Source organism: Macaca nemestrina, chromosome 11 (genome assembly GCF_043159975.1).
Source record: "Macaca nemestrina isolate mMacNem1 chromosome 11, mMacNem.hap1, whole genome shotgun sequence".
Lineage (NCBI taxonomy): Eukaryota > Metazoa > Chordata > Mammalia > Primates > Cercopithecidae > Macaca > Macaca nemestrina.
Window position 1 is genome coordinate 108,378,753 of NC_092135.1, and position 72,089 is coordinate 108,450,841.

The 72,089-nt window shown below is 38.7% G+C and overlaps 1 protein-coding gene across 6 annotated transcripts; it reads right to left on the bottom strand.

Annotated features, from left to right (window-relative positions):
* Positions 1–14,125: 14,125 nt before the first annotated feature.
* On the bottom strand, positions 14,126–59,331 carry LOC105481137 (LanC like glutathione S-transferase 1). Of its 6 annotated transcripts, none has more exons than XM_011740474.3 (10): positions 59,198–59,331; positions 56,383–56,479; positions 51,765–51,882; positions 35,236–35,443; positions 21,645–21,780; positions 20,959–21,105; positions 18,072–18,254; positions 16,547–16,723; positions 15,718–15,790; positions 14,126–14,587 (listed from the first exon to the last, which is right to left on the bottom strand). In XM_011740474.3, exons 2-10 carry the CDS (start codon positions 56,461–56,463, stop codon positions 14,511–14,513), a joined length of 1,200 nt encoding a protein of 399 aa, XP_011738776.1. In that variant the 5' UTR covers positions 56,464–56,479; positions 59,198–59,331; the 3' UTR covers positions 14,126–14,510. The 6 variants fall into 6 exon arrangements, with proteins under 6 accessions (XP_011738776.1, XP_011738772.1, XP_011738773.1 ...); XM_011740470.3 differs by lacking the exon at positions 59,198–59,331 and adding an exon at positions 57,778–57,799; XM_011740471.2 differs by lacking the exon at positions 59,198–59,331 and adding an exon at positions 57,529–57,665.
* Positions 59,332–72,089: the final 12,758 nt, after the last annotated feature.

Below are 72,089 nucleotides of genomic sequence, written 5' to 3' on the forward strand. Positions count from 1 at the left end.
CATATTGTCAGTGGGTGTTTAATTCTCCCACTAGTATTGAAAAGTCTGCTGTTATTCTGATGGGGTAACTTTTACAGGTGATCTGCCCCTTCTCTATAGCTTTCTTTAATATCTTTTTCTTTCACATTGATTTTGGAGAATTTGATGACTATGTGTCTTCGGGATGGTCACCTTGTTTAGTATGTCACAGATGTTCTCTGAATTTCCTGAATTTGAATGTTGACCTTTCTAGCAAGGTTGGGGAAAGTTTTGTGGACAATATGCTTAAATGTTTTCCAAGCTGCTTGCTCTCACTCCTTCTCTTTCAGGGATACCAATGAGTTGTACATTTGGTCTCTTCACATAATCCCATATTTCTTAGACATTCTATTTATTCTTTTTCTTTCTTTTTGTCTGATTTAATTTGAAGAACCAGACTTCTAGCTCTGAGATTATTCCCTCAGCTTCTGTTTCATTCTTCTGTTAATACTTCTGCTTGTATTATGAAAATCTTATAGTGGGGTTTTCAGCTCTATCAGCTTAGTTGGGTTCGTTCTTAAAATGGCTATTTCTTCTTTCAGCTCCTGTATTGCTTCATTTAATTCCTTTGATTCCATGGATTGGGTTTCAACTTTCTCTTGAATTTTAAAGATCTTTATTGCCATCCAGATTCTAAAGTCTATGTCTCACATTTCAGCCATTTTGATCTGGTTAAGAACCATTCCTGGAGAGCTAGTGCAGTCATTTGGAGGTATGAAGACACTGGCTTTTTGAGCTGCTGGAGTTTTTGCACTGGTTCTTTCTCATCTTTGTGGGCTGATGTCCCTTTAATGTTTAAAGGTGCTGTCAGATATTATACAATGAGATATCATCTCACCCCAGTTAAAATAACGTTTATTCAAAAGACTGGCAATAACAAATGCTGGTAGGGATGTAGACAACATTATTTTAACTGAGGTGAAATGATATTTCATTTGGATGGGGCTTTTTGCTTTTATGCTCTTTGAAGCCCTTGAGCATTTGATTATGGTATAAGTTGGACTCAGCTGACTGGCTTCATTTCTGGACAATTTCAGGGGGCCAAAGTTCAGCTCATTACTCCCAGGTTGCATGCTCTACCCCTTGGGGCTTGAACCAGGCCCATGTCTTTGTTCTCTGGCCCCTTGAGAGTAAGTACCTACAGCACTGAAAGGATCAAGGTACTCCCTGTCCATTGGTAACAACACTCTAATGTGGAGTGCTGGCAAAAGTGCTTCACTGGGGCAGTGACAGCAGGGTACATGCTTGTGTACATGAACCAGTGGCAACAGAGTGGCAGTGCAGTGAGGTTCTTGGGCGCATGTCCCAGCAGCAACAGACAGTGACAAGGTAGTTGGGTTTCCACATGCATGTGCACCAGTAAATCAGTGAGGAAGGCTGCAAGTGAGTGCAAGCCGGCAAAATGGTGGGGTGAGGCTGTGGGCAGATGCTTGCAGGCGGGGACCCTTCTGCAGAGGCTCTCTGATGACTAGGTGGAGTCAGCTTGCAAAGGATCTGTGGCAATGGCTGCTGAGATACACATAAATTGGACATCTGAGGCTGTGCTGCAAGCTCAAATAGGGGTTGTAGAGTCTTCTGCAGCTAGGATTCTAGAGGCCCAGGTTGAGAGTGGGCCACTCCACACCTATTTAACTAATCTCTTCTCCAGGAGCTACTCAGTGCCCAGAATGAGTCCTGGTGCTTGGTAACCCAGTGTGGGGTTCCTAACTTCCTCTTCCTTCAGCCTAGCATCTGTGTCCTCCCTCTATCTACTCTCAATGGCTTCCTTCTGAAAATCTGCTCAGTGTGTGCCTGTCTTCCTGATGGTCTGGTCTGTTAGTAGAAACAGCTCTTCCTGGCTGTGACTAGTTGGCAACTTTGGATCTTCCCACATTTTCTTTATTCATTCATCTGTTGATGACCACTTAGGTTGCTTCCATATCTTGTCTATTGTGAATAGTGCTGCAACAAATATTGGAGTGCAGATATTTGATATACTGGTTTCTATGTTTTGGTAATATACACCTAGCAGAGGGATTGCTGGATCATATGAAAATTCTATTTTTAAGTTTTTGAGGAACCCCTAAACTGTTCTCCATAGTGAATGTTCTAATTTACATTGCAATCAACAAGTGTACAAGCATTCCCTTTTTTCTACATCCTTACCAGCATTTCTTATTGCCTGTCTTTTGAATAAAAGTTATTTTAACTGGGTTGAGATGATATGTGATTGTATTTGCATTTCTCTAATGATCAGTGATGTTGAGCATCTTTTCATGTATCTTTGCCATGCGTATATCTTCTTCTTTTGAGAAATGTCTTTTCAGATGTTTTGACCATTTTTAATCAGATTAGATTTTTTTCTTATAAAGTTGTTTAAACTTCTTACAAATTCTGTTTATTAATCCTTTGTCAGATGGATAGTTTGCAAATATTTTTTCCCATTCTGTGAGGTATCTCTTCACTTTGTGGACTGTTTCCTTTGCTCTGCAAAAGTAGCTTTCTTTTTTTAAAATTAATTCAGTCAAAGTTTTGCCAATTTTGTTGATCTTTACAAAATCAATTCAATTTTGAGTTTTACTATTGTTTTTCTTTCTCCATTTTATTTCTGCTCTAATCTCTTTTTCTATCAACTTAAGACTTATTCTTAATTTGTGGTTTTTTGAAGTTAGGTTGTTTGATATCTTTCTTCTTTTTTAATGCAGATGTTTATCACTATAAAATTTCCTGGGTACCACTTTTGTTGCATCCCATAATTTTTGTTATGTTACATTTTCACTTAATTTGTCTCAAGATATTTTCTACTTTTCCTCCTGATTTCTTCAACTCATTAATTGTTCAAGAGTGTGTTGTTTAATTTCCATGTATTTGTGAATTTTTGCTTTTCTTCTACTATTAATTGCTAGTTTCATTCCATTTTGGCTCAAAATATAGTTGATACAACTTCAAGCTTCTTAAATTTGTTAGCACTTGTTTTGTTACATAATATGTGACCTAGTTTGGAGAATGTTCCATGTGCACTCAAGAAGAATGTATATTCTGATGATGTTTTGTGAAATGTCTTGTGTATGTTTGTTAGGTCAATTTGGTCTATAGTGTCGTTAAGTTCTCTGTTTCATTACTGATGGTAATTGCTGTCTGGATGGTCTAGCCACTATTGAAAATGGGGTATTAAAATCTCCTGCTATTATTGTTACTATTTCTCCCTTTAGTTCTGCTGATGTTTGCTTCATATATTTGGGTGCTCTGATGTTTGAGGTATATATATATATATTTTTTTTTCATACACACACAAAATTGTTATATATTCCTGCTGAATTGACCCTTTTATAATTATATTAGTCTTTTTTTTTTTTGTCTCTTTTGACAGCTTTTATGTAAAGTCTATTTTATCTAAGTTTGGCCAACCCTGCTCTCTTTTGGTTTTTGCTTTTAGTATCCTTTGCATAAAATATCTTCTCCTATTCTTTCACTTTATGTGTGTCCTTATATGGAAAATGAGTCTCTCATAGACAGCACATAGTTGATTCTTCTTTCTTCTATCGCTTCAGCCACCCTATTTTGATTATGCAGTTAATGTACATATAATTATTGGTAGGAAAAGAATTACTATTGCTATTTTGTTGTCTTCTGTCTTTGTTGTCCCTCTTTTTCTCTCTTGTGTTTCCATGATTTTTTGTGGTGACATACTTTGATTCCTTTCTCTTTTTGGTGTGTATCTTCTAGAGTTACTTTCTTTGTGCTTATCATGGGGCTTAAAGTATCTTATAGTTAAAATAACCTATTTTAAGCTGATAACAGCTTCATTTCAATCTCTTACCAACACTCAAGACTTTTATTTTTTACCTTGACACAGTTACTGTCACAAATTACATTTTATATTGTATATCAATTAATGTATTTTAATATTTATTGTATTCTTTTGTCTTTTAACTTCTTGTTTTACTCTGTTCTGGCTGCTATAATAGAATACCTGAAACTGGGTAATTGGGTAATTTAGAATAATTAGAAGTTTTTTTTGTTTTTTTGTTTGTTTGTTTGACTCACAGTTTTGAAGAATGGGAAGTCCAACATTGAAAGGTCAGCACTTGGCAAGGGCCTTGTTGTATGGTGGAAGGCAGAAAGGCAAGAGTGAGAAAAGGAGGGTCAAACTTACCATTTTATAATTGCACCAGTCCCACCTACGAGGGGCAACCAACATGGCCTAATCACCTCTTAAGTGTTCTACCTCTTAATACTGTTACAATGGCAATGAATTTTTTTTTTTTGTTTGTTTGTTTTTTGAGACAGAGTCTTGCTCTGTCGCCCGGGCAGGAGTGCAGTGGCCGGATCTCAGCTCACTGCAAGCTCCGCCTCCCAGGTTTACACCATTCTCCTGCCTCAGCCTCCCGAGTAGCTGGGACTACAGGCACCCACCACCTCGCCCGGCTAGTTTTTTTGTGTTTTTTTTTTTTTTTTGTATTTTTTTTAGTAGAGACGGGGTTTCACCGTGTTAGCCAGGATGGTCTCAATCTCCTGACCTCGTGATCCGCCCGTCTCCGCCTCCCAAAGTGCTTGGGATTACAGGCTTGAGCCACCGCGCCTGGCCGGCAATGAAATTTTAAGCAGTTTTGAAGGAGACAAACATTCATGTCAAGTCACTTCTATACCAGAATTAGAAGTGATTTATACATCACTGATACAGGATTACAGCATTCTGTATTTGTCTATATATTTACCTTTACCAGCAAGTTTTATACTTTTATATGCTTTCATATTGCTGTTTAGTGTCTTTTCCAAATTGAAGCATGTCTTTTAGGCTTTCTTGCAAGACAGGTCTAGTGATGAAATCCCTCAGCTTTTATCTATCTGGGAAAATCTTTATTTCTCTATTTTTAAAGCATAGTTTCATTGGATATAATATTGGTAGTTGGCAGTCTGGTTTTTCTTTCAGCACTTTGGTTATATCATCACTCTCTTCTGGCCTATAAGGTTTCTACTGAGAAATCTGCTGATAGTTTTATGAAGGCTCCCTTGCATATGACAAGCTACTTTTTTTTCCTGGCTATTTGCAAACTTCTTTGACTTCTGAAAATTTGATTACGATGGTTCCTGATTTAAGATGATTCAACTTGATATTTTTGACTTTATGATGGCACAAAAGTAATATACATTCAGCAAAAACTGTACTGAGTATACATAAAACCATTCTTTTTCACATTCAGTACAGCATTTAATAAATTACATGAAATATGCAACACTTTATTATAAAAGTCTTTGTTACATGATTTGGCCAAACTATAGGCTAACCATGTTCTAAGCATGTTTAAGATAGAGTAGCCCAAGCTATAATCTTCCATAGGTTAGGTGTATTAAATGCATTTTTGACTTACGGTATATTCAACTTATGATGGGTTTATTGGGATGTAATCCCATGGTAAGTTGAGGAGCATCTGCATAATGTGTCTCAATGTAGATTTCTTTGGGTTCATCCTAGTTGGAGCTTGTTGGTCTTCTTGAATCTGGATGTCTATTTTCTTCCCCAGATTTGGGAAATTTTCAACCATTATTTCTTTAAATAAGCCTTCTACACCATTTTCTCTCTTTTCTACTTATGAAACTCCCATAATTTGATTCACTTGATGATGTCTCATAATTTCCTTAGGCTTTCCTCACTCTTTTTGTTTCCCGGACTGTGTAACTTTAAGTGGCCTATATTTGAGTTCACCAATTCTTTCTTTTCTTTTTTTTTTTTTTCTTTTATTTTTTGAGACGGAGTCTCGTTCTGTCACCCAGGCTGGAGTGCAGTGGCACAATCTCAGCTCACTGCAACCCCCGCCTCCTGGGTGCAAGCAATTTTCCTGCCTCAGCCTCCTGAGTAGCTGGGATTACAGGCGCTCGCCACCATGCCCGGGTAATTTTTGTCTTTTTAGTAGAGACGGGGTTTCACCATGTTGGTCAGGCTGGTCTCAAACTCCTGACCTCATGATCCGCCTGTCTCAGCCTACCAAAGTGCTGGGATTACAGGCGTGAGCCACCACACCCGGTCTATTCTCATTTTTTCATGCATTGTTTTCTTGATGTTTTATCTCATCTTTACAACAATTATTTTGAATTATTTGCCAGGTAATTTGCATCACTTCATTCTATTAGATTTGTCTGGAGATTTATTTTGTTTCTTAGTTTGAACTGTATATCCCTTTTATTTTTATTTTATGTTTTGTATGTGACTCACAACTTTGTGATAGGATCCATGCATTTGAAGAGACAGCTACGTCTCCCTGTGTTTACACACTGGCTTCATACAAAGGAAGACCTTCACCAAGCTAGACATTCTGGGAACTTCCAAAACCTTTTTGCGAGAGATGCAACTTCTCTGGGTCTGTGCATGTAATTTCTCAATTAGAGAAGCTTGCCTTTTTTTTTTTTTTTTTTTTGAGCTTGTAATCTTTCTCTCTCCCTCTCTCTAGTCTCTATATGTAGGACTACACATTCTCTGGTCCTATAATAGCAATCTGCTCCACTCTCACTTGTTCTCAGTGGCCACCAGGAATCCAAAGTATGCTGTCTTCCTGTCAGCACCCTGCATCAGGAGAGGCAGATATCCCTCAGTCCTCTAGAATGTCCGACGCACAGTCCACTTCTTTCTCCCTCTTGAGAAAGACACCGTAAGTTGTGCAGCTCCTGATTGTGTTGAGTCATGCCAGCTGCAGCAAACTGACCCATGACTCTCCTTTGTTCTCAGAGACCCCCAGGTATACAAACTATGCTGGTTAAGTCAGTAGTCCGAGGAAAGGGAGAAACCATTCCCTTGGGGCAGCCCTCCAAAGAGTCAGAATATTGGATACATGCTTCACTATTTTCCCTCCCTCGCTAAAGAGAAGCCTCAACTTGCGTACCTTCTCTCCATCACACTAAGTCTTTCTGGCTGCAGCAAGCCTCCCTCCACTTGTTTTTGTTCTCAGTGATCCTACTCCTGTCCCACCCCAAGCATCCAAATGATACGTGGGGTAAGACAGAAATCAGTCGCCAGGTTAGTCTTCCAAAAACCCTGAATGCTGAACTCATGCATTCACCACTCTTTTTTCCCACCTTAGGGGAAGTCGCAAGCTGGGTTGTTCTCTCCTGGTTGGGCTGTTCTCTCCTGGTGCTGAGCTGTGCTGATGTGGGTAAAATGAAATTGCTTTTCTTACCTATCTCAGTGTGGATATTCTGGTTTTGTTCCTGCCAGGGTACTTCAACTTCTTACCTGGATTCTGGAATTCTCCTAAAGGTATTTCGGTTTGCATATTGTTATATCAGTGTTTCTGTGGAGAAACAAGGGCTGGAACTTCCTATTTTGCCATCTTGCTAATGTCACTTCCTAGCAACTCAATTTTTAACTGGGTAGGTAAGAACTTGTAAGAGATCAAATAAAACATGTTGGACATTCACTATTACAAGTGGTAGCAAATGCATCGATTATGTGAATCATCCAAACTTGGATCAATTCTAAAAATGAAACACCCAGGGAATATGCTTATGTGAACAGGAAGATAGGGTTATTAATAATGACACTCATTGTATCAGGCTTCAATTTAGGAGTTGAGGAATAATGGGTTTTTCCTATTTATAATTAAGTTTCCAAACTTCCTGGGTCAGCTTTTTCCTTAAGCAATGAAGTGTTCCTGGATAAGTGGCCTCTAAGGCACTATAGGCCCTCATCATTTTATGAAATTTTTATATATGAATAATGGTGAATGGCAGATGATGGCAAATAAAGAAAAATGACACCTCTAGTTACAACCACTACTCATAATATGCTAAGATTTTTTTTTTAAAGAATGTGATTGATCTACTTTTGTGTTTAATATCTTTAAAAAGTTGGTTGGCTAATCTTGACTCCTTATAAATTGTAAATGAGAAGCAGAGGGACCTAATTTTTCCCATATGAGCCTTGATGATTCTAGATGACTCAAATGAATTCTTTATTATAGATATCTTTCCTATCATTCTAATATTACCAGAAGCATGTGACTCTTTGGATTGAAAAATCATCCGATTCAAATTACAAACACATATTTATCCCAGTTAATTTTCTTTTACTTCCTGAAATCACCAGTACAGAATACTGGCCACCTCAAGACCACCCCCTTCGCCTTGACATTACAAGAATTTGTGTCATATCAGAAATCAGACCCCAATCATTCCAGCTCTTTCATGCTCCTGCTTCTACTGCATAGTCCTCTGATTTCACAAACATCAATTAATTTCTTCCAACTCATAAGCCAACTCCTGAGTTTACTTTTTTTCTATTTAGTTGAAATTTATGATGGATAATTTAATTCCATGGCACTCAAGGTAGGCTCTGGCCAGCATGGGCATTATCTGGTAATTTGTTAGAAATGCAGAATCTCACGCACTTCCTGACCTGCATTTTAGAAATTACTTAAAAAGATCCCCATGTAATTTGTATGCACATTGATGGTTGAGAAGTCCTGACGTCAAAATTTCTTCAACCAGTTTTATTAACCCACATATACTTTCTGGATCAGCTTTGTTCTTAAGCACTGAAGTATCCCTGGATAAATGACCTCTGAGGCACTATAGACCCCTCCCATCACTTTATGAAATTCTTCCATATGAATCATGGCGAATGCCAGATGATGGCAAATAAAAATGACATGTCTACTATATACATTTGCTACTCATAACACGGTAGTGCTGGTGTAGTTCCACAGCACATTGAAATTACTTGTTTATACTCATCATCACATCTAAACAGTCTTTTATGAGCAGATATCATATTATCTTTTTAATCTTAGCTAGATGCTGTTACTAGCATGTTCTAGCAACACAGTGTTGTTGAATTCAAGTTAATTTCTCTTTAGGTCATGAACCAATTAATTAGATGCTTATGACATAGCAGGATCAGTAACTATTCTAAAATATTTGCATCTTAATGGGGGATTCCTGAAGAAAAATGAATTTAGCCTAAATTATTAATAGTAATACTGTGAATTTTGAGAAGTTGGTCAACTGAATGAAAGTAATTTTGGGGGCAAAGGACTCTTTGTCTTCAAATTTCCCTCCACCTTGCCCATCATCAAGGTGGTCCAAATGAAAGAACTCTGAGTGCTTCTGGGCTGGCCGATTGGCTTTTAAATTGTCTTCTTCCTATTACAGTTCTAAACGCCAATATCTCCATAGATAGAAACTGCAGGCCATATGAGAGACCCAATATACATGAAGTTATGGAATAATGGGAAGAGTAGTTGGAGTGGTGATAGGATTATTATAATACATTTCCTTGCAATTGCTTATCCAGTCACCTGTCTTCACCAGACTGAGTTGCCAGAGTAGAGATGTCTACCTTAAGCAAACAGATCCCCTAGCCAGTACCTTGTACATAAAGATAGCATGTTTAATGAATTTTGGGGATAAATGATTTTAAGGCATTGGTCATGGTATGATTAACAAAATGGCATGTCTGCGTCATAAAAACTGAAAGTGCCAGCAGTTCAGATTGTATCAGCAGGAGGGGGCATGTTCATTTCTGAATGCTGAATCCTGAGAAAACAGTATCATCTTTCACAGTGAGCCACATCAGTATTTTCTGACTTATAAATGCCTTTCTTAACATCCCAGCTCCATCAAAGAGAAATTAGGCAATTGGGACACTATTTTATAAACTGACTTATAAAGTCTTGTGTTTCCCCACATGACGACTAAGTACCTCAGAAATGCTTTGTCTAACACTTACTTGTTGAGTATTAGAACATTAGTTGCAGATTTAATGTTACCATGTTGTAATTTTCATGTGGTTGAAAAGTTAACATAATGTAGAAATGTGAAATTAAACTGGTTGACTATGAGCAGCAGCTCTGCTAAGATCTATTTCTCAATCCTCATTATTTCATCTCTTGGCTTATTGTCTTTGCTGCCTTCTCCTAATACTCATAAAATTGCCAAGTAAGTCCCTGAGGATGCACTAGTATAGGGCTTCTGGAAAATAGTGTTTAGACAGTTTACATCATGGGACCAGTGAAGCCAATATATGTGCCATTGTTACAAAAAAGAAAAAAAAAAGCCTGAGTTCTCTTGTTCTGTTAATTGACCCACAGCTTTAGAAGGAAGAGGGCAAATTTGGATGAGAAACAATGAGAAAGCAAATTTTCAGGGGACTAACTTGTAGGTTTTCAGTTTAAATGATGCTTAATAGAATAGAGAAGATATGAGAATTTTAATAACAACTTTGAATCCACAGTGGGAACTATCTTGGAAAAAAAGAATGACATAAAAATTATTCTTTTCTATTCAGAGAGTGTGAAGAGGAGGAGAAAGGCTAAGATCTTTTCCAATGCAAAATTAGGAAAAAATATACTGTAGGTAAGTCACAAAAAAACAAATATCTTGAAGTTTTCTTTGTTCATGAGGTTACAACTGTGGTGCAACTTACTGTGCCTGTCATCATTTTCCTCCTAGTAGGAGAAGCCAGGGAGCAGTAAACTAGAGCTGGCCTTGCCAATGGAAACTAACCTCGTAGAGTTAGCAGGACCTTTCTAAGCATCATTTGGGAACCTCTGTGTGGCCTTTGCACGGTAGTGTCCTCCCCATGCCTCACTGCCTACATCCAGAGTCTTGATATTACCATACATACCTTTACTTCATTCAAATAAGAGAAATAAATGTAACTCTGCATTTATCCTCAGTATTATCATTCAATAAATAGACTTTGGGTATGAAGGACATTTTCATCATATGTACCAGCACACAAATTGTAATTTAGAGATGAAAACAAGTATTCTATAATTTGTCAAATCTCTGTTGTGCTAAGTCACACTAACTAGCTGTGTCATAAAAAGTAGTGGCACAAAGTCATCCCAAGTGACTCAGCAAAATTTTTCTAACCTCTGCATATATATTTTACGATTACGCCTCATTTAATCCCCCCTTTTCTATTCAAAGCAGAATTGGTCAGCAGGAAAATCAATTTCTAGAATTAGGCCTTTAGTTATTAACCCCACAGCAGATTCTTATATTATGAGATGGTTAATACACTGTTGTTCTTGAAGCCTTGTAGATTCCTCTTAATTCTATAATGATCAGATTTAAAAATATTTTCCACTTATAAATCTCTATTTTCAAACGGCAGAGAAAAATCTTGTTTTATCCAACAATGAGGAAAAAGGAACAAAGCCTAGGAAATGGATGTACAGAGAAAAAAACCTTCAGTTGCCATTGAGGGAAAATATTTCTCAAGTTTAAACCAAACCAAACAAACAGCACATGATGATATATAGTCCTAATAAAATTTTATTGAGAACCAGTAAGTCAAATCCTTTACAGAACATAAAAATACATACGATCCCAGCCTTTCCCATTAAATGACAATATAACATTTGGGCAGTTTCCCTGAATATCCCAAACAGTTTGCTTTATAATTAGAGAAACAGTTCATCTACAGCTCAACAGTACAGAAAACACAGGAATGAGGTGCTCTTATTTAGCGGAAGCAGAAATGAAATTGTAATTCAGTGTAAATAATAAAGGACTATAGATGAGTTCTAGTAGCCAAAGGAGTAGATGCGTAAATAGTCACTCTTTACATTTTCTATTTCTAAAGTAGCTAGTAAAAGGCAGGACCATCATAAGATCAGACAAAAATTAACCTGACGACATAGTAGCAGAGTATGTCTCTCAATTCAGTTATTTAGGAAATGTTAATAAAGAAAGTAACCCTAGATCCACTTTTACCTAAAACTCTACCTACCATGAAGGTTTTTGATATTCAAATAATTGGAACTGACATGAACGATAAAAAGAGAGCCACATGAATCAGGATTAAAGACTGACAACTCAGGCCACACTATAGTCCATAGTTATCTATGGAAATAGTCAGGATAGTAATAATAATAGTCCATGGCATCTATGGAAATAGCCAGGATAATGTTAACATTTTTTGCAAGATGAAAAGTTAACTATTTGCAATTTCTAAATTACTATAGAAACAGAAACATGTGACGGGATAAATGAACACTGCTTGGTTATTACCTAGTCCCTGTACAGAGATAAGAGATGGTATTGAGTTTTCTAGGAAGCAACTTCTGGGAAGGATTTTTACCAAGAAGAAAAATATCCAAGAGAAAAATATAACAGAACTAGAACTGAAACAATGATGCCACTACCTTTTAAAACTAAGAAGCCTAGTATAAAAGTTTTAGTTACTACCATGTTAGGGGATTGTCTCAGCGTTGTAGGCTTTGCCTGAGTTTAAAATCCCATCAAAACTTTTTTGCTCTTAAGCATAAATACAACAAATAGCATACATATAAAATTGTGCCAGTTTAATAAGTTTTCAAAAGCTTAAAACAAACTTGAATTGTGTTTGTGTGGATGAATTTGCTAGCAGATGACTGTACCTAACCCATTTATGCTGGGGGTTGCAATTTTTTGTGTGAAAAATCAGACCTTGGCAATGACTTTGAGCAGTAGGATGTAAATGACTCCCACAAGCTTAGTGTTCCAATAATGGAACACTAGGCATAAATGGGTTAACAAGAATCTTAATTGAAATGTTCTTCTCCCTGCCTTGAAATCTTCCTGGGGTTAAGTATTGCTATCACGATACTTGGAGAACTGTGATCAAGTCTCCTTTGGCTCAAAGAAAGTGTTCCTTTCCCTTGCTTAGTAACGTAGCTAAAAGCATAGGCACAGTAGAGTAAGACATTTAACTAAACCAAATGAGCTTTATTCTTTCAGGTTGAACACCACAGACAAAGGCAAATTAGCTTTGCTGTGCACTACTTTTACTTCTTACTGTAAGTGCTGATGTTGCTGACTGAAAGCTCGTGTCACAAGAAAGGCAGAGCATGCACACGCTTACCAGTAGCACTTCAGCAATCTGAGAGGCACAAGGTAGTGCCGACTTACACAAGTCAAGAAGGAGGAAGCTGATCTTGAAATTGAGCAGTGGGCTGCTTTTTAAATCCTACTGCCAGTGGCCTTTAAAGGGTCGATATCCAATAATACTAGCTCTTTTGGTGCTAAACAGGAGATAATAGGAGACTGCTACCTGCAGGAACCAGCACACACTCAGTAGGGATTTGGTTTGAAGTTCCAATAAAAATAGCATGTTTTTGTCACCAAGAGAGCTGTGAAATAGGCACATTTAAAATACTTAGACCCTGTTATTTTAAAGCTACAATTTTTTTTTGCAAAATCAGTTGCAAAATCTCCTTTTGCAAAATCAGTTGCAAAGAGACAAAACAAGCCAGGCAAAGGCAGTATTGGAAGGAGGAGGAGTAAAAGCTGCTGAGTCAAAACATTTGTACGGGATTTGAAGCACCAGGGAGTCTTTATCTACTACAGAAAACCTGATTCTGTGGTCTCAGAAACTGATGAATTATTAAGCCTAGGATACACAAAGATGCATTTGTTCTAAGCATGAACTCTGGATAATACCTCCTCAACAAAAAGCATTTGTATTAAAAGCTTAGTGTTTTTGTTCAAGTTATTGGTTACATAGTATTCCCTTTCTCATCCCCCCTTTTTAAACCGAAGTAGAATACTGTACTATTTAGTGAAAAGATCAAAGTTCAGATAAATTGATAAGAAGGAAAATATTTTATGGCTTATACCAAAGAGTCAGCACTAATGCATAGTCACTGTAAAAAACTCAAAGTTTAGAAAGTCAGTCAGAGTGGGCTGAAATCCTAGGTCAAAGCATACTCATACATAGAAAATTAGCTTCCTGATCTTAAATGAATACTGAAATAGTTCCAAAAAACCCAGATTATTTTAGAGAAAACACAAACTGTTATTGTTAGCTTGTCTTGAACTAACCTTCAACTCAGAATTTTCACAATGATCATCACATTTTATACATTTTTGATTAAAAATGTTGGCTTCTGAAGCCTGTATGCCTTGCTGACAAAAACAGGCAAATCTGAAAGTATGTTTACCTCTAGTCTAAACAGGCATCAAGAATTTTAAAAATGATATTTAGGTCCCAAGTCCAGATTGCAATTCTTGGAATTTTTCTCCTGGAAGCATTTAGTTATATTTTTGTCCCTTTCAAAATGAAACACCTAGAGAAAAGCAAGTCATAAAATTGTTTGCCCTCCAATTGGAGGAAAAATATTAAAGAAAAGTGAAGTGCAATACCCAATAATAGTCACATATTTATTTTTATCTATATTGAGTTTCTTTTAAACATTTTTAGAACAGTAACAGATGGTTATATTCATAAACTTAAATAAGATTTCCTCCAAGTTCTGGAACATATGTATACAATCTCAAAACACTGTACATATCACTCACTCTCCCTTTAGGAAGAAATGGAAATTAAAGTTAAAAGACTTCCTTGGATACTTTTAAGTAAAAGTAAATGATAATGGAAATGAACCGAATGAAAGACAAATTCTGAAAAAAGCTACCAAAATCAAGTCCACAGTTTGACTCTTTGTTTCCTTGGAAAGCAACGAAAGCACTTAGCTTGGGTTTGAATATACAGAAAGGGTCATGCAGTGAGTTACAGGTGGCATGCTTTCCTTTCAGAGTTCAAATGCAGGGAACCTGGCTTTTGTGGGGACTAGCAGGTCAGCCAGGAAATATATTGTTCCAGCCATTCCTGAAGAAACAGAAAGAGGCAAAAGTTATTATACCAAATGACTCCATTTCACAGGATGGCTTTTTTTTCCCTCCAAATCTTTATAGACAAAACAAGTCAACAGCATTTCAGCCTATTCAAACACACAAACATCAACAAAGGGTGCCCACCCGTGACAGCCTCGTCCCTAAGGTCTGGATCAAGGCCATACTGGAGGGGAGGGTGGGGATGTCCTCTTGGCCCTCCTCCTTCAGCATCCTATGGCTTTTTCCCCACCTCACTGACACCCCCCGAGAGCAGTTACAACTCTGCAAAAACGAAGGATGGCTCCATTTTTAACATTAACAACATCACAATATTAATGGCAATGATTTAAATGAAGTGTAAATCTATGTTTACAGACATTGTAGTTCAACATTAGATCACTAGTGAGGTGCTCAGCCTTATATACCAGTAGAGGACTGGAGAGAGAATGGAGTCAGGTAAGTTCAAGTCACAGCCCTGCCATTTACCAAACGTAAGCTCCTGAGCCTCAGTCTCCTCGGCTGTGACATGAAGGTAGTAGTGCCTGTATGTTTTTTGCTGAATGATTTATGATGGCATCTGCAAAATGCCCAACATGTGCCTGGCTCCATAAAAGGGAGTCACCTGATGACTACCAGTATTGGGACTGTGGTAGCACACGTGCTAATTGATTTTTTTTTTTTTTTTTGAGACGGAGTCTCGCGCTGTGTCACCCAGGCTGGAGTGCAGTGGCGCGATCTCGGCTCACTGCAAGCTCCGCCTCCCAGGTTCACGCCATTCTCCTGCCTCAGCCTCCGAGTAGCTGGGACTACAGGCGCCCGCCACCACGCCCGGCTAGTTTTTTGTATTTTTAGTAGAGACGGGGTTTCACCATGTTAGCCAGGATGGTCTCGATCTCCTGACCTCATGATCCACCCGCCTCGGCCTCCCAAAGTGCTGGGATTACAGGCTTGAGCCACCGCGCCCGGCTGCTAATTGATTTTTAATATCGATTTAGCATATTAGGAAATAAAGTAGTTTAAGAATAATTTAATTTTTTGATAAAACTTAAATTCAAATACATTAATTAGCAAGCAGAGAAGTAGATGCTGATATTATAAGGCAAATAAATAAAGTGTACAAAATACCTTCAAAGAGAGAGAAAGGGGTGTCTGGTGTTCTGCATCCATGTTCTCCATACTCTAAGCACCATTCAGCAAACTGAAAATGAGACCAAGTTAAATTAGTATAGTGATTTCTTCCAGACACCTCCCGAAAGTTAAGAGGTTGTCTCTACAAATTACTCTGAAAAGTCAAACACTACCTTCACATCAGAGAAAGGAGATTAATGCAGAGTAAAGGATGGTCTGAGAGAGTACACAGCATGGGAGGAATTTAATGAGCTGTCTGAGTCACGTATCTCCAAGGTTATTTAAGAAGAAAGGCACTAAATCACCCTACGTCTTTATTTTTTCTCCCATAAATGCTGCTGAGTAGAATTATGTCCCTTTAAAGGAATGCTAATTTAATTGAAAGGTTTTTGAAGGTTTTCCTTAAATAACTGTATTTGTTATCCAAGACCTATGATTTTAGGGATAAATGGATTAAATCAGATGAACTAGAACCCTTTCTACAACCTCCTGGGAGACCTGCTTTTTTTTTTCTTTTCTTTTTTTTTCAAGATGGAGTTTCACTCTTGTCACCCAGGCTAGAGTACAATGGCATGGTATCAGCTCACTGCAACCTCCGCCTCCCAGGTTCAAGTGAGTCTCATGCCTCAGCCTCCAAAGTAGCTGGGATTATAGACACCTGCCACCACACCTGGCTAAGTTTTTGTATTTTAAGTAGAGACCACGTTAGCCAGGCTGGTCTCGAACTCCTGACCTCAGGTGATCCACCTGCCTCAGCCTCCCAAAGTGCTGAGATCACAGGTATGAGCCACCGAGCTGCTTTCTATTTGGTGGTTCTGACTCTTACCTTACAGGCCCTATACAGGTACTTCATATCCTGCGTGAGGTTGTAGAGTGTCAGGAAGGCATAGGCATTCCCTGCAGCACCGTGGCACAGCCCATATCCCTTCTTCAGCAACCCATATTGCCAGATCACATCAGCACACTGATAGGCATCACAGAGATACTTTTCCTCTCTGAATACCTGCAGAGGCAAAGGACATGCATTCTATTATACGGGATATAAAAGAAAGTTCCATTGATACTCCTTCCTGACAGGTAAGGAGGAGAGAGGGAGATGGCTTGGCAAGAAAGGATAAAGGATTTAGTGACAGAGGGATGTGTTATATTGCTAGTGACAATTACTAAAATCTACTAGTTTGGCTCTTTGTTTTTTAAATTGTGCATGACTTTGGTATGTACAGTCTAAGTTTTCTGTGCATGTGTGTTTATGTGGATGTTACTGAGGAAGCAGCATTATTTAACTTGCAACTTGCTGTTAGCATGAGTGACTTTCCAAAGAACACATGCTCTCTTCTTTGGTAACTATGATGTCCTCTTCACTATTAGGAAGTTTCTTTAAACACTGGAGAACAACTGTTCTTTAGGAAATATGCAAATTGAGTATAAAACATTAGATTTTGTCAGAAAAATAGAGATAGACCTTTACATTTTTTACGGCCTCCTGTATCTTCATCAAAGACTGAGGAAATATTCTGAGTAGGTATTTTTAATAGCTCATTGCAACTTAAGTGTTCTTAAAAGTAGGATAAGGCAGTTTAAAAAGTTTTTCCAGTATTAATGTGTCTAATTCTCTGAAATGTAGAATTTGATACACTGGCAGCTTATTTATGAGATGCCAGTGCCCAGCAATAATCTGCAGAGTTGTAATTTGTTGATTTGGCACCAATGGTCATAGACATCTTTTTTTTTTTCTCAACTACAAATCTCTGATTGCAGTTCTGTGAGGGCATGCTTTTTATTAGTGTTATTTATGCACTACAATGGAATCGTACAATATTTGTCTTTTTATATCTGTTTATTTCACTTAGCATAATGTTTTCAAGGTTCATCCATGTTGTAATATGTATCAGAAAGTCATTCTTTTAATAGCGGAATAATATTCCATTGCATTGTGATATGTTCCATTGTATATATATTTTCTTTATCAATTCATCTCTTGATGAATACTTGGATTATTTTCACCTTATGGCAATTATAAATAATGCTGCTATGAATGCTGGTGTACAGTATCTGTTTGAATCCTTGGTTTTGGTTCATTTGGGTACACACCTAGGAGTGGAATTGCTAGACAATATGCTGGATCATAAACAATATCTCATTGCAACCTAAATGTTGTTGAAAGTAGGTTATGAAACCATGCCTGCTATGGTACAGAGAGATGGTGAGAATGAATTATAATTCATTTAGCAAAGTGATCTTAGGTCCCACAAGAGATTTATTTATTGTTCCTTTATGGATTAGGCTAAAACTAATTTTAAATTATAAATTTTTGGTTATTAAAAATTTTTTTTCAAAAATACACACAGTACCTTATAGGCCTGGATGAGCATGTAGATGACCCCAGGGGCGCCATGGCACCAATGGACAAGCAGATCTCGATTATCACCTATACACGGAGGGTAATTGCCAGAAGGGAACTTCAGCTGGCAGACGTAGTCTACACTGGGCTTGACCAAACTATGTAACTTCCCTTGGCTCACTTGAAGGCTGGGCTAAAAATGAGAAGGAAATTATTAGTTCTGCTGAAGCAAACAAACCTTCCTAGGTCTCAGTATATTTAAACCAGAAAAAAAGCATGGCTAAGAGGAAATGGAAGGTCATTAAGAGGTTTTGGATTTCATTCAATTTTTCCACCTATTGGATGCCTTTATTTTAATCTTTTGTGATTTCATTTAAAAACTTTAAACAGTGGGACAAAGTAAAATTGGGTTACTAGCTAACTCTTAGGGTCTTTTGAATATATTGTTTTTGTTTTTTATTTGAGATGGAGTTTCACTCTTGTCACCCAGGCTAGAGTGCAATGGTACGATCTTGGCTCCCTGCAACCTCCATCTCCTGGGTTCAAGTAATTCTCCTGTCTCAGCCTCCCAAGTACTTGGGATTACAGACACCTGTCACCACGCCCGGCTAATTTTTGTATTTTTAGTAGAGACAGGGTTTCACCATGTTGAACAGGCTGGTCTCCAACTCCTGACCTCAGATGATCCGCCCGCCTCAGCCTCCCAGACTACTGGGATAACAGGCGTGAGCCACTGTGCTCGACATTTTGTATATATTGTTTTTCAATATTGTTATCTACATACATATAAGTAATTTTCCAAAGTCAACACCTGAGAATGTGAGTGTAAGAGAAGTTTCCCATGGTTTCCATATATAAAGCAAGCTTTAAAAGTCACAAAGGGATGCACTAGACAAACCAAGCATGACTTTCGTTATTACATTTAGAGAGGAGATAGGTGGTATTTTCAATAGAAAAAGGATACTAACAAGTTAAGAGACCTGGAATCTAGATTCCAAACTATAGCATGCCTCTAGATCAGGTCTGTCTTTTTGCAGAGGATTTAGGACCGATCTAAATGCCACATTATTTTGATATAACAACGTACAGATCCAAAGGACATACTGACATAAAGCATATGAGCTACCATTTTTGATACATGTTTTAGTTTCTCCTTTTGGTCCTGTTCTTAATTCAATGACTGCTAATGTCTTTAACAGAGTCAAAGTGCTGTTATGCCAGGCAAGGTGTGGGGCATGTGGTAGTAAGGGGTGGCAGTGGTGTGAAGCACAGGCAGGAGGTGGTTGTGGTGGGGTCAAAGTAATGTTGACAATACGACTTCCACAAGATTCTGAAAGTGCACTGAGTTATTTAAAAGACAGATTTCATTTTATACGAGGAACAGCATTAAAGCTCAAAGTGTTACAGTAGAATGAGTGGACTCTCTTCAAACTTGCAGCAATTACCCAACATAACCTAAAAATAATGATGTTTAATTTTATGTTAATGAAGGGGTACCTACTAGAATAGACTTTCAGGATTAAAAATTAAATCATTTCGTATAGATGATAACCTGCAAATGAAAAAATCAATACTTGGGTTTTCAGATTTCTTACTACAGCTAACACAAGGAGACAGAGTATGTCTCATGATTATTTGTTTAAATGAAAGTTTGATGAGGCTGTCTAGTCACTAACTATGTCTCCTGATTATTTGTTTCAATGAAAGTTCAATAAGGCTGTCTAATCCTCTTTGGAGAGGGCCTCTAATATGTTTGATTCTAACTAACCTTGAAACTTCAGAAGACTCTTCTTTCCTGAAAACTTTAGGAATCTACATTTACTACTGGGAATAGAGAGGAAGACATGCACCAGAAAAATAAAGAAATTTAAGTCTAAATGTCAACATCCTAATTATATAACCTCTAATTGAAAAGTGTAGAATAAATACGCCAGTTAGTCTCTGATTGCCACTAACACTCAATGTGTGACTCTGCATTCAAAAGTAATAATAACCTTGAGTTTTTCAGTTTTGTTGTCCTTGTTTATTTATAGGTAGAGGGCAGGTCCAACACTGATCTTGCATTATAAGAGTCAGCTACTCAAAGAGCTGGTAGTATGTATATCCAAGCACTCCTGCTGAACACGTGAATGAAACACTTTTATATGACAGTGTGCCTTGGGAAGGTGACAGGGGTACCTCTGCTGCCATCAAAAATCAATTGCCATGAATTCTTATTCATAAGTGCCAATTTCTCTTTAAGGAGTGCTTCAGAAGTCTCCCAAAATGATGCCCTCATGAGAAGTCCTCTTCTGATCTCTCCCAAGTTATGTTTGCTGCAGTAAATGCTATTTGTCTTTAGTCTATTTGACTCTGGTTGATGTGCCCCAATAGTGTTAGATCCTAAGAACTGTTGGGCAGAGCATATTCAGCTGTTTTACAGGTAAGTAAAAGTCTCCTCAGCTTTGCTCTCTAAGTTAGCATTAGGCAACAAGCACTCATTTGTTTTCTATTGATTTTGTTCCTATGACTGGAATTTGTTGGAATTAGTTGTGCCTTTTAATGTGGAATAATATTTTTAATTCAAAGCACTGGCTGCAAGAGCAGAGCAGAGGTGCTTCATGCAGAACTATAGGTCAAAATACTTTAGTTTGCACAAGTGATGCTAAGTGGGCAAGTAGGGTAACCTGTAAATCAAACTTCATCTCAAAATGCAAGGCCTTTAATGTTTATACATTTTTAAAGGCACCTTCGTAAACATTACTTTTGTTTGTCTAGGTCAAGTTAATTACAAGGAGAGTACTGTAATGCAGAGGTTGACATAATGACAAACTAGAACTAGAACATCTGTCTTCTCACCCATGATAGTACATGGGTCAGGAAGGACATTTTAAAGTTCCACCACAATCACTCCTTACCTGCATCAGGTAGTAATAAATTCCAGCCAGGCCATGAGCAGCCCCTACATAATATTCCTGGTACCATTCATACATCAGTGGAGACTTTGCCGTGAAGTTTCTCTTCCTAGCTAGGTTTTCTCCAGAGGTTAAAATTGTTTCACAAATCTGCAGAGAGAGAACCAGTGAACTGAACAATAAACCTTCCTGGAGGAGGTAATGACTTTTTTGCTAAGGGGTACTGAGGAACACGACAAATTAGACACTAGCTTTCAGCCAGGGAAAGGCACAGTTTAATTCTTCATCAGAGAGTGGGACTATATTCAGCCTAGAACGGGGAGGGCATAGAGGAGCGTGAGCTCTTTGCATTACAGTTTACAAGAGTTCACCTGTCAAAAGCATAAACTCCTCTAGGCACCACCAAAGCAGACCCTCCATTTGGGAGGTGAAATTTGGCTCTAATCTTCTTTGGAGAGGACCTCTAAATTCTGAAATGGAGCAGACTGGCCTTCTGACTGAGTCAGAAATGTTTCCAACAGCACTCCGTAGGAAGCTATTGGTTCTTGGACTGTGCCCAACCTTTAGAGGTCCAGATACACCTTCCTTTATTTGGAATGTGCTAACTGGAGAGACACAAACAATAGTTTAGGCAGACAGTAAGTAAATGGGATCCTAAAGAGACTCCTAAAAACACAAAAACGTGGTACCTGCTGAATATGGCTTTGAGGAATCTTTTCCACTCCAAAGTTCTTATTGACAAAAAGAAGAGCATAGATGTAGCCTATTCGCCCATACAGCATTTCATTTGGAGCATGAGGATCAATCTTATTTAGATGAATTAGCCTAAAAATAAAAATACATGCCCAAAATAATTTGAAAGGAATCAGGTATTGATGTATACTTAAAAATGGTACATTGAAAAAATAGACATGCACATACAATATGTGTTTATACATACATAATATCTATCTATAGAACAGTTACGGTTCACAGATTAGCCCCCTCCATTAAATTTCTTCACTTAACAATGGAACTGACAAATACATTCATAAAACGAAAGAATACGAACGTATGGCTGAGGTTATCCGAAATCTCCCTAGTTCCTCATGGAGGCAGGCCCTAAGGTGAGTATTTTAGCAGTTGGGGTCAGAGAAGCCAAGAACTGCTGGCTCTGAGGCATTTAGCCCAGAGAAGGGACTAGGTTAACAAATGGCCCATCACCTCCTTCCTTGGTTTATTTCTTAATGTGTCACCAGGCCTACCTGAAGTAGGTCTCATCCACCACAGTCAATAATACATGTAATTTTTTTTTTTTTCTTTTGAGACAGTTTCACTCTTGTTGCCCAGGCTGGAGTGCAATGGCATGATCTCGGCTCATCGCAACCTCCACCTCCCAGGTTTAAGCACTTCTCCAGCCTCAGCCGCCTGAGGAGCTGGGATTATAGGTACGCACCACCACACCCGGCTAATTTTGTATTTTTAGTAGAGACTGGGTTTCTCCATGTTGGTCAGGCTGGTCTCCAATTCCCGACCTCAGGTGATCCGCCTGCCTCAGCCTTCCAAAGTGCTGGGATTATAGGCGTGAGCCACTGCAACCGGCCAATACATGCAAATATTAATAGCACAGAGATGTCAGTCAGGTCTCCATCTCCTCAGTCTCCCAGCCTTCTAGTTCTCCTCAGAAATCACCATGGTTACCATTTTTTTGTGTGTGTATTCCTAGATTTTATGTACACATAAGCATAGATATACATATTTATAAATATTCTACAGTTTGCTATTTAACAATACATCTTGACAATGATTCCGTAACAGCACACAGAGTAGTCACGTTCTTTGTAATACTTGCATAGAACCCCAATGAATGAATGTATTATGGTTCATTCAGTCCCTACGGATAGACTCAGTTCAGCTTCTCAGAAAAAGTTACTTTCAGTTCTGGTTTCAGGTAAGATGGAGTAAACACGCTCTGCACCTTGTTTCTCCCCCAAAATGTGGCTCTAAAACCTGGACAGGATAGAGCAGCTATTTGCGGTCTCTGAAAAGCAAATAGTAACACACAAAAAGAGGAAGAGGACAGGAATCTGAAGTACCACCAAACCAGAAGGTGAGTTTACCGTTTTTTCTCTCTGGTATTCCCCTGGTCTGAACTCGGTATAGCCCAAAACCCAAAAGTAGGCACAAGTAGGCTGACAGAGACCCAGAGGAAGCCCTCTAGTGCTATCTGAACAAAGAGAACTCCTAATATCAGAGAGAATGGGTTAACCCTCCATTTTTCTTTATTTTCCTTTTCTCAGTTCTCTTGTGCCCCAACCTACAAGCAATCTCATGTTGGGAGCAGGTATGAAGGCAAGGGGAGCCCTGGGAGCCTAAACTCTGAGGAAGGGAAACCTCCCCCCAGATTGGAGGACCTGCAGTCTCAGGAGGGGACTGTAAGCCCCCATTGCTTTACTTCTCTGTCTTCCACATCACCTGGCCCCAGATGCATGCAGTCATAGATGTGGCAGAGCAGGGTCATCAAAGCCCCAGCCTTTTCATCAGAGACCAAAAAGGGAAGCCTCAGGAACCAGCAAGTAGGGGAGATCACAGAGGGAAGTCAGTTTAGGAAAGTAACTGTATTTGGTAGTTTGACCTCTGAGAATGAACCTTTTTCCCTTTTTGTGGGGAGGGGAGTGGGCAGCAAATATGATAGGGAAGAAAAATGTCCTTGCTATTTTAGAGTTTTTGTCACATGAAATTTTGAAGTGCATCTCAATCATTCCTCAATTAGCCTATAAATTTGATATGATCCCATTTAAAACATTTTACTTTTTGGTGAAACTTAACAAAATATTGGCATAAAGATCCAATGACACTCTGGAAAACAGTAGTAATGAGACGACATTAGCCCTAACAAATGTTATCAGGTAGCTTAGGACACTAAATCTTTGTTCTTAAAATTTTTCATCTGTGAAATAAATAGTCCCTTCTGGTTTAGAAGTTATCTTGTTTATCTATATGGAAATTTACTTTTAAAGTAGTTAAGTATAAGCAGTGTGCCGTGCCTGTGCATGTCTGTCATCTAACTTCAGTCTATACACTAGGGATGGTTAATTAGCATTTGAAGTAACAAACATCAGGTCCCTCCAACCCCTGCCCCAAAGTGATGTATTTGAAGCACTCTAAGCAGGAGTCAACATTCAGAGGCACTCAGCACTGAAGTGCCTCTTTTTCATATAGGAACTTTATCAAAATCTACACCAGAGAATTTGTTGTTATTAAGGATTGACAGAAAATGGTTTTTCATTGGTGGAGTGAGTGGTAAAGATGGGCTGGAGGTTTGGGAGATGGCACGGGCTTTCCCACTCTTTCATGAATAAAGTCTAAGAAGGGCTTGAGAGCAATGTGACTTTCTCCAAGCTACAAAAACAGGGTAGGAGACTGTATGTATGTATGTATGTATGTATGTATGTATGTCTAAATAGTATCTTCTTCTAAAGAGTACCTTCTTCCTAAAGTGTTTGCACATTTGGCAGAATTGGGCACCCACATGTGCTTTCATTTGAACATAGTAGGTAGGGGTATAGCTGAGGGGGTCTACAGCCTCTACTGCCAAACAAAATCCCAAGCAAACAGAAACCTAACAATTGTTACCACCAGGCTATAGATACAGTGAAAACATCCTAGCTCAGCAGGGAGGGTAGGTGTGAAAGAGAACAGTCTTCCTTTCCCATTCCCTCTCCACTACTTCCACACGCTTGTGGTGAGGGGAGGAGAAAACATTTAAAATGAAGAGGATAGGTTTGAAATAAGCAGAATGAGATGATTTTAGTGAGTGAAAGTGGCCGACAGTTATGAAAGAAAGACTGAGAGAAACTAATGAAGGAGTCTTTAAGGGAACTTACTCCTCAGCAGGAAAGGGGTGAAAAAGCATGGCTAGTTGCAGTTAGTGAAAAGGTTTAAATTTTTTCATATTATACCCTCATCAAACTGAGGCAACTCAAATTAGTTAAATATGCAAATGCTGGCTCGTCCATTTTTTCTTCTACAAATATAGGCAATAATTCATAGTGAAACAGTGGTTATCTTAGGAATAGATACACTAAGAAATAGATAACCAAGAAACTTGGTTAGAGGTTTCTTTCCTTTTTCTTCTAATACATTTTCTTGTATACTTTGGCCTTTTTAAAATAACAGGGCTTAAGGATAGAATCATGGGCCATTTTGTTTTCTACTTCGATACCACATATATCTACACACACAGACTCCCTTAATTTTTAAAAGAAATTTTTAATTTAATAAAAATTTTAAATGTTTAAAAACATTTATTAAGAATTTTTTTTCTCATGTCAGAACTGGGAGCTCGGTAATGTTGGGGCCATAAGAAAACAAAATCTGTTTATTAGATACAAACTCAACTGTTACAGTAAACAATGAATGTCTCAAGTTTTGATATGAACCTATTTTTAATATAAATGTGTCAAAGTGTATAGAATTTCAATATAAAGTAATTTTGATTTACTTTTGCAAAGATTGAAAGAACTATGCAAAACAATTACTGTAATTTTTTTAAACACACGCTGCTCTATGGAAGTATTACACAGAATTACTGCATTGATTCCAATGATATTCCAACTGAAATAAAATATTTGAACCACTGCATTAACTCCATTCCTTTTTTGCCAATGTTATGACATTACCACTAGGTGGCAATATATAATTAGCATTCTATTTACTTTGCAGCCAAACACATTTGCATTTGGAACATTCAAAGTAGGTAGCAAATACCTTTCAAATATTTATTTAAAATGAAGTACTGCTCAGAGCATCTTATCAAAACAATACAGTTTAGGGTAATAAAGGAAGTATATCCCTTTTTTTCTGGATTTGAATTCAAATCGCTAAAATTCATTAGTTGGGTTCGATGATTAGTAGGATTTAACTGCAAGTTGTGCATGCTACATTCTCAAGATAAAATAAAGAAATGACATCACTGATAAGTCATAATGGTTATTTTATGTGTTTTCAGAAACTCTCAAACTAACAAGCACTTTGTTGCAGCTTCATTTATTTGTTTTGATATGTTGATATTAATGCAACCCAGAAGAGATAAGCAAGTCACTGAAATGTCACTGAAGGAAGAATAAAGACACACAAACAGGATAGTTCTGTTCCACTCCTCACAGTACTTCCTCAGGATGTTACTGGGGAAGAGTTTTTTGGCCTTGTATTTTCAAAAGGTTTGTAACTTTTAAAAACAGATGTCCAGTCTCTGGGTAGGGCATCTCTGAAAAAAAGGCAGCAGCCCCAGTCAGGGGCTTATAGATAAAACCCCCATCTCCCTGGGACAGAGCACCTGGGGGCAGGGGTGGCTGTGGGCACAACTTCAGCAGACTTAAACATTCCTGCCTGTTGGCTCTGAAGAGAGCAGTGGATCTCCCAGCACCGTGCTCGAGCTCTGCTAATGGACAGACTGCCTCCTCAAGTGAGTCCCTGCCCTCCTGCTTCCTGACTGGGAGATACCTCCCAGCAGGGGTCGACAGACACCTCAAACAAAAGAGCTCCGGCTGGCATTTGGCGGGTGCCCCTCTGGGACAAAGCTTCCAAAGGAAGAAACAGGCAGCAATCTTTGCTGTTCTGGAGTTTCCACTGGTGATACCCTGGCAAACAGGGTCTGGAGTGGACCTCCAGCAAACTCCAGCAGACCTGCAGCAGAGGGGCCTGTTAGAAGGAAAACTAAGGAAAACTAACAAACAGAAAGGAATAACACCAATATCAACAAAAAGGACATCCACTCAGAAACCCCATCCAAAGGTCACCAACGTCAAAGACCAAAGGTAGATAAATCCACGAAGATGGGGAGAAACCAGTGCAAAAAGGCTGAAAATTCCAAAAACCAGAATGCTGCTTCTCCTCCAAAAGATCACAACTCCTCACCAGCAAGGGAACAAAAGTGGGTGGAGAATGAATTTGACAAATTGATAGAAGTAGGCTTCAGAAGGTGGGTAATAACAAACTCCTCTGAGCTAAAGGAGCATGTTCTAACCCAATGCACGGAAGAGAAGACCCTTGAAAAAAGGTTAGAGGAATTACTAACTAGAATAACCAGTCTCGAGAAGAACGTAAATGACCTGATGGAACTGAAAAACACAGCATGAGAGCTTTGTGAAGCACACACAAGTATCAATGGCCAAATTGATCAAGCAGAAGATAGAGATAGAAGGTTAGAGAAAAAAGAATAAAAAGGAACGAAAGCCTCCAAGAAATAATGGACTATGTGAAAAGACCAAACCTACGTTTGGTGTACCTAGAAGCGACAGGGAGAATGGAACCAAGTCGGAAACCCTCCTCAGGATATTATCCAGGAGAACTTCCCCAACACAGCATGACAGGCCAACATTCACATTCAGGAAAGAGAGACCACCACAAAGATACTCCTTGAGAAGAGCAACCCCAAGACACATCATCATCAGATTCACCAAGGTTGAAATGAAGGAAAAAGTGTTAAGGGCAGCCAGAGAGAGGCTGGGTTACCCACAAAGGGAAGCCCATCAGCAGCAGCGGATCTCTATGCAGAAACCCCACAAGCCAGAAGAGAGTGGGGGCCAATATTCAACATTCTTAAAGAATTTTCAACCCAGAATTTTACATGCAGCCAAACTAAGCTTCATAAGCAAAGGAGAAATAAAATTCTTTACAGAGAAGCAAATGCTGAGAGATTTTGTCACCACCAGACCTGCCTAACAAGAGCTCCTGAAGGAAGCACTAAACATGGAAAGGAACAACCGGTACCAGCTACTGCAAAAACATACCAAACCGTAAAGTCCATTGAGACTATGAAGAAACTGCATCAACTAAGGGGCAAAATAACCAGCTAGCATCATAATAACAGGATCAAATTCACACATAATACTAACCTTAAATGTAAATGAGCTAAATGCCCCAATTAAAATACACAGACTGGCAAATTGGATAAACAGTCAAGACCCATAGGTATGCTGTATTCGGGAGACCCATCTCATGTGCAAAGACACACATAGGCTTAAAATAAAGGGATGGGCTAACGGAAAGCCAAAAAAAAGCAGGGGTTGCAATCCTAGTCTCTGATAAAAGACTTTAAACCAACAAAGATCAAAAGAGACAAAGAAGGCCATTACATAATGGTAAAGGGATCAATGCAACAAGAAGAGCTGAATATCCAAAATGTATATGCACCCAATACAGGAGCACCCAGATTCATAAAGCAAGTCCTTAGAGACTACAAAGAGACTTAGACTCCCACACAATAATAGTGGGGGACTGTAACACCCCAATGTCAATATTACATCAACGAGCAGAAAACTAACAAGGATATTCAGGACTTAAACTCAGCTCTGGACCAAGTAGACCTAATAGACATCTATAAAACTCTCCACCCCAAATCAACAGAATGTACATTCTTCTCAGCACCACATCACACTTATTCTAAACTTGACTACATAATTGGAAGTAAAACACTCCTCAGCGAATGGAAAAGAATGGAAATCATAACAGTCTCTCAGGCCATACTGCAATCAAATTAGAACTCAGAATCAAGAAACTCACTCAAAACTGCACTACACAGAAACTGAACAACCTGCTCCTGAATGACTACTGGGTAAATAATGAAATTAAGGCAGAAATAAGTTCTTTGAAACCAACGAGAACAAAGATATAACGTACCAGAATCTCTGGGATACTGCTAAAGCAGTGTTTAGAGAGAAATTTATAGCACTAAATGCCCACAAGAGAAAGCAGGAAAGATCTAAAATTGACACCCTAACATCACAATTAAAAGAACTAGAGAAGCAAGAGCAAACAAATTCAAAAGCTAGCAGAAGACAAGAAAAAAGTAAGATGAGGGCAGAACTGAAGGGGATAAAGACATGAAACAACCCTTCAAAAAAATCAATGAATCCCGGAGCTGGTTTTTTGAAAAGATCAATAAAATAGACCACTAGCTAGACTAATAAAGAAGAAAAGAGAGAAGAATCAAATAGACACAACAAAAAATGATAAAAGGGGATATCATCAGTGATCCCACGGGAATACAAACTACCATCAGAGAATACTATAAAAACCTCTACGCAAATAAACTAGAAAATCTAGAAGAAATGGATAAATTCCTGAACACATACACCCTCCCAAGACTAAATCAGGAAGAAGTTGAATCCCTGAATAGACTAATAACAAGTTCTGAAATTGAGGCAGGAATTAATAGCCTACCAACCAAAAAAATTCCAGGACCAGATGGATTCACAGTCGAATTCTACCAGAGGTACAATGAGGAGCTGGTACCATTCCTTCTAAAACTATTCCAAACAACAGAAAAAGAGGGACTCCTCCCCAACTCATTTTGAGGCCAGCATCATCCTGATCCCAAAACCTGGCAGAGATACAACAAAAAAATAAAATTTCAGGCCAATATCCCTGAAGAATATCAATGTGAAAATCCTCAGTAAAATACTGGCAAACCGAATCCAGCAGCACATCAAAAAGTTTATCCACCACGATCAAGTCAGCTTTATCTCATCCCTGGGATGCAAGGCTGGTTCAACATATGCAAATCAATAAATGTAATCCATCACATAAGCAGAACCAATGACAAAAAAATATGATTATCTCAATAGATGCAGAAAAGGCCTTCAATAAAATTAAACATCCCTTCATGCTAAAAACTCTCAATGAACTAGTTATTGATGGAACATATCTCTAAATAAGAGCTATTTATGACAAGCCCACAGCCAATATCATACTGAATGGGAAAAACTGGAAGCATTCCCTTTGAAAACCAGCACACGACAAGGATGCCCTCTCTCACCACTCCTATTCAACACAGTATTGGTATTTCTGGCCAGGGCAATCAGGAAAGAGAAAGAAATAAAGGGTATTCAAATAGGAAGAGAGGAAGTCAAATTGTCTGTTTGCAGATGACATGATTATATATTTAGGAAACCCCACCATCTCAGCCCAAGATCTCCTTAAGCTGATAAGCAACTTCAGCAAAGTCTCAGGATACAAAATCAATGTGCAAAAATCACAAGCATTCCTATACACCAATAATAGACAAAGAGCCAAATCATGAGTGAACTCCCATTCACAACTGCTACAAAGAGAATAAAATACCTAGGAATCCAGCTTACAAGGGATGTGAAGGACCTCTTCAAGGAGGACTACAAACCACGGCTCAAGGAAATAAGAGAGGACACAAACAAATGGAAAAACAGTACATGCTCATTGATAGGAAGAATCAATATTGTGAAAATGACCATACTGCCCAGAGTAATTCATAGATTAAATGCTATCCCCATTAAGCTACCACTGACTTTCTTCACAGAATTAGAAAAAAACTACTTTAAACTTCATATGGAAATGAAAAGGATCCCACGTAGCCAAGACAATCCTAAGCAAAAAGAACAAAGCTAGAGGCATCATGATACCTGACTTCAAACTATACTACAAGTCTACAGTAACCAAAACAGCTTGGTACTGGTACCAAAACAGAGATATAGACCAATGGAACAGAACAGAGGCCTCAGAAATAACACCACACATGTACAGCCATCTGATCTCTGACAAACCTGACAAAAATAAGCAATGGGGAAAGGATTCCCTACTTAATAAATGGTGGTGGGATATCTGGCCAGCCATATGCAGAAAACTGAAACTGGACCTCTTACTTATACCATATACAAAAATTAACTCAAATTGGATTAAAGACTTAAAAGTAAGGCCTAAAACCATAAAAACACTAGAAGAAAACCTAGGCAATACCATTCAGGACATAGGCATGTGCAAAGACTTCATGACTAAAACACCAAAAGCAATGGCAACAAAAGCCAAAATTGACAAATGGGATCTAATTAAACTAAAGAGCTTCTGCACAGCAGAAGAAACTATCATCAGAGTGAACACACAACCTACAGAATGGGAGAAAAATTTTTGCAATCTATCCATCTGACAAAGGGCTAATATCCAGAATCTACAAATTTACAAGGAAAAAAAAACATAACTCCATCAAAAAGTGGGCAAAGGATATGAACAGACACTTTTCAAAGGAAGACATTTATGTGGCCAACGAACATATGAAGAAAAGCTCATCACTGGTCATCAGAGAAATGCAAATCAAAACCACAATGCGATACCATCTCATGCCAGTTAGAATGGCGATCATTAAAAAGTCAGGAAACAACAGATGCTGGACAGGATGTGGAGAAATAGTAATGCTTTTACACTGTTGGTGGGAGTGTAAATTAGTTCAACCATTGTGGAAGACAGTGTGGCGATTCCTCAAGGATCCAGAACCAGAAATACCATTTGACCAGCAATTCTATTACTGGGTATATACCCAAAGGATTATAACTTATTCTACTATAAAGACAAATGCACATGTATGTTTACTGCAACACTGTTCACAATAGCAAAGACATGGAACCAGCCCAAATGTCCATCAAAGATAGATTCGATAAAGAAAACGTGGCACATGTACACCATGGAATACTATGCAGCCATAAAAAAGATGAGTTCATGTCCTTTGCAGGAACATGGATGAAGCTAAAAACCATCATTCTCAGCAAACTACACAAGAACTGAAAACCGAACACCGTGTCTTCTCACTCATAAGTGGGAGCTGAACAATGAGAACACATGGACAAAGGGAGAAGAACATCATAAACCGGGGCCTATCGGGGTGGGGGACTAGGGGAGGGATAGCATTAGGAGAAATACCTAATGTAGACGACAGGTTGATTGGTGCAGCAAACCAGCATGGCGCATGTATGCCTGTGAAACAAACCTGCACGTTCTACAGATGTACCCCGGAACTTAAAGTATAACAAAAAAAGAAAGTAGAAGCATAAGCAATGATTTTTACAAGCCAAATAATAGGTAACATTTATAAGCACATTTTTAGTTTAGGTGCTATAATTTATGCTAAGTGATTTCCATAAATTATCTCCTATTTTACAGATGAGAGACTGAGGTTTAGAGTAATTTACCCAAGATCATATAGCAGGGAGTGCAGCTGGAATTCCATAGCCCCCAAAGCACTCACAGCCCCACACTGGCTATATAGGCTCCAGGCTTCCTTCTCCAGAACCTACTAAATAGCCTTTTAAAAAAATAGAAATGTGGTATATACATACAATGAGTATTACTTAGTCACTGAAAGGAACTAATTTTTGATACATTCTATAACATAGATAAATCTTGAAAACATTATGCTAAGTGGAGTAAGCCAGACACAAAAGAACAAATGTATAATTCCACTTATATAAAATATCTAAAATAAGCAAATTCATAGAAAAAGTAGAATATAGGTTACCAGGGGATGAGGGTATGGGGGCATGGAGAATTACTTTTTAATGGGTACAGAGTTTCTGTTGGAGTAATAAAATATTTTTTGAAAATAAATAGTGCTGATGGTTGTACAACATTGTGAATATAATTAATGCCAATGAATTGTACATTTAAAAATGGTTAAACTGTAAATTTTATATTATGTATATTTTACCACAATAAATATTTTTAAATCCCTTTTCTGCTTATTTAAAAAAAAAAAAAAAAGATGTCCATTACTGACTTGTCACACTACAAGAAGGGAGGGTATACATTTCTGGACCAGGAAAGCCACCGTGCTTCATCATCCTAAGTACTGGCCCCAAAGCACTATATATGTCAGGTTAGCCATCTAATTGGGAACAGGCCACATACTCTATTCATGTTGTGGCACCGATACGTAGAAGTGGGTGGGATGAAAACAGACACACACCCTCCTTTTGGGGAGTTATAGATCCCTTTAAGAAAAGCACAAATGCTCTCTCCTTGCTGAATATAATTTGGAGGTTTTATACACTTCCAGAAACCCTAAGATTCTCAGAGGCCCAAGGTTAAGAATATGTACTACAGGGAAACACTGATTTCCTTGGATTTCAGTTTCTTTAAGGATTAGACTTTTGATGATCTCAAAGGACCGTTTGGTCTCTAAAACTTAAAAGTTATGATTTTGAAAGAACATTATATTAAGAAAATGTAGAAAAAGCAAGCTAGCTAGAACATGATGTTGGCAATGAAGCACAACAAAGGCAGTACACAGAGAATGTGAGTGTGGGATCTCAAAAGATCTGTAAAATGAGAAAAGTTTAGTAAAAAGTTAAAGGAGGTTTACTAAACTGATATGAAATAATTTTGGATTTCTTGAAATTAAGTCAAATTTCTAGATTTTTCCTTTGAAAAGATAAAGCAAAGTCCGTAACTTACAAATCATTCTAAGTCATTCTTTTTCTGTTTTATATAAAAGAAAAAATCTGAAAAAATCAAAGCTATAGCCACAAATAGTGTATTTTCCTATTATATTCACACACTATATTTTTAACCTTAACAAGCCTACTGGCTATAAATACTGTTGAAATGTCAAAATTTAAAAAGGTAAATGACAAAAACACCTTTAGTACCAATATACCAAAAACAAAAATCTCAGCATACTCTTACGAGCATTTTAATACACTAATACTGATATTGTGCCATTTCCCAAAGAGTGTGTTAGAAATAGGCCCTCAAGATTTCATGAAGAAGAGGGTTGTATAGGTGAGTTAAGATTGGCAAGTGCTGCTCCCTAGAGTTGCTGTGTTGTCCTCAGGTATATAAGCTGCAGAAGACTCTAAGCAGCCGGTAAAGACACATATTTAATTTTGTTTAATTAGTGCTTTGATACAAATTCCCATCTGTTTGAATCTATGAATCCTGGTCTCATTGAACACATTAACATTTCTCACACAGCAAACTATTAAAATTTGGCTGCACGTATTTTGGAAAGGCTGGCATTATATATAGAATATTGGGAGCACTACAATTTGATTTGATGGTACTTAACAGTGATTCACTGAATGAGAATATCTTGTGGACCTCTAAAGCAGTTGTTGGCTGATGGCTTTAAATATCAGCTATGTAAAAAAAATTAAAAGGTAGTCTCTGTGTTTCACATTTCGGTGAGTATAGAACAGTTTTTGCATTGGCAAGTCTTATGCAAGTCAGCTACTATGGAAGGAACACACTTTAATTAAACCTTGGGGGAAATCACTGTTTTGTTTCATCTTTCATTTTGGTCGAGCTTGGTGACAGGTTTTATATTAAAAGCTTCTCAGCTCTGGAATAATGGAATGTTCAGTTATTTTCCTCTAGACGCACTAAGTAATGTGTTTTAAAGTTATACTATGTAATGTCTAGCCCCTAAGAAATGTAGCATAGGCATGTATTTAAAAAAAGGTGTTTTGAAGTATATGTCAATTCAGACAATGATCCAATATGATGATTCCCAAATCATTATGTGTGGAACAAAAGACTCCCACCCCCTCTTTTTGTTACAATTTCCAGTGGAAAAAGTTAGTTACAATAAGAAAACATCACTGTGTGGGCAAAGATTGGGAAAGAAGGGATATATGCATATACACACACATGCCTAAACAATAGGGGTATAAATCATTTCTTTTTTGAATATAGCACTATCACATCTTGAAAAGTCCAAAAAGCCTGTTGTTGAAATATACACCAGCAAACAGGGTAAAGATTAGCCAAGGGATCCTAGACAAACTAAATCGGTGATGGTAATGCCATCCTAACAGTAATCTATAAGAAAGAATAGTGGGAGTCAAACACCATGGTCAACTCGGGGACGGTCAGTGGTTAAAACGTTGCTGGAGTGTTAGCACGCGCAGTGGGAGCCTAAGAGCAATGCATGCAGAGTCGCGTGGCAGCCAGGGTTCTTAGAACTCTGAAAGAGTGCTTAATAAACTCTGGTAAGGCAACAATTATAGCCTATTAGTAAAAACATTTAATAATTCTTCATAATTCACCAGCTTCTAGTGGACCACTATAATTTATACCAAAATGAAAATCAGGATGTGCATGTCACTGCCTCTAAGAAAGGCCGTTTTGAATCAGTTTGTGGTCCCTTAGAAGGACTCTCTCAGCCCACTTGTAGGAATTGAACTGCATTTCCTTGAATTACAGATCTTGGATAGTACTTTGGATTAGTAATCATATGTTCAGGCTTTTGACCTCACATTACTGAACTGATGTTTAATCTGGAACATGACAGTGTCTTATATCTTGCAATAAAATAGGGATTATATTTGTTGTTCCTTCACTACAACACAGGAATAATATGAGAATTGATTAAATGACAGCAGTGAGATTTATCTGCTAAGAGAAAAGTAAACTCACTAGAATGTTCTTTTGTTAACATATGCAGAATTAATGCATAATGATGTCTAGAAAATAACCCTCATGTAGAAACACGATTACCGTGTGATGCAATCTTCTGCCTGCTTCTCATTGTTCATCTTGTGATACAGCACAGCAGCCACTGCCAGGGGGCCTGCATCCCCGCAGAGGAAGGTGATGGAACGCTTGGTTAAGCAGTTCAGACTTTGCTTGACATAGCCATGTGCTAACTGTAGGTAGGCAGGGTCCCCAAATACATCATAAAGATGTAAGTAAAGCACAGCAATACCTGAAAAACAAAAAGAAAGCAATGTAAAGATGAGGAAAGGCAGTTATTTTATTATTTTGGCATGGTGTCTACTCAGCAGTGATTCTTGATAACCTGTAGCAAATATATTAATGATCTGGAAGTTTGGGTGACTTTAATTCTAGGCTCAGCTCTATTAGTAAGCAACTCTACGAACCAGCATAAGCCAACTACTTGACCTCAGTTTCCTCATTATGACAACTCTATTAAATAATAAGGTCTCTAAGGCTTTGGCCAATAAAGAGACACACAGCCTATTATTAATCTTTGTTGTACTCTGGTTATTGTGTTAATGTATTCTTCTTGATGGTGAAATGAAGTGTCATTAAACTAGGGTTCCAAATAAATGTAATCGATTCACTAATAATTAATAAGAAATGGTTTGTCGTGAACTAAAGAAATTCAAAGACTAGTGAGTGAAAACTTCAATTTCTCTTTACGTAAAAGTTTGGTTTGTGAGTGTGTGTGTGTTTTTTTTTTTAGTGAAAAGGTAGTTAATGTAACCAAATCCCCTGCCCCAGTATCCTTCCAAGCAGGGATTATAAGAAAGTTATTTGATAGCTGAGAAAAAATATTCAACCCCTTGATTTTTTTCTCTGTCAAGGACCCACCTACTTTGGTAACTGTAATGTAAAAGCCACCAATGACTTTTGCCTTGGGCTTTACTCGATCAGTTTCTTACCCTCTTCTTGAAGCCTGAAATATGTAATAGAGGCACTGTCTGCATGTCCTGATTTCAAATGCCTGTCACAGTGGAAAGAGCCTTCCCTCTGAAGCCAAATGGTCTCAGGGCAGACTCAAAGATGTGGAGTAGGAAGCCTGCCTGCCTGCAGCATTTCCAGAAACCCATTTTTTCCCTTAAAGTACATTTTCCATCTCATTTGCCATTTTTAGAAGACACAGAACCTCTGTTTAAATTTAAATTAATAGAGCCAATCTCTTCACAGATTTCAATGCAGTAAAAATGCTGTCTGCAAAATTACTTTCCACTGTACTGAGGACAATTTTAAATTTAGATAGTTTTCTCATTTTGCATGGGTAATCTCCAAAGCTTTGTGCTACAGACAATTCAATTTCACATGTATATTAAGGCCAAATTTTCATTTCCTGCCAAAGTTAATAACCTTGACTGCTCTTTCAAAGTGGCTTGGTGTTAGTAATCCCAGAAGTTGATGATCAGATGCACTAATGCTTAAGGTTTGTAGACAAGTGTACAGAACCTTGTGTGTAGGTAATAAAAAAAAAATCCCCTTTTCACAAATGGCTGATGTCAAGAGCTTCTTCTAAAATTAGGTCCTTAATAGGCTTCATCTCCATCCATATCACGCATCTGCAGGTGATCCATTTAAACTGTTACCCTTTCATTTTGCCCTGCTATTCCCATTGCTGCCTGAACTCTCCTAATTAAGTTATGTAAGCACCAAAGCCAGATAATGACATGATGGAGATCTGAGAAAATAAAAAGTGATTAAATACAAGCCCAATGATTGTTTTCCTTTCAGACCTTTGTCTCTCATTAGCAACAATTCCTCTTGGCTTAACTATTTAACAAACAAAACCTATTAAGGCTTGCAATTGTAAGATTTGGTGTATTTCTCATGAAAAACAGGTAATCATTTCTCAAGTCTCACAAGAATACATTTGGATTAAAACTTTCTTTTTGATCGGCAAAGAATTATCTTTCTAGTTTCTGGGATTCCACAACCTCAAGTTCCAGTTCTCCCCTACCTCTCGTGGGCCTCTGGATCTGTGAATTTTGATAAGCAATCTTCTGCAGATGATAGTTTACTGTGTCTACATTCCCTGTCACAGAACATCCATAGAGGAAAAGGACTTTAAGTGGTGAGTGCTGCTGCCAATTAGAAAAAGTTTCCTGCACATGCTTATTATAAATCAACCCAGGTCAGGAAAATAAGACAAAATGCATTAAGTCACAGACATTTAATGCCTCATCAGTATTTTATGTAATAGAAAACAACAGAATGTGTCCTAATAACAGAAAAAAGGGGGGACTGCTTGTGGCCAAATGTCTTAAACCTGATCTTTATGATCCTCAACCCTTGACAATAACCATGCATATACCACCACCTCTGAATAAATACCAAAGACTCGGGGATGGTTGGCAAGGTGGGAAATAAAAACACAACTTCAGGGGCTTTGCAGGGAAAAATCACCCAGTCCTAATACATACTCGTGGGCCTGGCTTCAGTCAATGCCTTAAGAAATGCCTTCAAATGCAATGTTTATCAAAATATATATGTTCTTCATGGAAAAAATTATACAGCACTGAAAGACTTAATATGCAAAACACCAGTCCTCTGGTTCACTGTGTTCCTGCCTTCCAGAGGCAACCATTTGCAACAGTTTCAGCCATTTTCTCTAGTATCTCTCTATTTCTAACAATATGCTTATGTGCTATCTATTAATTTTTCTATGTCAGACATTTCTGACTCATATTCTACTCTAGAAAATGAGGCGTTACCTCTTGTGATGGAGACTGCTAAGTGGTTTTCCAAATGTATCTCACCTTTCTCTCAACAATAATGCCCTGGATTTTAGCTGGGTATGTTCTTCTGGCTGCTAAGAACAATCTTCTTCATAGCTGGGTATGGCTATGTGGCGAAGTTCTGAACAACAGGATGCAGTGGGAGTAGTGGAGGCAACTTGGGAAAATGTTCTTAAAGGGAAGGCACTGGCCATTTATTTCCTTTTCTACTTTCTTCCTGGCTGGAATGCAGATGTGATGGGGCAGCTAGAGCAGCCATGGCCTAAGGACCGTGAGTTGGAAGCTCTGTGCTGAGGGTGGTAAAGTTTCAAAGATCAAAGCCACCTAGATCCTGGCAGACTGTGAAGCTGCCACACCAGTCTGTGGATTGCCTACTTACACAAGAGAAAAATAAACTTCAGTTTTGTTAAAGCCACTGTTATTTTAGATGTATTGTACTGCCATGTCCTGGTAACCCTAATCCTAGAAAAGACAGCTCTTCTCAAAGCTAGAGAGGCAGGCAGAAGCTAGATTACACAGGGTCTAGCAGGCCAGTTAGGATTTGGAGTTTCATTTGAAATGCACCCATTTTAAGCATGGGAAGAATATATTTAGATTTGTTAAAAGTTCACCATAACTGCACTGTGAGGTTTGCAAGGGAGTGTATGGAAGAGTGGATGCAGGAGGAGCAGTTAGGAGGATGCTTCAGGAGTAGGAGCGAGACATAGGGTGGGTGGTGTTAACACAGATGTTGTCAGAATGAACTGGAAAGATACCTGTCTAAAAAGTAAAATCAGCAGAACCTGGTGGGAGATGCGCAGAGGAGGAGACATCAAAATGCCTCCTGATGAGTAACTTGAACAGCTAGATGGGCAATGGTGCCATCCACTGAGGTGGCAAACCCCTCTGTTGGAGAATCAGGTTTGGGAGGAAAGAGTACAGCTGTATCCATTAATAAATTCATTCCCAAATGATTCTATTCTCTGAAGGACACTTAATATAATGAGAAAAAACACTTCTACTGACTTCTAACATAACAGCCAAAATTGTTTGAGTTTTGACAAAGAATGAGGTAGGGAGTTTCATCTTTTTAGCATTTTCTTTCATCTTTTTAGCATTTTCTTTCATCTTTTTATCGCAGAATGTGCATCTACTTTAAAATGTGACAAAAGCCAATTTTAGCCAAGTGTATTCTTAGGCTTAAATTTGAATATCACATTACATTTCCTTCTGTGCTGTCTGCTAAGCAAAAAGTAGAATGGCGACATGCTTCCTTCCCTTTATCTTCTCTTCTAGACCAGAAAAAACTGAATGAGATTTAAATTTTGATTGAATTTAATTGTAAAAATCTGCTCTAAACTGAGAGTTTAGAATTATTTTATATTTAATAAATGGTGTTACTGAATGTCATAAGTATGAATATTCTGTATATCCACATGCAGAAGAATGAAATTTGAACCTCATTTCACACTATGTAAAAAAGTGGACTAAAGACTTAGACTTAAGACCAGAAATTGTAAAACAACTAGAAAAAAACATAGAAGAAAATCTACACATCCAGATGTATAGTACTTTGAATTACTACTCCTGCAACCTGTCTGGTTTCTCTAGAAGTGCAGTGTCCAGTATGATACCCTCTAACCATAAATGTCTATAGAAATGTAAGTTAATTGAAAGTAAACACAATTTAAAGTTCAATCTTAGTCACACTAGCCACATTTTGAATGTTCAATAGCCACATGTGGCTAGTGGCTGTTGTGATGGAAATAACATTTCCATTACTGCAGAACATTCCAATGATAGTACTGCTCTGAAGACCAGGAATAGATGTCATTCTGTACAAGAAGTTCGGGAAGTCTGGCACTGTCAGTTTACCCTAAAAATTTCTTGGTCTTGAAATGTTGATAACTATTTAAAACAAAACAATAACAAAAACAAACAAAAAAAAACATGCTGTGAGGACCAAATAAAATTCTGTTGTAATAGGAATCAGTCCTGGCTTCAGTATGAAAGCTGTGAACTAGATTTTTCTTTTCTTTTTTTTTTTCCTGTAGCTACTACCCTGGGATGGGAGGGTACATTATTTAGGGATACTTCTAAATCTGCAATTTCCTTACTCAGCAATTTATGCCAAGTAGTACTATAAATACAGCCAGCTGTTGAGAAGTAATTAATAGTAAGCCTTTGAATTTCTGAGGGATCATTAGTCCTATTCATTTTGACCAATCAAGACCTTGCTGTGTCTCAAATGCATATGGAGATAAAAATCTCCACAGATATATCTCTCAAAATACTTTTCTGCGATTTTGCATTCTACAGATTATTCCTCAACATTTTTCATTTGTTTTATGGCCAGCTTACAGTGATGTAAAAAGCTTTGTGCCATGGTACTTCAGCCCTGCAATGCATTTTCGTGCAGTTCAAGAGCATTTAGAGACTCCTTTCATGTACTCTGGTAGGGAAAATCATGTTCAGATTTTGGATCTACAAGGCTCATCAGAGGTGCTTAACTAATACGCATTAGTTTAGAATGATAGGGAGACAGGAACTTCCTAAAGGAGGGGCACTTGGGTGTTCCAATCTAAGTTCAAATACATTTTTCCCTACTTGAAACTTTAACAGCTCATCAATTACTATGTTTTCTTCTCTTCAGATTTATGAAAAAATAAGAAGTGAAAGTATTCTCTGCAAGTATGACCACCTGTCTTTCTATATCAGGTTGATAATTTCTAGTATGTTCTTTTGTAATTGTTTCTCAATTTTGTGCTGAATGTTGACCATGCGCATTTCCATTCCTTAACAAAATCACATTTGTCTTTAGAGCATTGTTGTTACTGTGCACAGCACTCTCCCCATGCCTGAACCGTAAACAATCCAGAGTAGGACATCTGCCCAGCTGTCCGACTAAAGCAGAGCATCGTGGGCTGTGGCTTTCAAACACTCCAGTGCTTTAACAGGTCATCCGGGGAGGAAACTAGTCATGACTCCACACCTTTAATTTAATAATATTGCCCCAAACAAATGAGTAAAAAAGAGAATAAGGAGGGCAAATAAGTACTCTGAAAATGTGTTTCTTTTCTTCTTTATTTCAGAGCTGAGTGTCCAATAGAAAAAGAGATGAAAAAACAAAACAAACAGGGAAACATTGTTCGCTTTTCCTCCCCGCAGTGCCCTGCAGCCCACCAACTATGAATTGGGCACTGTGCTAAGTGCTGCTGTTATTGGAATGAAAATGACAAACACAGCCTTCTTGGTGTTGGCTGTAAAAGTCAGATTGTTAGATAGGTCTTCTTTCCTTCCTACCTTTTTTTTTTTTTTTTTTTTCTGATCTGTGTCACACTCTCATCCTACTCTGCTTCACTCAAGCCCACTGGTGGTGTCTAAACTCTACAACTGCATTCATTTATCTCGTGGCCATTGTGAAGTGCTCTAACCAGCGTAAATCCACACCCGTGGCTCTTTCTACTTGTCCTAACAGCGCTGGCTGGGTGGGACAGGTGAATCTAATGAAGGTGAAGGACACTTGGTCAGGGCTCAAATTAAACACCGAAATGCTGGCTCTGATGAAGAGCTACTTACAAAGAGATCAAACTGCAAAGAGAAGACACCTGGCCAGAGTGACTCCTTTCAAGTAAGTCTGGGGTCAGCAGTAACTAACACTCACATGCTAAATCTGCAGCTCAAAGGCCATACATTTGGTAGATCAGAGGAACAGCATCTTGAAACACTATAATGACTTGCATTTAGAGTGCAAGTTAATATTACTCTAGGGATTATGCTACATATCCTCTTGTTTAAAAGGTTATTTAATATTTGAAAAGAGGAAATACATGCCAATTTTAGCCTCATTAACTTTGTGAGTCGGTTACAGAAGACTGGGTCATGTCTTTCAGAACTAAAGTCCCTAGAGTCCTGTATGAATTTTTTTTTTTAAGTGTGAGCTGATCATCCTTTCCCCTAAGAATCATCATAGTTAAGAGTGGGAAAAAAATGAAGTAAGGGCTAGCATTTTCCCTCATTGTCTCTCAAAGACAGCAGTGATATCAGCCATCCCTTGGGTTTACTTAACTTTTCTACTATGTTATCTGCAAGGGAAGCAATACTTTTGATCAAATGTTTATTTCTAACACAAGAACACTTTATCTGCTCATTTAATCCTTTCTAATAACAATTCCTTACCAGTGTTTTGTGGTTTCCATTTTATAAAGCACTTTAGAATGTTCTCCCCCCTAGCACCTACAGTCTACCTGGATCAAAACTCAGACCATCTCCATGGCAGGTAGCATTATGTTCTCTGGTGAGTCCCCAGCGATCTCTGGACACCACTGGGAACCACTCAGTAGCTGACCAGTGGATTTGATCTTAAGGGGCCTCCAGTCATGCTATTTTTCTGTACTGTCTGCTGCTATGTGTAGAGTCATATATAACAACTCTTAATGGGGTTCCTAAATAACTAAAATGTGTCCCCTGCTACACAAGCCGTGAATACAGAGTTCCTGTAAGTCTACTGGGAAAAGATTAAGGCTAAAAATGAACAACTCAATGCTTATTGCAGACATATGTCATATATCAATATCACGATGCATTACACTCCCATGTACTAAATTTTACAAAAGAGAATTTTGGTGAAAAGAACTGAGGCTGTTCGTTCAAAATATCACTTATTAACAGCTGCAAGAGCTACCAATTGATTTCAGACTATGGATGATAATTCACTTGAGAAGATCTTTAAGCCTTTTCAAAAACAAGCAATTATGAGGAAAAGCTTCTGTCTTGGCCCAATTAATTTTCTATCCTGAAACCATGCTGAATATATTAATACAAGATTAGGAAGGGAAAAAACACCTTCTATAGAAAAACACTGGAGAGTTTTTCATTTTTCTAGCTGCAAATGCCCATAAGTCTTCTCAGGGTTTATTTTATGTTCAATTCTAAATAACTTTTTAAATAGTAATTACTCTTGCCTAATAAGCCTTGTTTCCTTCTTACTTACCAAATTTCCTTCATGCTTTATCAGGGCTTACTCTGACTCTTCTCTTACTAAAACACTTAAATCTGACTAGTCATTAGCCATTTCTATGAAGTTTGTATGGCATGAGTATCATGTTGTCATTGTTCAAACTACTCCATCTTATAGTTTGTGAGTAAACCTTCTTCACTTATAAAGTGTACAGAATAAACTCATATGTAGAGGCTGAGAGTAAACACACACATGCACACATGTTCACAGGCTAAAGAGCAGGACTCAAGAGCCAGGCTTGTTTGGGTTGAACCCTAGCATTGTCACTAGCTGTATAACCTTGAATGAAGTACTCAGCCTTGCTTTGCTTCATTTTTCTCATCTGTGAAATGAGGATATGAATGGTATTCTGGCCATAAAGGTTTTTTTTTTTTTTTTTTTTTTTTTTTTTTTTTTTTTTGAGACAGTCTCCCTTTGTTGCTCAGGCTGGAGTGCAGTGGCACCATCTCGGCTCACTGCAACCTCCGCCTCCCACATTCCAGCGATTCTCCTGCCTCAGCCTCTTGAGTAGCTGGGATTACAAGCACCCACCACCACGCCTGGCTATATAAAGTTTTTTTGAGGTTTGGATTAGTGAATTAATGCAACACACTTAAAATGGTGCCTGGCATACAACAGTAGTCATTGGTGTACATGCCTGCACCGTCTTGTCATTCAAATGCTAACTGCAGTAACATTTTATCAACAGGAAGAGTGTTTTAATCTTACTCCTGTCCTGCAACAGTCAAATGATCATAAAACTGCAAACTGATGATCTTTATTCCCTTGGGAACCAACATTCAGTCAACCTATTTTATTATTCTTTTTTTGAACATTATAGAAGTAATTTAAGTCTAAATCACTGTCTGAAAAATTGATTAATCATAATATCTCATTCCTGAATGAGCATGAGAGAGACCAGAGGGATTTATGGTAATAACTGCCTCTTTTGACAATATGAGACAGCTACAGGGTTTTAAAAATTCTTCCCTCCTTTCTTTCCCAGGGTCAGGGCACTTTTACCTCTGCTGTGAATAAAAAAGGTAAAAGTCAGGGATACAGCTTGTAAAACTGCACTATGACAACTCATGGGTGTAAATACATAGGCTTCAGTGGAAATGATGTTTGAGTTCTATTAAAAGTTCATGTTAACCAATCTCTTCACTATATTATACCCTCTGCTTCAATTTTAAAATAAAAGCCAAGATAATTTCAGTTGTAAAAGTTTGTAAAGTAAGTGTAAAGTACTTTCTTAAGCAATTATTTACTTCTTTTACATTTCTATTTAAACCTGTACATATCACCCTTATCAACAAAGCATTTTGTATATACGAATTATTTGGAATAATCCTATCCTAAATCCTAATCTTATCTGGACCAGCGTTAATTATCAGACCATCTACATGCTACTGGGGAATGAAACAACAAAATAAAATTGTAAAGTCCTAACTAATTATAATAATCATTTTACTAAGCACGTTTAACACTCAGAAGTACTTTAGCAGAATTCTAATTCTAATTCTAATTCTAATTCTACCTTCTATTAGTTTTAATTTTTGTTGAAAAGATAGATGGGAAAAAAAGGAGTCAGTTTTTCAGTTCCAAGTGCAGTGGGCTCTTAAACAACATGGGTTTAAACTGCATGGTCTACTTGTACACAGATTTAAAACATATATATAGCGGAAACTTTTTTGGGCATTTGTTGACAATTTGAAAAAACATGCAGATGAACCGTGTAGACCAGAAATATCGAAAAAATTAAGAAAAAGGTGTGTCATGAATACAAAAAATATATGTAGTTACTAGTCTATTTTATCACTAGGATAAAATATACACAAATCTATTATAAAAAGTTAAAATTTTTCAAAACTTATGCATACTGTACATGGCGCCACCTGCAGTCAAGAGAAATGTAAACAAATGTAAAGATGAAATATTAAATAACTTCATAAATTAACTCTAGCGCACACTGTATTACAGCAATAACTTCTTAGCCACCTCCTGTTGCTACTTATGTGAAATCAAGTGTTGCTCCACTTAAAATAACATGTGATGTGAATTATCTCTGCTTGAGATCATTATCTCTGTCTCTCCAGTAAATTACATATCACAGTAAGGAGTAATCTCTTGTGATTCTTGAGTATTTTTAATTGTGTTTAGTGCAATATTGTAAACCTTGAATAACACCATGGGACACATACAAAGTGCCACTAGTGATGGTGAAAGTGCTTCCAGGAAGCAGAGAAAAGTCATGACATTACATGAAACACCTGAACTGCTTGATATAATGTAACCATAGACTGAGGTCTGCAGCTGCAGTTGCCTGCCATTTTAAGATAAATGAATCCAGCATAAGGACCATTGTAAAGAATGAAAAGGAAATTCATGAAGCCATCACTGTAGTTACAGCAACAGGCACAAAAACCTTGCAGTTTTAGTGAAACTGCAGTACATATTGAAAATGTAGCCTTTATCTTGGTGCAATACTCTAAAATGATTCAAGAAAATGTGAAGTCAATATATGGCAACTAAAAGCAAAACGAATCTAAAGCTGGATAATTTAATGCCAGCAAGGGTTGGTTTGATAATTATAGAAAGAGATTTGGCTAAAAAAGGTCAAGATAACAGCAGCAGCAGCTTCTGCCAACCAAGAGGTGGCAGGTACAATGAAGAACAATTGAGGGGAAAGGACGTCTGCCTGAAAAGTTTTTGAACCCTATTCTAGGGGGAAGAATCCACAAAGGACATGCATTAGTAAGGAAAAGAAATGAGCACCAGGATTTAAGGCAGGAAGGGATAGGCGAACTCTACTGTTTTATGCAAATGCAGTAGGGTTTATGATCAGGACTACCCTTATTTATAAAGCTGCCAGCGCCCGGGTCTTGAAGAGAAAAGATGAGCACCAGCTGCCAATCTTTTGGTTGTATAGGAAAGCTTGGACAACAAGAACCTTTTTCAATGGTTTTGTTCCACTAATGCTTTCTCTTTGATGCAGAGAAATTATCTTGCCAGTAGGGACTGCCTTTTAAAGTTTTTTCATTAGTGCACAATGCCCCTAGCTACCCAGAACCCAAGAGTTCAACACTGAAGGCATCAAAGTGGTCTACTTGCCCCAAACAGGTCTCTAATTCAGGCTCTATATCAAGGGTTCATAAGTAACTCTCAGGCTCATTATAAACAGTACTTTATGGAATGGACTGTCAATGCTATGCAGTACCCTGTGGAGACAAAAGTGACTGCATCTTGTAGGCTAATTCTCTACGCTAACTTCTGATTAGCCCCGGCCCCGTGAATGCCTCCTGATTTTTACGTTACCGTCCGTAGTGTAAGAACAAAGGAAGCTTGGTGCTATTGCACAAATTATAGGCTGCGATACACATAGTAGTCTTGCCTGTTTTGGAGGGTTGCCTTTCCCTATGGTATGTAAGCCCTGGGTCTCTGGAGTAACAGTGTTGAGATCTTCCTGCCTTGTGGCTGACCAAGACCAGGCTGGTGTCTCTAAGTTCTCCAATAAAACAGCCTTTACTGACAAACTGGATTTTCTGCCTCCTTTGGTTTTTCAGCTCCTTCAGCATTTGGGGGCCACTTTGCATATGTGACCCATTTACGGAACAACCCAGATAGAACATCGTGACAGTCTAGAAGAATTACACCATTGAGACACCATTGTTAATACAGTAAAGCCACAAAAACCATCAAGGCTGAAATAATAAATTCTTGCTTGAGAAAACCGGGTCCAGATAGTGTGCATGACTTCACAGGCACCAATCAAGGAGATCATGAAAGGGATGTGGATATGGCCAAAAAAAAAAAAGGTGGGGGGATAGGGATGAAGGACTTCAAGACATGAATCTTGGAGAAATTTGAGAGCTAATAGACGCCACACCACAGGAATTAATAGAAAGCAACTTGATGAAGATGAGTTCTTATGAACCAGTGCTAGAGGATGAGGAAGATACAGCGTTAGACAGTCTGGCAAAAGGGTTTTGATTATTCAGTGCTGCTTTTGACTTCTTTTCTGACACGGATTCATACATGGTATGGGCACTGACACTAAAGCAAATGGTGGAAGAATTGGCAATGTACAGAGATACTTTTAGAGAAATGAAAAAGCAAAAATGTCAGACAGAAATTACGACGTATATCTGTAAAGTTACACTGAGTGTTCCTGCCTCTTCGGCCTTCCCTTCCACCTCCCTTCACTTCTTCTGCCACCCCTGAGAGCAAGACCAACCCTTTCTTTTCCTCCTCTTCCTCAGCCTACTCAATGTGAAGAAAACAATGAAGACCTTTATAATGATCCACTTCCACTCAATGAATAGTAAATATATTTTCCCTTCCTTATGATTCTCTTAGTAACATTTTTTCTACCTTACTTTATTGTAAAAATATAGTACATATTAAATGTAACACACAAAATATAAATATAAAGTATAAAAATATAATATAAAAGATAAATAGTTAATCAACTATTTATCAGTAAGGCTTCCTCAACAGCAAGCTATTAAGTTTTGGGGGAGACAAAAGTTATACACAAATTTTTGACTGTGTCAGGGGCCTGTGCCCTTAAACTGCACATTGTTCAAGGGTCAACTTTACACATCTAACACTAAACACACAAATGTGTCAGTTCTTCACTAGAACCCTTTCATTTTCAAGATCAACTGAGCAACTGCAACTGAGACAAATCTAGACACACCATGAATGAGGTATTAAGAAGTTGGGCGGCCCAGTTTTGTAGCTTTCTTTAGATTCATGAAGTAGAAACAAAGACATACAATTATGGGGTTTAGTATGAATTGATGCATGGTACAAATTAGGAACTTTATAATTCTGCAACCGAAAATAAGAGTTTAGGAGAAAGCAGAAAAGAACGGCAAATAACTGTTTAATAAAGCTATAAAAATAGTAATGTTTTACAGTATTAAGTTTAGAATCAATTGTAGTCCCTTCTAGATTTAAGTTATACTTAGCTCTAGGAAAATTATTTATGATTTGGCATTCCTGTAATACTTCCTTTCTGTGGCAGGCTTTATGCAAAGACTATTACTTATTGAATGGAAAAACAAAACAAAACAAAAAACCCCTTAAACGAGTAAAGGTGTTGTGAATCAAAACCCAAATCAATCTCCTTGGAAACAAAGAAGAGACAAAATATTGCCTGGAAAATTTCAAAATATTTTATAGACACTGGTAAATTTATTCCCCCCAAAAGTGAACAGAAGAGATCCTTTAACAGACATAAAAATTGAGGCTCACTGTCCAAAAGCCTTGTGCAAAATATAGGAGTCAAGAAAAAAATCATTTTTCTTGTTATATAGAAGTTATAGCCGAGATTACTAGGTCTTATCCTAAAGTTGACTCTCCTCTTCCTCTATTAACAGAACCCAAGATAAAAGCCTGCATTTCCCACCCTTTCTTCCTAACAAGAGTGACTACGTCCCAGCCCATGCAAAGTAAGCACAACTGAAATGATGAGTGGGACTTCCAGGAAGGCTTTTTAAAGGCAGAGCATGCATTAATGCATTCTTCTTTGCCTCTTCTTCCTTCCAGCAGCCTGAAAAGCTGATGTAATGACTGGATCTTCAGCAGCCATTTTGAACAAGAGGTAAAAGCTAGAGGCTGAGGAATGATGGAGCAGAAAGAAAGGAAGTGGGGTTCCTATTAACATCCTGAAGCTAACTATCAGACCTGGACTGACCAACGCTTTCTGGCCTTCTTTTATGAGAGAAAAATGCACTGTTATTTAAACCACTATACTTTTGTTTTCTTTTTTGGGGTACAGACAGCTGAATCTAATCCTGTCCCAAATCCTAATCCTATCTAACTAGTATTAGCTATCAGCCCATGCTTATACTGGAGAATGACATTTAACAAAATAAGATGTTAAAGTTCTAACTAATTGTAATAACCATGCAGTTTTCTCAGGCTGAACAAAGTTAAAGAAATATAATGTGTGTTTCCTAAAGAGTGTCATTTTTTTGAAAGATAACGGGACAAAGTAACATAAAAATCTACACATAATTATATAAACATTGCTTTGACATACAACACCAAATATTTTTATTGTGTCTGTGAATGCATTACTTGGTAATAAAATTGCAGTTATGAATAAATGATACTTGGTAAACTATAACATAATAGGAGGAGAAGGTATTAACACTGTGATTTTATGGGGTTGAATCAGTTTTAGTTTCTTATACAACTCAGAGCTTTATGTTATTTAAACTGTCTCAACACTGGCACAAGGTAGCATTTTACTTATCAAAACACTGGAGGAGGCAGTCTATTTTATGTGGGAATAATGGTTTTTTTAACAGTGTTTGATTAGGAGACATTAGGAACCTTGCCTTGAAAACCATTAGCAAATTTATCTAGAAGATTTTACGTTACATCCTAAAACAACCAGCCACTAAAGACATCCTAAACTGCTAACTATGCCAATTTGCCTCAGATGCTTGCCATATAAGCTGTTTTCAGGAACCAGCAATGAATATCATAGATACTTGAGGATTAAAGGTTGAAGGATATTGACATTCAAAGGAGATGAAGCCAGAAACCCAGCACAGCCCCCCCCCCACAAAAAAAAAATAAACAAACTTGCATTTTACTTTGGAGTGAAATTTCTTTGCTATCTCCAAAGATTTTAACTTTTGGTTTCTCAACTAGCCCTAGCAATATAAGGTTCTGACTAATGACTCTTCCCAACATTGTCAAACTTAATTCAAACTTGAAATCAATCCTCTTATTTTCCCCCTAAAGCAAAGCACCTCACAATAATAATATGAGTACATCTGAGTGGCCAATTTAAAAGTTTAAGTCATTCTTTTGTAATCAGTGCTAGAATTAACTAGTGATCTGTTTCAGTCTTTTTTTTTTTTTCTTTTTTTGGCCAGGAATAACAAAATAATAGAAACTCCATATATATTAGAAACAGATCTGTAAGTCTGAGCCTTATATATTATTACAACATGGCCATCAAGAGGAAATCTCAAGACAACTGTATATTGTGCTTGCCCTATTTTGTTCAAACCCCGATAATTTTAAATAAATAGTAATGTTCAACATTGACTGATGACATTATCTATCAACCACATCACACCTGGTACACAGTAGATAATAAATGACAGCTGTTATACCTTCCTTCTTGAAACAAAATCCTTTCATTTCATTCTCATTTTGTGTTAAGCTTCTACAATTCATAAAAATCATAAAATAATAAAAGGAATGGTCCAACATTATCTAGTCCAGTCTTATTTTTACAAAACATTGACTTTAAAAGTCCCTGAGATTGTAATTTTACTGGTTCAATCTGTCTTCCCTACCCTTGTTAAAAAAAATAGAATCATTTGTCATTATTGGTTGAGTATCTCTTATCTGAAATCCTTGGGACAAGTGTTTTGGATTTCAATTTTTGAAATATCTGCCTTATATTTACCAGGTGAGTATCCCAAATCTGAGTATTGATAATCCTAAATGCTCAACGAACATTTCCTTTGAGTGTCACATCAGAGCTCAGAAAGCTTCAAATTTTGGAGCATTTTGGATTTCAGATTTGGGATCCTCAACCTGTACTATAGACGAAGACTAAGAGATTGCTATTATAAATAAATTTCTCTCAAGAAGCTTTCAAACTGCAGTCCATAGATCACCATCTGCATCAGGACCACTGATGGTTATAAAAGGCAAATTCCTGGGTTCTGCTCAAGATCTACTGAATCAGAATCTCTGCTATTAGGCCATTTTTATGACAAATTCTACTCCCTTAAAATCAAATTCAAATTCCGTGGATTACAAGCTTATTCCTCCTTGCCCACTCTTTAAAGGGAATGGGAAACACTGAGTCTCTATGCTTTCTTCCAGATTACACAGCTGTCTTTTTGTTTCTCTACATTTGGTAAATTAATTGCAGTTCTTTGACTTTTCTCCTTTTTTTTTGAGATGGAGTCTTGCTCCATCACCAGGCTGGAGTGCAGTGGCGTAATCTCAGCTCACTGCAATCTCCACCTCCCGGATTCAAGTGATTCTCCTGCCTCAGCCTCCTGAGTAGCTGGGACTACAGGCATGAGCCACCATGCCCAGCTAATTTTGTATTTTTAGTAGAGATGGGGTTGCACAGTGTTGGCCAGGATGGTCTTGATCTCTTGACCTCATGATCCACCCACCTTGGCCTCCCAAAGTGCTGGGATTACAGGTGTGAGCCACCGCACCCAGTCTCTTCTTTGCTTTTTCTCTTTCTCACCTTTTTTGACATCAATGCACCGTTTCTTCCTAAACCTCCTCCAACCTCTCAATGATTGAGACTGGCAATGCAGCAATTGCAAACCAACCAGCAATGACCGCATGGGAGGATTAGTCCATGGAAGTAATACTTTACCCTGTGTTTCTGTATGGATTCCTGTCATGGGTTAACTTTTTAAAATGCTTCTGGACATGTTTTACTCCTGAGATCAATCCTCATTACCTCTGCTTCAGGCAATGTATTTTGGAACTCTTCCCAATTCTTCCCACTGAAATTACATCTCCAAATTAACCATGTAATATTGAAAATCAATTTTTCTCCTCACAAGTATAGCAGCCATCCAAATGTCAGGCATGAATTACATGAATATGCTTACCATGTCCTAAATTCAGGGCACTATTAAAAACCCAGAAGATACTGTGGTTGGGTTGAGGGCACAGCACTCTCCCAGAAGCAATTACTCATATGCAGATGCAGGAAGCATTTAAGGGTGTACCATTCAGAGAGACAGCTCTTGGAAAAATGCTCTGGCTCTTAAGCACAATGCTTATGCCAGCTCACAGTCAGCACTTCATACCTGCCCAGCCAGTGTAACCGGTGCCATCCCGAGGGTCTGCTGATTTCACGCCTCTCTCCATTTGCTGAAGAAGCTCCCGAATCTTATTGGTCAAGCGTTGTGAGAACTCAGGAGTCAGCTAGATATTAAAGAAAAACAAATATCAAAATAATGTGGGTCACCCAGCTTGCTGGACTATAAGCTATCAAAGACAGAGAGGTACTTCTTTTCCACTTACAACATATTTTTCTACCTGGGAGACTGAACAATTTATTACCTATTCTTTTTTTTTTTTTTTTTGAGGCGGAGTCTCGCTCTGTCGCCCAGGCTGGAGTGCAGTGGCGCGATCTCGGCTCACTGCAAGCTCCGCCTCCCGGGTTCCCGCCATTCTCCTGCCTCAGCCTCCGGAGTAGCTGGGACTACAGGCGCCGCCACCACGCCCGGCTAATTTTTTTGTATTTTTAGTGGAGACGGGGTTTCATTGTGTTAGCCAGGATGGTCTCGATCTCCTGACCTCGTGATCCGCCCATCTCGGCCTCCCAAAGTGCTGGGATTACAGGCTTGAGCCACCGCGCCCGGCCTTATTACCTATTCTTAACAACAACATCATATTAACAAAATTTATAAAATACTGTTGTAACTTACGTTTTACGTAAAATTTTTAGTTAAATACTAAAACAGACTGCCAATGATAAACTGGCTCACAGTAATTTTCCACTTAATAGTAATCGCCTATTATTTAAACCAATATTTATTATAATAATAGTCATTTTATTAAATTAAGCACAAATCATATGTCTGCTGCTTTCAAACTACTGGATTTTTAGTATTCAAGCTGCAGCAAGGTAGATTCCCTAAAGAAACATCTAATTGCTCTTATTTTTAAAAAATGATTTAAAAAAAAAAATAACGTAGCAAAAGAAAAGCAAAACAAATTCATGTGTATCAAGAGCCTCAAGCAGAACAGAATGAATATCAAACTCACCATCATAAACCCAGTGTCTGGCAGAGAATGGGGCTTCACAAATGTTTCTCAATGAGCGAGCCTGTCTGCATCCTTACCCGCTATTAGCTGAGTGATCTGGCTCAACTCAGAACTTATGTTTCAATTACCTCCATAAAGTCAGGATAATAATACCTGCCCCACCAATTTCAAAATGTACGTTGAGGATTAAATGAAATAGTGTATTATAAGTCTTTCTCATTCAGGGATGTAAATGTTGACATTTTTACTAATTTTTTAGCAGATCAAGGGTCTAAGGCAAGTAATAGTTTAGATATGGATTGAAAAATCCACTAAGGCTGGGGCTCTGGGGTCAGTACCACCCATATGAAGGTCCACAGATGCTGTGCAAATAGTGAGGCTCACACAATCATTACGTTATTCTTCTTAAAGGCAAATGAAAAATAATTTTAAACTTCTGCATACACTGAATCAGTTTCTTAAAAAGTCACTTTAGGCCGGGTGCAGTGGCTCATTCCTGTAATCCTAGCACTTTGGGAGGCCGAGGCGTGTGGATAACCTGAGGTTGGGAGTTTGAGACCAGCATGACCAACATGGAGAAACACCATCTCTACTAAAAATACAAAATTAGTCAGGCATAGTGGCGCACGCCTGTAATCCCAGCTACTAGGGAGGCTGAGGCAGGAGAATCCCTTGAACCCAGGAGGCGGAGGTTGCAGTGAGCCGAAATCGTGCCACTGCATTCCAGCCTGGGCAACAAGAGCAAAACTCCATCTCAAAAAAAAAAAAAAAAAAAAAAGGTCACTTTATTGTATCCCTCAATAATTTTAAGAACTTGCTGTGATTCTACGACTTGAATTTCACAAAGCCATTAAAATTTCAGAACAATGTTGATGTTACAAGGGTATAAACACTTTATATTACCATGTAAGGATTGCAGAAATAAATCTAACCACTCACATCAGAATCTCATTTTTAAAAATGGGATAAAATCTTAACACTGATAACAGCAAGAAGGCAGTATCAGAATTAACAACAATAGTTTAAAAATACATTAAGATTCACTTTGGAGGAGCATCCTTGATAAGGCAAATCAGACTTTCAACCACATCTGGATTATTTAATCTAGAGCACCACTATGATCCCTTATTTCACACTCTTTAGAAGAAACTACATTGTTTGACAGACACACTCCCATTATTTAACAATTTCTGCAAAGAAGATTTCAACCAGACTTGAAAATACACTTAGTAGGATAAAATATACTTCAGTGTTAATATAAAAGGTCTATAAATCTCAGCTAGATAGAAGAGTGCATCCACATTGAGAACACATCATCTACTGTATATAGATCATATATAATTTATCATCTTGCCTGGCCTTCAAGAGATCAAGAATAATGAGAATGTCTCAGCCTCATGAAGGGAAGTTACTTTCTGTTTGGCACATTCTGCATTTAATAAAGGTGACCTCTGTGAGAATATTGATTGCTTGTGGTAGACCACCAAATTATTCAAACTCTAGCAATAACCTGAAGTCTCTAAAAGTCCTTTTTTTTTTTTTTTCTGACCGATGCCAGAAAACAGACCAGTTCCTTATTGAAATCTTGTGCCAAGAAATTGAGGAGAACAGATCTCCAGGGTTTGATCCCCTGTGTTCAACATTACACAGTTTTAGAACTGGTATGCTACTTTCTTTCTAGGATCTGTCCAAAAACTACATTAGGAAATAAATTACATTCTTACTCTTGGGTCAGGGTTTAAATTTGTACATTTTTCCCCTTAGAAGTAAAGGGTTAAATTCGGCCAGGCACAGATGGCTCACGTCTGTAATCCCAGCATTTTGGGAGGCTGAGATGGGTGGATCACTTGAGGACAGGAGTTCGAGACCAGCTCGGCCAACATGGTGAAACCCTACCTCTACTCAGAATTAGCCAGGCGTGGTGTTGTGCACCTGTAATCCCAGCTACTTGGGAGGCTGGGGCATGAGAATCAGGGGTCTGGGAGGCAGAGGTTGCAGTGAGCCAAGATGGTGCCTCTGCGCTCCAGCCTGGGCTCAGGATGAGACTCCATCTCAGAAAAAAAAAAGAAAAAGAAAAAGAAAAAAGAAAAAAAAAGAAAGAAAAAGTTAAATTCATAAAAAGCATTTACTTTATAGGCAGCCTAAACAGCTACATTTTATTGAAGGTTTCTGTCACTAGGACAATCCTCAAGTGTTCTCTTTGCCAAGTCAGCATGAAGCAGCAAGTCCTCCTCCAGCAAGATAAGACATATACTTCACCTTGAGAATCTGCAGAGTTAGGAAGAATGCAGGCCCAAATGGCCAAAGGGAATCCATCTGACCTGAAGATAATTATAAAAAGCTTTGTTTGGGCAGCTTAATACTAGTCTTAAAATAATCAGATTGACTCCAACTCCATATACATTTTGGTAGCCTTCTACCCTACACCTCTTCTTCATCTCTTTGATTCCTCCTACCTGCATTACTGACCCAAGTTAATCTATAAAGTGACAAGTGCTTTAAGGAAAAAACACAGAACCATCAAACCCACAGATTAATTTGACAGGGATGAAATCTGTAAGGCCATTATATCACATAAAATGCCTTTTGCATGACTGACAAGTTTCAAAGAAATAAACTAGTAAAATTTTTAAAGTGTGTGCCCTGTTTCCAACTTAACTCATTTTCAAAACTTTTGTTTTTATTTTTTAGAGACAGGGTCTCTCTCTGTCACCCAGGCTGAAGTGCAGTGGTGCAATCATAGCTCACTACAGCCTCAAATCTCCTGCGCTCCAGCAATTCTCCCGCCTCGGCCTCCCAAGTAGCTGAGACTACAAGCTTTCCACCACACCTGGCTAATTTTTAAAAAAGTTTTCGTAGAGATAAGGTCCTGTTAGGTTGCACAGGCTGGTCTCAAACTCGTGGCCTCAAGCAATCCTCCTGCCTTGATTTCCCAAAGTGTCGGGATTAATGGCGTGAGCCACTGCACCCAGCCAAAACTAGGTATTCTTAAAAATACCTGTATTCCTTCTCAACCATTATGTTCACTCAAAAAGTCATGAGAAAACACAGGCCCCCAGTATTTCACATCCAGGTTCTCTTTTGCACAGTGATTTGTGACATACTAACCAGTTTAATTTACAAGTGTGTTTTTTTTTTTTCCCCAGCTGTGGGTATGTCCTGTGGAGCGACACTGGTACAAACAACTTCAGGTTTCCTATGTCCCCAAATTCTCTTAGCAGTAAGAGTTTAAAAATGTCCTTACCACACACCACCGTCTGCTCTCATAATTACCCTGACCACACTTGTGTGTAATCACAAAGGAATAACACGGCACATGTGAATACTGTTAGGATTCTTCACCTCTTTAAGCAGCAAACCAAAATACATAAAAAATGCCAATTACATAGCAAACTACATATTTGCCAATTTTTAAAATTTATACTGTCAATAATTGAGCTTATTTCAATAATGTTAACAATGACGTATTCAACATTATGTTGGAGCTCCAATTGTATATATTAACATGTATTTTAAAATAATTTACATATTTATCGTTGAATCATGTATTTTTTTAAAGGGGGATGCTCAACTCTTTCTTTCAGGCAAAAATGAGCTCCTTTCCGAACACCGTGGGGAGGGGCAGGGACGCAGGCAGCCATATCCCAAACTCACCCTCCCGGCAGCGTCAAAGTAGCCCTCGGCCAGGGATTTGTTATAATCAGCATAAGGATTCGGGAAGGCCCTTTGAGCCATGACGCCGGAAGCGAGCCTGCAGAACAGGGGAAAAAGAGAAACTAGGTTGAGATAGGGGCCTCGGCCGAGTTGCGAGGGCGGCGGCCGGCGCCCAGGTATCCCCTTTCCTCCAGCTCCGCGGCCAACGAGCGGTCTCGGCGGTCCGAGTGGACCTCGGGCCCACTGCGGCCCAACTGCTAGGGCGTGGCGCCTTCGCGAAAAGGCTGCCAGGGCCCTTAACCCACCCGGATGGAGGGGACCCGTTTTGCAACCCCGTTCCCACGCCCGCGACTTGAAGCAAGGGCGCTTCCCGCGTCCTGAAGCCCTCCTCGGCCCTGGCCTCTCACCCAGCAGCCCCGGTCAATAACAGAGGAGGCTCTTTTACCGCCCAGTTTCTGCCAGGAAGACCAATCAGCGCCTTCACCGCCTCCGAGACCCTCCCCCGCCTCGCTTACAGTTTGTTAAAGAGACAGGAGTGTAATTTCTAAAGGATAACACAGGGTATTTTAATTACGGGGTAGCAGAAGTGAGGACCTAGAATCACGCGGAGATGTGACCAATATTTCCTACCCTTCTTTAATTTTTCTTATTTTTAAGAAGTCAAATTTAAGTACAGAGTCATAAGGATTTTTTTTTTTTTTTTTTTTTTTTTAATCTGGAGAAGAAAAAGACTGCTTTTAGATCTGAACACTGGTATTTCTGCTGTTCGCAATAGATAAAATTGGCGGGGGGTCGGGGGTAATGTCTCTCCAGGGACGTGCCAAACTCTTTCTTTCATTTCTTTAAAAAAAAAAAAACAAAAACAAAACACCACCATTATTATCAACAACAACAAAAATATGTCCAAAGGACAGGATATCAAATAGCGATTGATAATACTTCGGGGACAGCACATGAAAACACAAATTACAGCTCTCAGGAAATTTATTCTGCTCCTTAGCCTCAACTGGACGATAATACTGGGTAACAAAGCTCTTTAAAAAATATTGAAGACCAACAAAGCAGGAGCTACACAACATTCAGTTTCACTGTTTAACAGTCCCTGCTATCTGAAACATTTTTCTTTCATTTAAAATTAAATCCTACCTGGTACATATTAGGCCCATTCTATTGCTGAGAACTTTGGAGTTCAGTTAAAAAGTCAGCCTCACTCTCTCCTTTTCCTTCTCACCAATTTTAACGAAGGGTCCTAGCTCCACACCTCCAACTGGAGAAGCTCGATTTCCACCCCAACTCCCTCCCACCTTGGCCTAAGTTTGTCCTTCTGAGGCTGCCATCCCAAATTCTACTCCTAATCCCTTTCCACACCCAGGTTTGCTGTTTTAAAATAGTTACCCTCTTAGGAAGCTTAGTTCCTTTCTTTCCCTCATCAAATTCACGAAGATTTAGCTGACGCCCATAGTGAATCATAAACTGGATATCCCTCATGTTGTAAAAGATGGGTGTTTGAAGGAGCAACTCACAAGAGAGAAAAGGAAAAGGAGAGACATTTTATCAATTTTTTTTTCTTTAATGAGTAAAGGCTTACTATCCATTTATCCCACTCACAGTCTTTAAGCAATTAAATATTACTGTTGTTAAGCAAGGCAGGATGGTAATTGTATATTTTCATAGTATGCCTCTATCTTGTTTTACTAATTCTTTCCCCTAATGATGGACATTGTTTCTAACTTCCATACACAATATTCTTGGAACATGTGCTTTTATGAATCTGTGTGAGTATCCCTGAGACATACACCCAGCAGTCAATTGCTGGATCATATGAGATTCTGTACTTAATTTCCCCAGTGTTGTTAGATTGCTTTCCAAAACCGCTGGACTAGTTTATATTCCCTCCAACAGTATCTATTTTTTACTCCAAGAGTATTCACTCCAGCATATCAATTGTTTATATCATTTCCATCTTCTCTCCAACACTTGGTATTATCTAGTGTTCTAATGTTTGCCATTCTAATGAATAATGTAGAATCTCAGTCATATTTAATCTTTTCATTTTTCTGTGGCTAATGGTGTTGAACTTTCCTTCACATATGTGTTAGAAAATTGGGCTTTACCTGTTCATATCCTTCATTTATTTTTCCATTAGTTATTGCATTGTTTTACTGTTGATTTGAAAGAGTTTTGTTTCTTTTTTTGTTTTTTGTTTTTGCATGTGTGTGGGGTATATTCTATATATTAATCTTTCACTTTAGTTATTGCAGATACTTTCTTTAGTCTGTTCACATTTTCTAGGATATCCTTTATTGAATCACAATCTTTCATTTTGATGAAGTTAAACCCATGTAATTGTGACACTGTGATTTGAGGATTTAGCTTCATATTCAAATGTCTTTGTCTACTCATAGACTGCAAAGATGACTTCCCACATTTTATTTTATTCACTTTTTATCTCTTATATTTAAGCTTTTATCTGTAGTTTACTTTTGAAGATGATGTGAGGCATGGGTCCAAACTTATTTTGGGAAGGGAAGTGGAATTATTTAGAATTTAAATATAGTCAAAGCATATGACTTGTAAACACCCAAAGATTTTAATTGCTGGAAATAATATCTTCCTTCCTTCCTCCCTCCCCCACTCCCCACCTTTCCTTCTCTTTCTTCCTTCCTTTTTGTCAGAGAACCAACCCAGAGAATCCCTCCTTGGTTCTGATACAAAAGAAAAGTGCTTAACGTTTATTATTTGTATTTGTCTACTCAGGCTGCCATACAAAGATCCATAGAAAGTGGCCTGAAACAACAGAAATGTATTTTCTCACAGTTCTGAAGGATAGAAGTCTGGGATTAAGATGTTGGCAGGTCTGATTCCATCTGAGGCCTGTCTCCTTGGCTTGTAGATGCCGTCTTCTCCTATCTTCACATGGTTGTCCCTCAGTCTGTGTTGTCTGTGTCCTAATTTCCTCTTCTTATGACACCATCATAGTGGATTATGACTTCATTGAACCCTATAATTTTTTTTTTCTTTTTGAGACAGAGTCTCGCTCTGTTGCCAGGCTGGACTGCAGTGGTGCGATCTTGGCTCACTGCAACCTCTGACTCCCTGGTTCAAGCGATTCTCCTGCCTCAGCCTCCAGAGTGATTGGGATTACAGGCACACGCCACCACACCCAGCTAATTTTTATATTTTTAGTAGAGACGGGGTTTCATCATGTTGGCCAGGCTGGTCTCGAACTCCTGACCTCAAGTGATCAGCCCACCTTGGCTAACCTTACTTTTCTTTAAAGACCCATCTCCAACTGCCACTTGCTGAGATACTGAGAGTTAGGGCTTCAACGTATGAATTTGGAGGGCAACAATTTAGCCCTAAACAGTACCTATGCTTTCACCTGTGGCTATGGTGGCTGAACACATTTGTGGCTAACACAAATTTGACAGTTATAATTTTTTAAGGATCATTTTACTTTTAAAAAATGTAGCGTTCCTTCTTTTAATCAATGTAGCTGTCTTGTGTGAACTTTCAGGAAATAATCATTGTATTATTGCCTTTAAAACTGAATACTTCTGGAAATCTGGGACAATTGATAACAGAGAAAAACAACTATAATCTGAGGGCATTTTAGTTCCATTATCAGACTTTAATTTCAAAATGTTATAATGTGTATTAGGGTGAAAACTATGTTAGTTACAAAGAGGCCTCAAAACATAATCTCCAAAATACATAGAGATGTATTTTTCTTCGTTCAGATTAGCTTTGCTCCATGTGGCCATTCAGGATCACAGATTCCTTCCATCTCTGTTCCTGCCTCCCTCAGTGTGTGATGCGCTCTGCAAGTCCATGCTGGTCTTAGACGTGTCGGGATTGCAGCTTGTGAGAACGTCAGGCACACCCAGAGGAGTGCACAGACTAGGAAGTGGGATTTGTCATTTCTCTCATATTCCGCTGGTGAGGATTTAGTCACTTGTTCACCCCTAGCTGCCCAGGAAGCTGTGAAATGAAGTTCTCTGCTGAACAGCTGTGTGTTCAGCTACAATGAAAGAAGAGGGGGACTGACTTTGGTGGACAGTTAATGTCCTCCAATACATAATGGCAGTTTTAGTAACTGATAGCCCCTATCTGCCAGCAAAGGTGCAGCATGCTTAAGTGTCTGTGGTGTTCCCTTTGCCTCTAACCTTCTAGCAACCATGCCTGCTCTGTTTCTTACCTATTCCCTTGATCCTTGTTAGCTGGTGGGTCTTTGGGGTAAAAGATAGATCTTGAGACTCCATATCCTTTTTTCTAGAAACTCACCACCTGCTTTCAAACATACATATACGCACTCAGACACACACACACACACACACACACACACACATACACACACACACAAATCAGGCAAATGGTTTTTACTTTTTTCACTTTTCTCCTAAGTACCACTTGTCTCTTTTTTTGTTGTTGAGATTACCTTATTTTCTTTTCAGCTCAAAGAAGTGTAAAGCAAGAGTATCTAAGCTTGCGTCTAATATCACGACACTGCTGGTTTAACACCCAGCTGGGACTGTGTACTACTGAAGCAATTTTCTGTTTCGTTCATAGTACAGAATTCAGGGATTGACAGGAGCAATTGCCAGTGGAGGAAACAAGAACATAAACAGATGTACACCACGCACGCTACGGAACACTTTTAATTTCCTGGAGACAGTATTTCTTACGGCGCTGGCAGCCTTTCCTCCCTGCCTTGTCAGGATGTTATTAGTGTGCTGACAGATTCCTTTCTCTCAATGTACCTGCTGGGTGAGAGCGGCTATTATGTGGAACACAGGTGTGCTGGGGTTTCCTTGGGAGGTTAAAAAATATTGTGAGTACAGAAAGTTGGTAAAAGATGTACAAACATTTAAGCTTTTTCCTTTCTCCACCTACCACTTGTGATGGGCTCTTTATCAAGCAGTGTTAGTATGCATCTTTGACGAGCAAAAAGAAAAGGAGACTTCCCCCTTTGTTGTTGAAACTATGTCTATATTGCATTGTTAAATGTATGCAGGTCCCCAGTTCCCTATATGATTGAATTTCATAATGATGGGAAGGATAGAAAGTATCCCCTACTGGAGGGGTCTTCTCAGGACAATGAATTGTTAATCAAGTGGATTATTTTTGCTTCCATCCCATCCAACCACACAAAACTCAGTCATGGAAAGAGATGATATATTACCAAAGCCCTGCGTTGTCCCATTCTGATGTGTTCTTTTGGCATATCTGATAGTTGTACACCCTGGCAGGGGAGAGTAGCCAACAGAGAGATACTCAGGCCTTTGCAGTCCTTCTTTTAAGATTTGGAATTGCCACACAGCAGGTGCTTTTCAATCATTTGAAAGTGAAACCTTAACATTTTCCAACTTGCCTAGTAGCCACGTTATTTGTGCTTCATTTTTCCTTTCTATTTGCCTTGAGTTCAGGTGTATAGGTGAGTAACTGTAAGTAGAATGTAGTTCATAAGAAGTGGGAGAAGCTGCTACTTCACGGCAATAGGAATTTAGCAGTGGAATTTACAGACCTAGAAGGACACTTCAAGAATCCAGCTGGTTCATCCTGTGATTGCCTTGTGGGATCATCTTGAACTGACCATGCTACTGGTCAGCCAGTGGCTATGGCAACAGACAGGGCTGCAGCTGCAGAGAGGAGCTGGCTTCTTTAACTGGCTTCTTATACATCATCATAACACCTGGGCTGAGCCTCGAAGCCTGGGCCCGGGACTGTTCTTGGAGCTGGCTGAGAAAGGGAGGATGAAATTCTCAGGACTAATTTCCTTCCTCCTGAGGGACAGGACTTGGCGTTCTAGGAGTTATATAAAACTTTTTTCCCTGGGTAATTCCAAGTTCGGAAGCAGTAATTCTCATACATTATATCAGGCTCTTGTTTGAAACACAGATTCCCAGACCTCAGGAGATTTGGGTTGAATTTGCATTGTAAAAACCTTCATATGAAACTCTTGGAGACTACGTTGAATCCTTTTTTTTTTTTCTTTTGAGATGGAGTCTCGCTCTGTCTCCCAGGCTGGAGTGCAGTGGTGCGATCTCAGCTCGCTCGGCTCACTCCCAGGTTCCAGCAATTCTCCCACCTCAGCCCCCTGAGTCGCTGGGATTACAGACGCGCGCCACCACGCCTGGCTAATTTTTTGTGTTTTTAGTAGAGACAGGGTTTCACCATGTTCCCCAGGCTGATCCGCCTGGACAAGTGATCCGCCCACCTTAGCTTCCCAAAGTACTGGAATTACAGATGTGAGCCACTGCTCCCAGCCTGAATCTTAATCTTAATGTGATTGTTTTGCAGACTGTAGACTAGAGTTTGACATATGCTGGTGAGAGAGAGAGAGAGAGAGAGAGAGAGAGAATACAATTCTGAATATAAAAGCCATGGTTCTAAAGGTTAACAGACTGAAATTCTGTGAGTTATCATGCCCATCAATGTATATTTGTTACATCATAGTCTCTAAAGTATTTCCTAGACTAATGTTTAAAAAGAAAAAAAGAAATATCTTTTCACTGTAGCCTAACCCAATGTGTACTTAGAGGTGGTTATTTCACCTAGATGCTTTCAGAGAAAGAGCTTTCATAACTTCTTTTGGCAGTCAATTAGGGTTTTTAATACCCTCATGTTTCCAGGAGGTTTTTTTCTTAGATCTAGACTAAATATTGATCAACCAGAAGCTTAAACATACTTTGGGCAGAATAAAGAGCAACTAGTCAAGATAAGTCTTTTTAAGTTATAAAAGTTTAATTTGATCTTCAGGTGGAATAATTCAATTTTATACCCTTTCATCTTGGGGCCTAAGCTCTTTAATAAACATCTGTACCTTTAAGCCAGGGGTAGGCAGAGTAACGCTGAGGGTACCAGGAGGCATGCCGTCGCTCTGTGTGTAAAGACTCATAAACCTTCCAGAGCAGTTGGTGGTGTTGGTGGGAACACATAAAGGCCAAGAAGGGGAGATTAATCCACATCCCCTTCCTAATAACAGCAGCTACTGTTTACAAGCCTTTACTGTAGGCTAGGTACTTTACTCGAACTATTTCCTTTCATCTTTGGAAAGTAGTCTCATGAGTAATACTACTACTCATCCCTCTTTTACAAGTGAGAAAACAGAGACTTGCATAGTTATCTCACTGTTCCAAGGTCACTATCATGTGAGTGGTGACCCCAGACCTTCTGACTTGAGAGCCAATATGCTTAACCATCTACTGTCCTCCTCCTTCTGCCCAGGTAGCTCCAGCCACCAGCATTTTCTCCTCCTTTTCTCCCTGCTGGACATCAGAGCTCTTATATGCTGCCGTGACCATATGGGTCCTCTCGTAACTCCTACTCTCCATTATAAATTCCTAATTTACTCTCTCTGCTCCAAGTCTGTATTTCCCTCACTCTGAATATTTAAGAATACAGTTCAAATAAACTGGTATAGTTATATATGTTTCCAGACAAACCTTTTACATCTGTCTGCAAAAATCACATTATACGTGATTTATCTTGTTTATTCACAAGTTTGGCCTTACCTGGGTGTGTGTCAGGATTGGGCCTCTAAAATGTCTCTGAATTATATTTTCTGATTTATTTGTTGGTTCTTTTGCTCGTTCATTGATTCATTTGCTTATTCTTCAGATAGGTGTTGCAAAGTGTCTATGGAGTGCATATTGTGTTCTAGGTTTGGGGAGTGGCTTCTGAACTAAAGTAACTCACAAATAAGAAACTGAATAAGCAAACAAATGACTACAATGTGCATAAGTGTTATGCTTTAAGATACTGAGGATACCATGAGAACTCATGGTGGGAGAGTCACCTTACCCGACCTGAGGCAGTCAGGGAGGTTTCATGGAAGGTGACATCTGAGTTGAGTTTGGAAGGAAGCATAGCAATAGGCCAAGTGAAGGTGATCCAGGGGAACATCTCAGATGGAAGGGTCAACCTGTGCGAAGATGAGTCAGGCAAAGTCATCACACTTTCACATAAATGCCAGTAGCCCAGCTGGAGCACAGAGAGGGGTCAAGGCCCAGAAAGAAAAGAAGTTGCAGAGAGACAGTGGTCTTGGAACTTCTTTTAAGACATAACAAGGAGCTTACACTTTATCCTAAAGACAATAGAGAACCATGGAATGATTTTGAAACTGGCCAATTGTCCCATAGAACTGATGTTTATGATTTCTTTTGAATAAACATAGAAATTGACCCTCCTGGTCTTAAAACTTGAGGAATTTACATTTGTCTTATCTGAGTTCCTTTCTCAGGAAACCAACCATCAGGCCTCTCAGATAGTATCAAGCAACTGTAGCTTACCAGATCACCACATCTGGACGATGAGATGCCAGAACGCTCACCTATCATGGCTACCTAACTGATACCTGCTTTCTGTTGACAAACTGCTCTTCCTTACCCCTCCCTAAATTCTGTATTCCCACATATGAATACATTTCTTTCCTGCTATAAATACCCCTAATTTTAGTAGGTGTAGGAGATAGACTTCAGACTGATTTTCCATCTGCTTGGCACCTGATTAAAGCATTTTTCCAGGCAATACTCATTGTCTCAGTGATTGGTTTTCTGTGTGGCATGCAGCAGGATCTAGACTGAACCCCTAGTGTTTCAGTAACAGTTGGTAAAAATAGATCTTGGCCGGGCATGGTGGCTCACGCCTGTAATCCCAGCACTTTGGGAGGCTGAGGTGGACGGATCATGAGGTCAGGAGATTGAGACCATCCTGGCTAACATGGTGAAACCCCGTCTCTACTAAAATTACAAAAAGAAAAATTAGCCTGGCATGGTGGTGGGTGCCTGTAGTCCCAACTTCTTGGGAGGCTGAGGCAGGAGAATGGCGTGAACCCAGGAGGCAGAACTTGCAGTGAGCCAAGATCATGCCACAGCACTCCAGCCTGGGCGACAGAGTGAGACTGCGTCGCAAAAAAAAAAAAAAAAAAAAAAAAATAGATCTTATGGGACATAATGGACATAAGTAAACAGTATCTAAAGTATACCATTTGATAAGTTTTGACTTAGGTATATACCCACAAAATCATCACCAAAATTAAGATAATGATCATTATTTATCACCCCCAAATTCCCTCATACCATTTGTAATCCCTTCTTCCCGTCTTTCACTAACAATCTCTGCTTCCTAGCTATGGACAATGACTGATCTGCTGTCTGTCAATATAGAATTTCTGCATTTTCTAGAATTTTGAATAAATAGAATTTTATAGTATGTAATTCTGACTTTTTTCACTTATTATAATTATTTTTAGATTTATCTATATTGCAGGTATTAATAGTCAATTTATTTCTATTTGTCAGTTTTATTCCATTGTATGAATTTGTTTATCAAGATGTATTTGTATCCAGCCATTGGCTATTACAAATAAAGCTACAAGTAACATGTTCATACTTTGTATGGATACAGTCTTTCATTTTGCTTGTGTAGACATCTAGGAGTGTAATGGCTGGATAGTATGTGTACTTTAAGAAACTAATAAACTGTTTCCGAAAATGATCTTACCATTTCACATTCCCACCAGCAGTTTATGAAATTTCTAGTTCCTCCATGTGCTTACTTGTCAATACTTGGTATATTCTGTCCTTTTAATTTTAGCATTCTGGTGGATTTGTAATAGTGTTGCATTGTCATTTTAGCTTTCATGTCCCTAATTACTAATGCTGTTACATTTTTTTTTTTTTTTTGAGACGGAGTCTTGCTCTGTCGCCCAGGCTGGAGTGCAGTGGCGCAATCTCGGCTCACTGCAAGCTCCGCCTCCCGGGTTCACGCCATTTCTCCTGCCTCAGCCTCCCGAGTAGCTGGGACTACAGGCACCCGCCACTGCGCCCGGCTAATTTTTTCTATTTTTAGTAGAGACGGGGTTTCACCATGGTCTCGATCTCCTGACCTTGTGATCCGCCCGCCTCGGCCTCCCAAAGTGCTGGGATTACAGGCGTGAGCCACCGCGCCCGGCCTGCTGTTACATTTTTTAATGCTTATTTGCCAACGAAATGTGTATGTATGTATGTGTATATATACACACACACACACACCCTGTATATATATATATGATAATGTGTTTGTTCAAATCCTTAGTCCCTCCCCCCATTCCCAACTTTTAAATTGGGATGTTTGTTTACTTAATATTATTCATAATAGGTTTGAGAGTCCTTTATATGTAAGTCACTTATGAGATACATGTAAAAACATTTGTCAATGTTTTCTCCTTGGCTTTAGCTTGTCTTTTCATTCTCTTAAGTGTCTTTGAAGAGCATCTAATGACTGGTCACTCACAGGAGTACACGTGCCCAACACCCTTGCTTCAATCTAGGACCATCTTATGTCCTTATATCATCTTATCATCTTATATTTTATATCCAGAGTGCCCATAGGATGGGCTGAAGCCTCTTTTCTTTTTCTGAGATGGAGTTTCACTCCTGTTGCCCAGGCTGGAGTGCAATGGCGTGATCTCGGCTCACCACAACCTCCACCTCCTGGGTTTAAGCAATTCGGCCTTAGCTTCCTGAGTAGCGTGTACCACCACTCCCAGCTAATTTTGTATTTCCAGTAGAGATGGGGTTTCTCCATGTTGGTCAGGCTGGTCTCGAACTCCTGACCTCAGGTGATCTGCCTGCCTCAGCCTCCCAAAGTTCTGGGATTACAGGCGTGAGCCACTGCGCCCAACTAGCTCTTTTCAGATTCATTGTAGGTCAACTTCTCCTTTGCTCAATCTGCCTTCTTCACACTCTGGCTTTCCACAGCTCTTATTCCAAAGGGCACTCCACCATAACCTCTTACATGCCCGTGTCTACCTTAAGTTTGTTTCCAGGACCCAAGCCTGAAAACAAGACCATGGCTTTTTTTTTTTTTTTTTTTTTTGCTTGCTTTGAATTCTTACTCTGTCAATGAATTGTGCTGTCTACACACATAAAAATATACACTGAAACATGTCTTTGTTTATTCCTAGTTACATATTTTGGAAATGAAGTATAACTCAAGAATATTCTTAACCTACATTCTCATTTCTTAAAAAAGCTATTCTTAACTTTCTCAGAAGGATCTACTGAACGACATGTCACTCTTTTGTCCTTTCATGTGGCATCAACTGGAGTGCCCACCCCACCCCGCTTCTTCCTTGCTGGCTGTCATTTCTGTCTGCCCTCTGACCTCAGCCATTTAGATATTCAGTTGGAGGACTTGCTCTCTGTTGTCTTACATCTAGCTAGTACAAATGATAGATGGACTTTGATATACAACAGATTCAATATAAGCCACCTGAGGTTTGTGGCAGCTCCATAATTTGTAAAAGAAGTGGCTTAGGCGACTGTTTTGTGGGTTGGAACACACAGTGGGCTTGTCTAAGCCTGCATTTGCAAAACACTTTACGTAAGATAGAAAAGCATCAGTTATGCATATTAAGGAATGAGGGGTGAGGACATTGGTGGAAATTACACAGATCTTCCTCCAAGCCACGACTTGACATTGGTATTCTTCCAATGACTTGATGTCCTTATGTTTAAGATTATTTTAGGAGTTGTTTAGTACATTGTGATGCTTTTTTTTTTTTAAGCTAAATCTGAATTCTTATTTTTTAGAATTCTTTTCCCCACAGTTTGGCTTTTCTCATTCAAGTGTTAGGATAGTAAATTTACCTTTGCACATGTTTGTGCTCCCAGCCGTACATATCAATTTGTAAAAAGCCAAATGGAGAACAGTTTAGCATCCGTGAAATGTCAGGAAAATGCCCAGAAGGCACCAACACAATACTAGAGTTTCAAATTTTGAGAATGGAATTAGGCCACTAAATCAGTTTTCTTGCCTGTGTCATGGACCATGGGGATGTGTCCTGGTTCTTTTTAAAAAAGGGCATCTAAACCTCTCTCAGTACAACTTACAGGTCTGTGCTGGGGACCTGTGGGAAACCTCTGGATCTGAGACTAATTGAATCTGCATTGAAATGGCCTTTTCCTTTCTTTATTAAAAATCTGATTTGCTCTACCACCTTATTCTTTGGCTTGCTTGCATTATCCTTTTTTTTTTTTTTTTTTCAATCGCAGAAATCATATGTTCTTCAAGGTTAGAAGAAAAAAAGAAGAGAAAAAATCAGAACTGAATCATACTTTTTGTTAGATCATGGGCATAATATTCCCTTTTGTGGTGGTGGAAAGAACTCACCTCCTCTGGCTTAGAGGGAAGAAGAGTCAGTTGTCAATGCAAAGTACTATTACAACATCTCCAAAGCCATAGTTTCTATTTGAAAAGTGAGGAAGTATGATAACATATGACTGGGCCATTGATTATCATTCAGACCCATACAGTGAAAACTCTGCCTGAACCTGCTCATGACCACATTGCTTTTCCAGGTTTGACAGATTGTAGTTTTCCAACTGTCGCCTTATTAACATGCTGCCTGTTCCCTCTATCTACTTTTGCTGCACCTGCTGTGATAGTGATTGTTTTGTGTATATAGGTACCATTGCCTTCAGAGATTAAGGGCGCACATTGTGAGCAGAAATAAACCAATGGATTTATCAGTGACTGTACAAATTCCACCTATCTTTTGGACAATAACTGAAAGATCTCTCTTGGGAAAGTAATGTTTTTCTTTCGGAATTGTGGGTTAAAAAACTATGTTTATAAATATGCCTATCTCCTCTTTCCCATTCCTTCATTCCTTCTACTTTTTGATTTATAATTGTATTTCATAGCCAGAAAAATGCTAAAGAAGTTAGTTATTTGTATTATACAGTAAAAAAAAAAAATCCTAAGTAGGTTTACTGAGATTTTTCTAGCAAAACTAGAAATCTTGCTGGGCTTCAGATTCATACTCATGAATATTCTTTTAATTCTTACTTTTATACAAACCTTGGAAATTAGAGGTACAATAGATTATTAAGAATTATGAAAATTTATTCATTGGAGAGCTTAGCAAGAAAATTGCTTATTTTAACATTTGAAAAATTATTTGGTCTACCTGCACTGCAAATTTCTAGATGATGGGAAAGCTTATCTTTAAGGCCTGGATCAGTTCAAACAGCCATGAAAAAGGAAATCTCAAGTTTAATTTACCTTTCAGTACTGAAGAATATATATTGCAGAATTTAAAGAGAAAAGGATCTTCTCTCCTATCTCCCAATGGATACTCTTTGCATCTAGGGTCAGTCTGACTTGGGGGGGTGAGGTATTTAACTGCTGCTGACCTTGCTTTGAATTTCTGGCTACAGAGCATTTCAGAGGACAGAGCAAATCTTCTGTTGGGTGTCATATAGGTGGATGCATGCTGGTGCTGGTTCATTCACTGGCACATCCCAGGAATGAATGTTTTCCTCCTTGCACATTGACTTTACACTAATAGAGTGACCCAGAAACAGAGCTGCTCTAGTTTTATGTGTGAGTAGGAAGGAACCTTTTCTTCCCTGGCACACACACCTGCTAGCACTCGGACACTTCTAATTTGGAGGTCACAGGAGTAAGTAAATAAATACTATTTAAGGAGCAGTCAAAGAAGAAAATTTGGTTTAAACCAAAAAAAAATCATAAAATGGGGAGACAGAGCTACAAACTAGCTGTGGGACTTCAATCATACTTGCTTTCTTCCACACTATTGTAAGAATAAAATAAAAAAGGAAGGAAGGGGGAGGCCAAGGTGGGCGGATCACAAGGTCAGGAGATTGAGACCATCCTTAACACGGTGAAACCCCGTCTCTACTAAAAATACAAAAAATTAGCCGGGCGTGGTGGCGGGCGCCTGTAGTCCCAGCTACTCGGGAGGCTGAGGCAGGAGAATGTTGTGAACCTGGGAGGCGGAGCTTGCAGTGAGCCGAGATGGCACCACTGCACTAGGCAGGCAAGGCAGGAAGAAAGAAAGGAAGAAAGGATGGAAGGAAGAAGGAAGGAAGGATGAAGAAAAAACTAAATATATTTCACTTTATACATAGCCTTGCTTCAGTTGCAGAGTGATTCAACTACTCTCAGCTTTCTCTGTGACCACTCAGGAATACCATTTAGAAAATTGTTCGTGTAGAGCTAGAGCCTATTGCTAGTAGTAATATTCTGGAAAATTATGGGGAGATATATATGCTTATAGACTTACCTCTGACCTACAAATTGTCTCTAATAGAGACTATAATTGTGCACAATCCCTTTTTTCCTCTTCTGCATAGCCACGGGAGGTTTCTCTATGTAGGCTTATGTGACCTTCCTAGATTGTCTGAAATAATTTTGCATCTAGTACATGAATATTACTGAATAAATCCATAAGTATGTACCAGGTGATCTGGCTGCAGAATCAAAACTTTTAAAATGATCCATATTAACAACATCTGAGTTTACCCTTGAGCTCCTCTTCTTGTAAAGAGAGGAGTCCAGAATACTTGTGGAAGTTTGTGGGGGGATAGTGAAGGACATTTATTGGTCTAGTTAATGGTAATAGGATATATCCAAAGTGGAAATAAAAGAGAGGCTGTCTTAATTCAATGGTGAACCATGGCTATAGGTAACAAAAGGTGGATTTCTTGGGAAATGAAAAATGAGACTGTTCAATTTTTGTACCATCGAACTGGGATCTAAAATATGAGCCCCATGATACACATGTACACAATGAAACTGTTGGTCTGTTAATGTAATTCATGAAAATCTCAGTTTATAGTTTTTGTGGTAAGATAATATTATCCACAGAATCCTAGGTTGGGAGTCTAGTTCTGCTTCTGCTTCAGAAGCCTCTTATCTCAGAGAAGTCCCTTAAAACTCTGTGGTCCCTAGGGTCCCTCATCTATAGGATATAAAATGTTCTAGGGGCAAAGTTGGAAAATCCCCTTGAGGACTACGATGTTCCAGACTAGGACACTTTATAATGCTTTCAGGATGCTAATTTCTGGAGGCAATTAGTAGGTTTGTACACAAATCCTTTTGAAGTGAAGGTTTGAATTGTGTATTGGCAGGAATTATTTGAATAATTGACTTGAATGAGTTTAATTGGTTATAAGAGTTTTGTTTTTGTTTTGTTTCTTAGGATGGTGAAATTACTGCCTGTGTTGAGTTCCTGCAGGAATGATTTAACTGTTGGATATTTTGAAATGTTCTGGTTGTAAAGCATGTATTTGCTCTCTGTGTTTTTTTTTTTTTTTTAGGCAGAGTCTCGCTCTGTCGCCAGGCTGGAGTGCAGTGGTGCAATCTTGGCTCACTGCAACCTCCACCTCCCAGTTCAAGCAATTCTCCTGTCTCAGCCTCCCAAGTAGCTGGGACGACAGGTGCGTGCCACCATGCCAGCTAATTTTTTGTATTTTTAGTAGAGATGGGGTTTCACCATGTTAGACAGGATGGTCTCTATCTCCTGACCTCATGATCTGCCCTCCTCAGACTCCCAATGTGCTGGGATTACAGGTGTGAGCCACCGCACCCGGACATGATTGGTTTTTCCTGGTGTTCTGAGTGTCCTGTGGCAATGGGAAGTTACCATCTCACCTCCAATATTAAGGCACCAAGTTTCCACCTCTTGCCCCCTAAGAAAGGTGGGACCACCTTGAGCAGATCTGTCAGCCCTGGTGAGTTTCAGATACATGTCTCCTAAGAGGAACCTTCTGCTAGGTTAGGGGAGGGGATCCTATAACAGCTGGAACACAGGCCTTCCCTTCATTCTGTTAACCTGAGGAATAGTCGTATCATTCTACTCTCTCAGATCTTGTTTCTTACCTTAGCAGGGAATTCAGTGGAGATTTAAGGGGGGT

Bases quoted from the DNA above. Each gene is read 5' to 3' on its own strand.
- LOC105481137 (XM_011740471.2), bottom strand. From the start codon at position 57,548: ATGGGCCTAATATGTACCAG. The intron at 18,255-20,958 runs GTAAGGAGTGAT...TCTCATTTTTAG, and splicing joins TTTATTACTACCTGATGCAG to CCCAGCCTTCAAGTGAGCCA. The intron at 14,588-15,717 runs GTATTTTGTACA...CTGTTTCTTCAG, and splicing joins CCCTTTCTCTCTCTTTGAAG to GAATGGCTGGAACAATATAT.